The sequence below is a fragment of the Phragmites australis genome, chromosome 9 (assembly GCF_958298935.1).
Source record: "Phragmites australis chromosome 9, lpPhrAust1.1, whole genome shotgun sequence".
In the NCBI taxonomy this organism is placed as follows: domain Eukaryota; kingdom Viridiplantae; phylum Streptophyta; class Magnoliopsida; order Poales; family Poaceae; genus Phragmites; species Phragmites australis.
In genome coordinates, this window is record NC_084929.1 from 26394658 (window position 1) to 26466188 (window position 71531).

General features: G+C 48.0%; 3 protein-coding genes across 6 annotated transcripts; 2 read left to right on the forward strand and 1 right to left on the reverse strand.

The window, feature by feature from the left end:
- The first annotated feature begins 6028 nt into the window (after window positions 1–6028).
- LOC133928922 (uncharacterized) lies at window positions 6029–8523 on the forward strand. Of its 3 annotated transcripts, none has more exons than XM_062375451.1 (4): window positions 6029–6440; window positions 6528–6593; window positions 7104–7448; window positions 7540–8523. In XM_062375451.1, exons 3-4 carry the CDS (start codon window positions 7205–7207, stop codon window positions 8340–8342), a joined length of 1047 nt encoding a protein of 348 aa, XP_062231435.1. In that variant the 5' UTR covers window positions 6029–6440; window positions 6528–6593; window positions 7104–7204; the 3' UTR covers window positions 8343–8523. The 3 variants fall into 3 exon arrangements, with proteins under 3 accessions (XP_062231435.1, XP_062231436.1, XP_062231437.1); XM_062375452.1 differs by having other exon boundaries at window positions 6029–6396; XM_062375453.1 differs by having other exon boundaries at window positions 6029–6293.
- Window positions 8524–26806: 18283 nt separating this feature from the next.
- LOC133928923 (cationic peroxidase SPC4-like) lies at window positions 26807–28417 on the forward strand. Its single transcript, XM_062375454.1, has 2 exons — window positions 26807–27520; window positions 27653–28417. Exons 1-2 carry the CDS (start codon window positions 27083–27085, stop codon window positions 28280–28282), a joined length of 1068 nt encoding a protein of 355 aa, XP_062231438.1. The 5' UTR covers window positions 26807–27082; the 3' UTR covers window positions 28283–28417.
- A 23012-nt stretch (window positions 28418–51429) lies between these two features.
- LOC133928924 (spliceosome-associated protein 49-like) lies at window positions 51430–54493 on the reverse strand. Of its 2 annotated transcripts, none has more exons than XM_062375456.1 (4): window positions 54146–54493; window positions 52754–52806; window positions 52149–52341; window positions 51430–52062 (listed from the first exon to the last, which is right to left on the reverse strand). In XM_062375456.1, the coding sequence occupies exons 1-4, from the start codon at window positions 54177–54179 to the stop codon at window positions 51929–51931; spliced, it is 414 nt and encodes a 137-aa protein (XP_062231440.1). In that variant the 5' UTR covers window positions 54180–54493; the 3' UTR covers window positions 51430–51928. The 2 variants fall into 2 exon arrangements, with proteins under 2 accessions (XP_062231440.1, XP_062231439.1); XM_062375455.1 differs by having other exon boundaries at window positions 52595–52806; window positions 54146–54474.
- Window positions 54494–71531: the final 17038 nt, after the last annotated feature.

Sequence of the window (71531 nt, forward strand, 5' to 3'; positions counted from 1 at the left end):
TTTCGGATATATTCCTGTCTCTCCATTTTCTTGTCTCCTGTTGATACCTGCCCAGATTTTCGGCGGCTTGCAATCTCATTTCCTCGAGGGCATCCTTTGACGATGACTCTTCGTCTTGCTCTGGTTCGTTTTCGACCCTAAGTGATTTGTTTTTGCATTCCTCTAGGGTCATTGCCTCTTCGCTGAAGAGGAGGCAAAAGGGCGTGAAGCCGGTTGGTCTTGCAACCGTTGTTCTTAATGACCATAATACTTTAGGCAACTCTTCGACCCATTTCCCTTTTGGTAGCCCCTGCAAACGCTTCGTGACACCAGCGAAGATGATGCCGTTCGCTCTCTCGACGGCCACATTAGATTGTGGGTGGTATACAGATGCGAAAATCACTTTGGTCCACAGGCCTTTGCAAAAATACCTGAAGCCTGCACTATCAAATTGAGTTCCATTGTCTACTGTTACTTCTTTCTGGACTCCGAAGCGGCATATGATATTCTGCCACAGGAATTTCTGTATATTTCTTGATGTTATGCTTACGAGTGGCATGGCCTCCACCCACTTGGAGAAGTACTCGACCGCTACGACGGCATATCGCAAATTTCCTGGAGCGGGCGACAGTTGGCCAACAATGTCAATTCCCCACCATCTTAGCGGCCAAACCGGTGGAATTAGCTGTGTCTTTGTTGAAGGTCTGTTTGACCCTTTCGCCCAGAACTGACACTGTTGACAACTTCGGATCATGTGATCCGCATCATTTACTGCCGTCGGCCAATAGAAGCCCTGTCTATATACTTTTCCGACTAAAGCCCATGTACCCATATAGGAACCACACAGCCCACTGTGAATTTCTTTTAGTAGATTTTGTCCTTTTTTCTAGGATATGCATCGCAACAATGGTGCACAAACTCCGGCCTTGTACAAATTGTTACCCACAATTTTATAGTTTCTAGCTCTCTGGGCCATACGCTTTGCTTCGACATGATCCTCGGGCTTGTCTTGACCACGAAGATAAGCCAATATTGGAGAGCGCCAATCTTCACTTTCGATCATCGCAACGGAACGTGATGGCTTCAAAGTGTCTTCAACGGCTGGTTCACTCAGCTTTTGGTAGAAAACATCTAATGGCATAGGCAGGTTTTGTGCAACAGCTTTGGCTAGCTCATCTGCTTCGAAGTTATCATTTCTCGATATACTCTTGACTGCGAATCCCAGGAAGTATTTTTCCATTCTTCGCATTGCTTCCCTATACTTAACCAATTCTGGGTCTTTTGCCTGAAACGTCTTGTCGATTTGGCTTGCTATTACCTTTGAGTCTGTTTTAACCAGCACCCTTCAGGCGCCCAAAGCCTTCGCCTTGCGAAGTCCGAGGAGGACCACTTCGTACTCCTCTGTATTGTTTGTAGAGCGGAACTCTAATCTGGCGGCATATCTCAGCTTTGCGCCCGAAGGTGAGGATAATATTGCCGCAACGCCTGCTCCTGTAGCTCCCCAAGCCCCATCGCAATATGCGGTCCAGACCGGTTCTGACGGTTCTTCTTCTGGGTCTTCGGTTAGCAGAGTCCATTCCGCTATGAAGTCTGCTGACACTTGCGATTTCAATGATGTTCTTGCCACAAAGACAACCATGAATGGGGCGACTTATGCGGCCCACTTTGCCATTCTTCCTATTGCTTCTTTGTTCTCAAACATGTCGCGAAGGGGCAAGGAAGTTGGTATTGTAATCTTGTGAGCTGTGAAGTAATGGCGAAGCTTGCGGGATGCCATGACTAGTGCATATGCTACTTTTTCCAGTTCTGTGTACATCTTCTTCGGGCCAGCCAGAGCTTCTGATACATAATATATTGGGAACTGGCATAATTTGGTGTCTTCGTGTCTTTCCTGCACAAGTACAGCGCTAACTACTGAAGGGGATGCCACTATGTGTAATAACAAATCCGCACCTGGGTCAGGGCTAGAAAGTGCTGTGAGCTTCGTCAAGTAGCTTTTCAATTCATCGAAGGCTTATTGTTGCTCCACATCCCATCTGAATGGGTTGGAGCTTTTTAATACTTTGAAGAAAGGTAGACTTCGCTCTGCAGATTTTGTAATGAACCTGTTTAATGCCGCCAACCACCCTGCCAAGTGTTTTGCTTGCTTTCTGTTTTGTGGGGGTTTCATATCTATTATCGCCTGTATTTTTTGGGGTTCCACTTCGATGCCTCTCTTCGACACCAAGAACCCTAGTAGCCTTCCGAATTGTACTCCGAAGATGCATTTTTTTGGGTTCAATCTTAGCCCTGCCCTTCGCAAGCTTCCGAAGGTTTCCCGCAGGTCTTCGAGATGCTGGCTCCTTCTGGCGCTCTTGACCACTATATCGTCAACATAAGCTAGGACATTTCGCCCTAGTTGTGAACTTAGCACTGTTTGCACCAACCTGGTGAAGGTTGCGCCAGCATTTCAGAAGCCGAAGGGCATCATCACAAAGCAGTATATGCCGAAGGAGGTTCTGAAACTTGTCTTCTCCTCATCTTCCTTCGCCATCTAGACCTGGTGGTACCCTGAGTATGCATCTAGGAAGCTTAACATCTCGCAACCAGCCGCTGAGTCTACCAGCTGATCAATTCTAGGCAATCGGAAGTCATCCTTCGGACAAGCCCTGTTCAAGTCTGTGAAGTCGACACACATTCTCCATTTTCTGTTGCTTTTCTTGACTAACACTGGGTTAGCTAGCCACTCTGAGTGCAATACTACACGTATCACTCCGGCTTCGAGCAGCTTTTTTACTTCAGCCTACGCTACTTCTTCTCTTTCGCTTGAAGCTTTCCTAAGCTTTTGCTTCCTTGGCTTCGCCTTGGGATCCATATTTAAGCTGTGCGGAATGATTTCCCGACTTGCTCCTTGCAGATCCTTCGGGGACCAAGCGAAGACATCGTCATTACTGCGAATGAACATTATGAGTTGTTGTTGGTCCTCCGCTAGGGCCTCCGCTCCTATAGTGACTTTTTTATCTGGTTTTTCTTGATGTAACACTATTCTGGTTGCTCCTTCTGGTGCAGACTTCGCTGCTTTGTTTATCTTCGGCTGGATGTAACTTTCCTCCCAATTTGCCGAAGGTTCTATCACCATGTGGACATTTCGCCTTCCTGGAGTTATTCCCACTTCGATTCGTCTGGCCACTCGCTGGTCTCCCAATACCGTTATGACGCCTTCAGGACCAGGCATCTTCATGCACAAGTACGCATGGTGCGGTATTGCTCCAAATGTATTCAGGACTCCCCTACCAAAAATCGCATTGTATGGGTAATCAATGTCGACCACATCGAAGGTAATATCTTTCGTGCGGAAATTCGTCCCTTCGCCAAACGATACTGGGATTGTTATCTTTCCAAGAGCGTTGATTGTATTTCCGCTGAAGCCTAGCAATGGTGATCCAGCTTGATTCAAGTCGCTTCGACATAGGCCCATCTTGTCGAAAGCATCAGCGAAGATGATATCCGCTGAGCTTCCTCCATCTATTAAGATCCTGTGCACTTCGTTTCCTGAGATGTTTGCTGTGATAACAAAGGCATCTGTGTGTGGGTAGTCTAGACCCTCATGTCCTCTTGCGAGAATGTAATGGGAACGTTTGACCACCTTGAATGAATGTATGTTGGTCCCACTCCGACGTGGTTAACCCTTCGCACATATTCTTTCCGCTATCTCTTAGATTCTATCTGCTGGTTAGATCCCCCCTGAGATAGCCAACACCACATTGTATCCACGATTTGCTGCTCTCTGGTGGTGCTTCGATCGCAGGCCTTGGTGGTGGCGGAGGTAGCTCCCCCTGAAGAGTCATTTGCCTCGTTTGATCCAACTGAGCCGAGGCTGCAGGTGTATACTGCAGTGCCGGCATCGGTCGCCACTGGTTTGCAAATGCCATGTTCTGATTGTGGTTTTCCCACGCTTCGCTTCTCTCGAAACTTGATGCATGGTGTATGGTCCTTGCGTGGTCGAGAGATTGCTTCACCAAGCTCTCTTTCATAGCCACAACCTGCGGGCACTGCTTGGTCCTGTGGCCGGCTCCTTCGCCATGCAGCTCACAGTAAAACGTTGTTGGGTCCTACGGAACCCATCCTCCTCGGCCTCCACGGCCTCTTCCTCTACCGGCTCGGCCTCCTCGATTAGCCGCACTATGAGCTTCGCTTGCCGCTTAAGCGACTTCAAACGGGCTGGAGTTAATCTGATTGACTTCTTTTTGCCTTGAGTAGTCAGAAACTTCGGGTCTCCTTGGATGGTGCAATCTGTCTCTAGGATTGCTATTGCCTGCCTCTCTGGCCGATGCATGTGGTTTTACTTTGGAGGCTGCTATTTCATTTTTCCTTCGAAGATGATCGAGCTCGGATCTTGAGTATTCTTCTATCTTGTTAAGCAGCTCTTGTATGCTTCCGGGTCTTTTTCTTGTGAGCTTTCCTACTAATAGCCCTCCTCTGATGCCATGTATCGTCGTTTTATCGCTGATTGTATCTTCGCTCAGCCCCTTCGCTTGACAACGTATGTGCACGAAGCGGTGCATGTAGCTCTGCAAAGTTTCTGTTGGCTATTGCTTCAATGCGAAGAGGTCACTCGCGGTGATTTTATCTGCTCGATTTCCCTCGAAATTGTTGTACAGTGCATTACGCAATTGCTCCCATGAGTATATGGATCCCGGGGGAAACGCGGAGTACCAGGATCTTGCTATCCCTTTTATGACCAATACGAAGGCTTTCGCTAGTGTTGTACCATCCCCTCCGGCAGACTCCACAGCCGCTTTGAAGCTCATTATAAATTCCCTTGGGTCTGACTCTCCGTCAAACATTACCACTCTGGGCATCTTGAAGCCTGGTGGCCACGGCTGGTTTTGCATATCCATGGCCAATGGGGACTTCGGGTCTCCTGTGGACGACCTCCGCCGAAGATCCTACGAAGTTCGTGCCATGTCTCCCGGCGGCGTCACCTGGCGAGACATGCCTTCTGCCTGGTGTAGCATATCGATTTCCTCTTGGATTTTTTCCAATGTTTTCCTAGCTTCATCTGCCCATCTGCGATATTCTGCGGCTTTTCGACTTGCTGCCAGGCTATCTAACATGCGCTTCTTCTGCGCTATCTGCCTTTCCAACTCTTCGGCTTCTTGCCTGGCTGTTCTTTCTTCATTTGTTTCATCTTCGTTTTCATACTCTGCGAAGTCATCAAGGTCTTCCCATTCTTCGTCTCGCACCCTTTCGCCTTCTTTCGCCGGAGGCTCGAAGTGTGCGCGATCAATTGGTTCCATGACCCGCATCGGCTCCGCATTAACCCGGACTGCTTCGTTGTGGCGGCCATCACTGGCTCCTTGTGGCGCTACTTCAACTCCGCAGCATTGCTCTCGTCCACCCGAAGCTCCACCGACCGAAGCATTACTTGTTCCTGGCAGGGCCGAAGGGGGTCTTTCGGCCGAAGGCCCGGCTGCGGCTGAAGGTTCCGGCAATGCTTCTACTGTTCCGGTTGGCTTCAATTTCTTCTTGGGTGGCATGGCGTCGAAGTGTTCGATCCCCCGGACGGCGCCAATTGTTGGGACCGAGATCCCAGACAATATGGACCTTCGGTTACGGGAACGTCGAAGGGTCCTCGGGGTGACACGTGTTAGAGATGGAACAGTTTTTTCGATCCTTTTTCGGGTACAGTATGACCATATTTATAGCCCGTACTCGACCACCTCAGGCGTGGTTTACAAATCCTACCCCTTTACTTGCTACATTCTCAGAATATCCGAGGGCATTATGGTATAAATAAGCATAATTATATAATTACAACCCTTCCCTGAACGATCAAAACGGGGCCACTATCCCGCGATGATCTTCGTCTCCAAAGATCTACTGAAGTCTTCTCCACTCAATCGTCCGTCAGATAGCCTACGGCCCCCGAGCAAAAATCGGCTTCTACCTTCATCCGTCCCGATCACTCAGGACCGCAGGCATGGGCTTCGTCCTTCGGTCGACGGCTCCAATCGACGCGGGATACGTTGTCGCGGTGCCAATCCGCCAAAGAAAGTGAGCCGCGAATATTCCCAGCACCCGACCCCGCAGCCCCGGCACCGTACTATTCAGCCGGCTCGCTGGCGCGGGGGGACGCGGGTGGAGGCAAGAAGCGCAAACGCCCCACCCCGTCCCCTAGAATAGGCGAGCGGCTCCCTCGAATCCAGGAGCTCCGCTCCGTCCGTCCTAAATCCGGCCACGCCCGCCGGGAGGAGAGACGACGATAGATGATTGATCAGTCCTCTCTTCCCTCCCGAATGGAAGATTGATCAATCCCAGACGAATAAACTACTGTAGGTTTTCTCGGGGGTCGCCTTCCCGTCCTCCCCCTCGTTGTTGTTCGGCTCGATCTGATCGACAGATCAATCGGTTCCAGAGGAATGAATCTCCTCCCCGGTTGGCTTGATTAATCCTCCCTTTTGTTCGTTCTGGCGAGTCCAGTTCAGTTTCTTCTTCCTCCCGATTCGTTTGGTTCCACTCTCCGATCTGACGATGCGTTTGTTTGTCTCGGATTTTTGTTGTGGCAGTTTCGATTTGGGATTCCTGTACATCATCGTCGGCCCGGCGGTTTCTTGAGTCCCATCTTGTAACAGGTTAGGTGCCGACCTCTAATTCCTTGCTCCCAAGAAAAAAATTCTACTTTTTTGTTGAGTTATTCTCGTGCTCTCGGGAAGGATAATGGCACTAGAGATAGGATGCGAAGGCTGGCATCTCATGTCCTGTCCCGAACCAATGAGCGCGATTGATTGCTCCGCCAGCCTAGACACATCCCTGTTCAATTTGTAGGGCATTTTCTTGTCCGCACGATCGATGGTGAAGTGGTAGTTGCTTTCGGAAGCTTTTTCTTAGTCCTTGAGAAAGATTGCTTCTTTTGACCGTTCCAATCTTCATCTTGCATTGCTTGCTTAGACCATTTGTTCCCAAGATACGGTTTCATATTGCAGAATTCCTCCTACTTAAGCGCGATGAGTCAAAGTAAAAATCGGCATCTTTTTGGTGTTCTTGTGCTGTGCGCATTGGCAAGCGTGCTACTTTTAGTATTAGAATTCGTCTTGACGTCGGTTTGGGTAAAGTTGATGAATCGTGCTGCGGTTCTTGCGCAGGTCTCTGTTACTCGGCAATTCGTTGCGTGCTCTGCTTGACTGCTTCTGCTTGCCTCCGAGGGAGGATTAGCTAAACTCGGACGGCTGAGACAGAAGACGCGATGGCGGCGACGACGGCGACGACGACGGAGTCCGAGGGCGCGACGACAGATGAGGACGTGCATCTTTCGCCGACTTGCGTCTGTGGTGGTGGTGGCGGCGGAGGCGGCGGTGGAGGCGGAGGCCGAATCAAGATCCTCTGCAGCTTCGGCGGCCGCATCGTGCCCCGCCCGTCCGACGGCGTGCTCAAGTACGTCGGCGGCGAGACCCGCGTCCTCGCCGTGCCCCGCTCCATCCCCTTCCACGGTACGTGTTCTTGCCCTTCTCGACCCGTGCGCCTTGATTCTTTGATGTCGTCGGCGCTCAGATCTTTGGATTTTTTCCCCGCCGTGCGCAGAGATGAAGAAGAAGGTGGAGGAGATGTTCAAGACGGACGTGGCGGCCATCAAGTACCAGCTCATCTCCCTCACCGAGGACCTCGACGTGCTCGTCTCCGTCACCTGTGACGAGGACCTGGTCCACATGCTCGACGAGTACGACCGCCTCGAGGCGAAGCGGTCGCCGACCGCGTCGCCGCGCTTCCGCGTCTACGTCTTCGCGCTGCAGCCCGCCGCACGCCTCCCGTCGGCTGCCGCCACCGTGTCCTCCTCTTCCCGCTTGGCCGGCTACTCGCGCCATCACCCGCACCATCACCACCACAACCATTTCCAGCCGGAGTGCTACGTTGCCACCGTGCCCGTCACGCCCAACGGGAGCCCGCCGTACTCCGCCCTGAAGCACGGCGCCGTCTCGGCGGACAACTCCCCGCGCGCTAACGGGCTGGGGATGCAGCGCGTCCGGAGCACGCCGAATCTCGGCACCCTGGACGCGGCGCCGCAGCACTTGCATCCGCACGCGGCGGATATCGGGGACGGCTTAGCGGGAGGATACATGAGCAGTTCGCCCCGGCACGCCGGCGCCAGTCCGCTCTTATTGCGGAACAGCTTCCCCCACTACCAGCACCAGTACCAGCCGGCGCCCGTACCCGTGACGCACCAAACCGGGCGGTACGACGCACGCGGGTATGTCCGGGTGGGCAACTACGTTGCGCCGATGGTGCCGGCGGCGGTCCGGTCGTCGGACCGGCCGGTATCGAGGGGCGGGCCGCCGCCGCACGGCGAGATGCAGACGCAGAGGAAGGCCGCACTGGTGTGGGACTGACGGCCGTCCGTACGCCGGAGGGAGGGGCAGGTAGTCGAGTTGTGAGTTGTGACTTGTGACTTGTGAGTGATTCGAGTGGCTGAGATGTAAATAGATGGATGGCTGGATGATGCACGCGGCCTTGTTTTAGCTGCTGGAATTTGTGTCCACGCTGAGAAGTGAAATATGCCTTTTTCACGTATCACATATTCTCACATTCACAACGGTTTTACTTGTTTAGCTGCGAGTCCGGCACTCGCTGCTGGCCTTTTTCTTTTGGGAGATTTTACTTCGAGGTGCCTGAAAATAGAGCACTGTTTAATCGATGTCCCATGACCATGTAACGTGTCAAACACCTCTTGCGTTTTCTCTCACGCAGTTCGTCTAGTGACCAAGGTTATACTTACTGTTTGAGGCTTGGTTACTGAGTTCGATCCGTAACTGAAAATATTGATTATCATGATAGCTTCTCGAAATTTGACTGAAATTCGTACAAAATTTATTTGCTAAAGTTTGAAATTTGATCAAAAATTTATCAGAATCGCATCTTGGAAACCAGTTGAATCGGATCGGTTACCGAGCGATTTTCTCAAATTTTCCGTATTGTCGGTAATTGCTCGGTTTCCTCGATTTATCGAGCGGTTTTCTCCATTTTCAGTTAAGTTCAACAAAAAACCCTAAAAATTGGCTCAATCTTGTAAAATCAATAACTAATTCATCTGAGCTTCAAATCAAGTGAAACAAATTTTTTTAGTTTCCTTGTAACATTATTTACATGATAAAAATATTTATACTCATAAAAAGTTAAAAATTTTCTATGAGAAAATGTATTTGTTAAACCAAGTTAAATGCATAATTTACTCTTTGCTAATCAAAAATCATGAAACTAATTTTGTTAGTCTTCTTACATGATCCTATATCTTTAAAAATACATGAACTCATGAATTAGTTATCATAATATGCAGGATTGTGTAAATATGTTGCGACTAGATTAATTCATAACTGACCCATCACACCTCTAAAATTAGTGAAATCGTGACAGGTTCGCGATAAGAAGCTAAACATGCTAGCTCATCAGCTAGGAAGTTTTCCTTGCGAGGGACATGCTAGACCTCGAAACCAATAGAGTGTCACTCCAGCCTTCTCAATTCAGCAAGGTATGCCATCATTGTTGGATAAGAGCACTGAAACTCCTTTTACACTTGGTTTACGACTAGTAGCGAGTCCCCTATCGCTAGCAGGCGTTTTATCCCAAGTGTAGAGGCTGCTTGCAATCCGGACAAGAGGCCCTCATATTACGCAATATTATTAGTGGCTGAAAAACATAATTAAACTACGTACAAGAGGATGTCGCCAGTCGGTGAGATTAGGACCACTCCAACCCCTGCTTCGTTCTGCGTGAACAACCCACTAAAGTGCATGGTACAGTGCTCGTTCGCCTCTGGTCTTTGTTCCTGCTCGGGCTCAAAGAACGACCATTCGGTCACAAAATCGACCAGCGCCTGGGACTTGATAGCCATTCAGGGGACGAAAAGAATATTGAACTCCCTGAGTTCTACTGCCCACTTTGCTATTCTCCCTACCGCATCCCTATTAGGGAGAATTTCTCTAATCGGAAGGAAGGAGATTACCTGGATTTTGTGGACCTGAAAGTAGTGTCTGAGCTTGAAATAGGCCATCAGCAAGGCGTATAGTACCTTCTGAGCATGTGCATATTGAGCCTTTGCCTCATTTAGGACTAAACGGATGTAGTACATTGGTCATGGAAGACCTTCTCGTTCGACGATCAAGACTGCGCTTACGACCTGTGGGGTAGCTACAACATAGAGCAAAAGCTCTTCATCTGGTCATGAGCGGTCAGTACATGAGGGGAAGCGAGGTAAGTTTTGATATCCTAGAAGGTCATTTCTACTTTTGCCATCCACAAGAAGTGGTCGCTTTTCTTCAAGAGCTTGAAGAGCGGTAACCCCTTCTCTCCGAGCCTCGGGATGAACCTTCTCAAACCTGCCACACATCCTGTTAGTTTTTGGATTTTCTTTAACCTGGTTGGGGATCTCATCTGGACGATGGTTCTAATCTTGTCAGGGTTTGCCTCTATTCCTCGGTTAGACACGCGAAAGCTGAGCAACTTCCCTGATGAGACTCCGAACGTGCATTTCTCCGGGTTCAGCTTCATGCGGTATTTCCGAAGGTTGTCGAACGTTTCCTTAAGGTCTGCGACCAGGTCGTCCTTGGTCCTACTTTCCACGACCACATCATCAACATATGCCTCGACCTTTCTATCGAGCCGTGGTCATAGAACAAGCTAAATACTACACTGGTAAGTGGTACCGATGCTTTTCAAACCAAAAGGTATTTTCACATAGCAAAAGACCCTGAAGGGTGTTACAAAAGCCGTCTCTCCTCATCTTCCATATACATGCTAATCTGATGATACCCCGAACGGGAATCTAAGAAGCTTAATAGATCGTTGTCGACGGTTGAGTCAACAAGCTGGTCGAAATGGGGTATAGGGAAGAGATCTTCTGGGCATGCTTGTTAAGGCCAGTGAAGAGGACGCACATCCTCCACTTAACATTGGATTTTCGGACCATGACTGGGTTAGCTAGCCACTCTGGGTACTACACCTCTCGGATGAAGCCTGCTTCCAACAGTTTGTCAATCTCCTCACAAAGTGCTTCTTTTCAGTCAGGTGCGGACCGACGCGCCTTTTGCTTTACTGGTCACGCGTCAGGTTGCATCGACAACTTGTGCTCGATCACGTCCCTAGGGACTCTGGGTATATTAGATGGACTCCACAACAAGACATCCATGTTCACCAGAAGGAAAGTAATGAGCACGAGTTCCTATATGGAGTCTAGGCCAGCCCCTATTTGGACCATCCTGGATGGGTTGGAATCATCTAGGCAAACTGCCTTAAGCCGATCGCCTGGACTGGCAATGATGTGGACCTTAACCAGCTGACCACTGGGCCTGACATTCTCGGGCTACAACCCGGGAGTCAGTTCGTTAATATCGAGGCTCCTCTTGTCGTAGGCTAGGGCTATATTTGTGTTGCCAAAGACGGTGATGGCCCTTGTCAGACCAGGGATCTTGATTGCCTAGTATGTGTAATGGGTGACAACCATGAATTTTCCATCGCTAGTCGCCCCAAGATCGCATTATAATCGGTCCTAAAGTCTGCCACGTCAAACAAAACCCTTTCGGCCCTGAAGTTACTCGGCAAGCCAAAGGTGATGAGGAGCTCAATTTGCTCCAATGGTTTTGTTGAGGAGCTGGAGGTAATTCTGAAAAAGGGAGGAGATAGTTTCAATGCGCTCCTCAGAATCTGTAGGGTGTCCAACACATTGGCAAAGAGGAGGTTGATGGAGCTTCCTCCATCGACCAGTGCGCAACCCAGTCGGATGTTTTGCACCGTGGGTTCGACAACGATGGAGTAGCGACCAGGGCATCTAACACACATAGGGTAGTCTACCTGGCTAAAGGTGAGGGTTACTTTTGACCACTTCAGATGCGGGCTTAGGCCTGTCATGGTCACCTTTTTTCACAAACCATTGACTTGTATCCCTGTTCGAGGAATATATTGCAGCACCCTTGAAGATATGGTGGACCGTGTGATCGTCCAGCTGGAAACCCAATGCTGACTGATAGGGGTCAGCCCCATTCTCCTCATCATCGTCGTGCCTGAGTTTACGCTCCCTAAGATCCTTGTTGATGATGCCCTGCATGACCTTGCATTAAGTCAAGTTGTGAGCATATGTGCGATGGATCGGACAGAAGCTTCGGCCTTTCTTTCTGTTCTTTTTCTAGAAGCGCTGGCATGGTTGGCTGGTTTGCTCGACCACCATGACATCGGGCAGTCCTGCCTTGCATTTGCTCTTTTTCTCCTTTCGATTGACCACTTTGAAAGAGGCAGGCTGTTCGGAGGTCAGCTACGTCTTCGGGCCGCTTTGGTGCTCTCAGGCCTCTGCAGCCTGCACACACTTTTCAGCGAGCTCGAAGAGCTTAGTAGTACTCCTGACACCTTGTCCTAGTCGACTGGTACACCTTGTCCTATCTTCGCGCACCGCACGCTCACCTGTGAGACCATCCCACTTGCCTGGCCATCCTACAAGCCATGTCCCATCCACCCAATGGCGCCACACCTGTCTACAAGGCCATCCCATATCATTTAATGCTATGAAATGAGGCACTGCACCTCTACGCTAACCACGACTTTTCCCACCGAGAGGAGATTCCTGGGAAGGAAAATACTTGAGTGGATGTCATTAAATGAGATTAGACGGGTTAGGTGAGTACATGGCCTACGTCCAACAAGGGCTAGTGGCAGGGTTTCCTTCTGCAATCAGGGGACTGGTCGCGTGAATCCCACCTGGTCACACGATGGGGCCACGGTCTTGATAATATCAACTACCATCTGGCATTTGCCGGTGTGGATGCCCTGACAAGGCACCCCTTTATTCTTTACACTGACAATATGACTCCTGTAACTAGGTCTCATAAATATGAGAGAAGGACCGTCGTTGTAACTATGATGGGATAGCAATAGGTTCGTAGGGACGGCAAAAGTTTTGCTAGAACCCCAAAAGCGGCCGGTGTTGCTAGATGAAGATGAGCGCCGGTAGTCATGCTTCCAGGATGTAGGCTTCGACTGAACCTTGTTAACGAATATTATGCCTCTAGTTTCATCAGTGATCGTGTGCATGGTCTCAGTAGATCAATCTGTTGCTTCCGCTAATGGCTAATTTTGTAACAAGTGGTACCATAGCCATGACTAGATTGGATCTAGATGAAGTGGGTGGAAGATCACAGGGAGGTGTGAGATGTGAGGATTATGCATCTACAAGACGTCATGAAATGCACAAGCAGTGAGGGATGGACACTACGCAAGGTGTAGCATGACGGCGGTGGGTGCACGTGTACAAAAACTACGATTGCAGCAGGTCATTGTGTCGCTCAAGCTGTAATGATGGAGGCAACGTAGATGATGGACGTCTATGGAACCGTGTTGCAGCGTAGTGCAGACTGGTGCGAGGCGCGGATTGGCAGCCTCACCTGTGAAGACAAAGGTAGCTTTCGGGTGTAGATGCGGGCAGCCTGCTCGGCTGCAGTGCGCCGAGGTGGATTTCGTCGACTAAAACCACAGTGTTGCTTCAGAGCTGCACAATGGTGTGGCTCAGAGCGAACCAGTGTGTTGCGCGAAGATGGTGGCCCTTCAGGTGGCGAGCATGGGGTTCGCGACCATGGTCGCGCGTGGTGTCTCACGCTAGTGAGGCGAACGCTATGGGAGGTTCTAGGCTAACGATGCGGCTCTGGGCACGAAGCGAAGTCGATGGGACGCATTATACTCAGATGCGTGGATGAGAGGCGTGGTCTGTGTTGAGGAACCACTGCTACCGGTGTAGTCCAGAGATCCCACAAGAAAACAATCACAAAAGGAGACACATTGTAGGGGAAAATATTTCCCTTGTTTATTCATCTGTGTTCTATAATGAGGGGTTATGCCCCATATATGTAGTGCCAAAAAACCGTAAGAGATATAATCGAATCTTTCAAGAGATCGAGATGAGCCCACATTTGGTTGTAAAACTCCATGTTTCCTAACACTCCCCCTTAGGCACTTCTCGCGAAATGCATATGTCTCATCAAGACTCCCCAAAAACCTAGTGAGAAAAATTAGAAGAAAGAGTACATAGCTCGCGACCTGGTCACACGAATTGCCTCATCAAAAACCTTATCACGAGAAACTTCAAGATAATTCATCTAAGGGAAAAAGAGTACAATCCACCCAAAATGCTTCATATAATCTCCATGATTAACTTTGGACACTTAATCTTCTTGACTAAGAGATAATTCCATGTATTGGTATTATGTGAAAATTCGCCCCCTGAAGTATGCAACTCTCTAAACCTCAACATCCCATTGCCACGAACACATCTTTTGAAACTAGATGCAGGGAGAGACTTAGTGAATAAATCTGCAAGTTTTTCACATGATTTTGTATGCATTACCTTTATTTTATTCATTCTATGCAATTCACGGGCATAAAATAATTTGGGGTTGGTATGCTTCGTTAAGTTGCTTTTTACGTATCTCGATTGCACTTGTCACATGCTGCATTATCTTCATGGATAATAGTGGAGGTGTTAGTAGTGTTCAAACCATATGGCCGTTGGATACGATTAATCACTCTTCTAAGCCTTGCGCATTCCTGTGCAGCTATTATTTTCGAGTGGTTCATCGAAGTACATATAAGACTTTGCTTTGATGATTTCTAGGATATTGCAGCTCTGCACTGTATCATGTAAGTAGGTTTACTGTAAATGCTATGTCTGATCTAGTGCAATTAGCCAGATACATCGGCGCATCTATTGCACATAAGTATGGAAATTCCAGTCCCTATACTTCCTCCCTCTCTTCTCTAGGTCTATAGAGATCTTGATCTGCTTGCAATGACATTCCAACCATGGGGGTTTTAGAGGGAAATGATTCTTCAAAACCAAACCGCTCTAACACCATATGAGTGTAGTGTGATTGATGTAAAAAAAAAATCCATCTATCACATGCTCTAGCTATAGGCCTAAATCTTTCATTTCAAATTCAGACTTGAAGTACAAGCTTGCTTTCTCAATTTCTTCTTTTGTACCGATGATATTCAGATCACCTACATATACATATATTATGCAAAATTCATTATTGGACCTTCTTATGAATACACGAAGACAATCCGTGATATTTGTGTAGCTTTGTTTTTTGAGAAATTCACTCAAATGATTGTACCACATCCTACCTGACTGTTTCAAACTATATAGTGACTTCTTCAATTGTACGTTATAAATGTGTCTATTTCTTCTATCCTGATTCGACAATGGTATTCCTTCAGGTACCTTCATATAAATATATGAATCAAGGCTCCCATAAAGATATACGGTCACAATATCCATCCATTTTATTTTCAACTCTAGGTTGACTGCCATTGAGATCAAATATATAAAGGTAATACCACCCATCATTAGGGAATAGGTTTCTTCATAATCAACGCCTGGTCGTTGAGTGGAACCTTGTGCAACTAGTCGTGCTTTGTACCTTACAATTTTATTCATTTCATTCCTCTTATGAAAAAAAAAATCCACTTGTATCCTACTGGTTTGATGTTGGGAGGTGTGTGGCATACTAACCCAAAACCCTTTGTTTTATTCAGGGACAACAGTTCAGCTATTATTGCCTTCTGACAGTCTTCGCAATCTGACCTCATTCTACATTTAGTGAGCGATGCAGGCTCAGGATCATGATCTATAATTGTGGCAATTTTATTTGCAAAGTATATATTAACTATTGTGGTTGCTTTGTTCCAGGATTCCCCTGAATTCACATAGTTTATTGTTATTGCATCATGGGCTGCACTTTCAGGTGTTTCTACATCTTGCTCTTCATTATTTCTTTCAAGTGCACTTTCAGGTGTTTCTTCATTATTTCTTACTATGAGAGCAAGGTCCTTTAGTTTACCAGCGTCGATTTCAATGCGTGCATTTTTGTTGGTTTCTTCCTGTGTGGAAAGATTCAAATCTGGTATGCCTATTTCCTTAGGTTCCATACTATCGCCAGGTCTCAACTGGCTCCTCTTCTTCTTCCGTTAAGGTTTTTTATGATTGGCTATGGTAAGCTCTCATTTCCCACTTTCGCCAGACGTCTCCAGCTATTTGGGACTTGAGGAACCAAATTTCTTATCCTTTTATTATTTTTTGTAGCTCCTAGGACAAGAAGAGGGCTACCTTCTTTTGGTACTTCCACCCTCTCCGGTGCATTGCGTGCAAGCATATGCGACTTAGTCACGCTCTTCAAATCACAAAAAAGATCAGGCAGATCATTTGTTAATTTCTGCAAATCGATAATTTTCTGTACTTCACCATTCGCTTCACTAGTGTAAGGATCATGTGCTGCAATTCCTTCTACCTGTCAAATAATTTCCTAACATTTTTCATCCAAGGGTATGTTTCCTCCCCTTAATGATGAAAAATTATTTTCATAAAAAATGCAGTCAGCGAAGTAGGCCGTATGCAGATTTTCAGTTGTTGGTTCTAAATATAGGACTATGGATGTAGTCTCATAACCAACATATATTCCAACTTCTCGCAAAGGTCCCATAGCGGTTCACTGTGGCAGCGGTATTGGCACATAAACCATACATCCAAATTTGCGTAAATAGGAAATTTTTAGAATTACCCCTTGCACTAGTTGCATAGGTGAATAGATTCTATAGGATGATGGTCTATAATTAATGAGAGCTACTGTATGTAAGACTGCATGTCCTCAACATGTAGCATGCAAATTACAGTGCTGCAACAAAGGTCTATCAATGAATTTTATTCTTTTTTATCAGTGCTTCGGCTAGTCCATTCCGAGTGTGGATGTGCGGTACAAAGTATTCAACTTTAATTCCTATATTAGTGCAATAATCATCGAACGCTTTAGAAGTAAATTCTCCAAAAAAAATATTCTTGATTTGTATGATCTCGAGACTAACTTTGCAAAGACGTGGTTGTAGGTAGATAATAGACATACATGCGACCACTTCGAGGATGTGTCTATCAATATCATAAAGTACCAAAATGGATCAGATAGCAGCTGAATGGGACCACAAATATCCCACTAGATTCGGTCTAGGAATATAGGGATTTCATCTTGTACCTTCAAGGTAGACAGTCTTATTATTTATTTCTCGGTAGCACATGTAGGCATACAAAATCTTTATGATTCCGGAAATTTTTTACATTTATGTCATGACATTGTGAGTTAGTAATTATATTTTTCATCATTCTAACACCATGGTGACCAAATCTATCATGCCATAGGGAGAATAATTTTGCACTATAAAACACAAAATGCGAGTGTAGTATAAGTCACTATTCATGAAGGGAATTTTTCTAGTATTCTCACTTCACTACCACGCTTAGTGATGAGTAGGTGCTCCCTACCATCTTCTTCACAGGTTTCTCCATGAAAACCGTTAGCACGAATATCTTTAAAACATAAAGGATTTCTTGTAAAATCAAGGTATAACAATGCTTCTTTGATATGTAAAGTAGTTCATACAGGTAGTATGACTATGGCTCTTTCAGAACCTACTATACAATTATTACTACCAGTGACAGTTATCACATTTTCAGAGCTTCATACTCTTAAGATGGTGTTTGTGGTTCCACTATCCATAATACACACTTCCTCCATATGGGAGCCACACATATTCTATTAAATACCGAAAAATATTGGTTGCAACTAAGCTTGCTCTTCTAGAGCTTTCATTTATTCATCTAATCCTTCTAAATTCAGCAATAAAATAAATGGTTGATTTATCTAATTCTAGATAGAGTCTGCAAAATATCCGGCCACTTCTTCTTCAATGGCTTTCTTTTCCGCTTCATACTTCATGGCATCTTCTATAGCAGTGAAGAAGGGCAAAGCAGAGACCTATGCATCCTTTATTGGGAGGTCTTTTACTACCAGTGTGGGAGCATTATTAACTTCCATGTGAGATGCTACCCTTTCAATTGTGGCTACTTTGTCCACCTCCATCCCCACTGCAATGGTGAGGTGTGCTTCTGGCAGCTTCTTCTACTTCTTCTAGTATGCTTCCACAGCATGCTTTGGTGCTTTGCAGATTCTGGTTATGCTCACCATATAGCTTGACTTATTTCATTGTCTTACCATTATCCTCATCAGGCTTGACCTTGTCTGTCACCACTTTCCTTTCTCCCTTCCCCTGCTTCTTACTGCGGTTCTTGCATGTTTTGAAAGAGTTGTGATTGACTTCTACGCTACGCTCTTCCCTTGCGGCTGGGATAATAAGTTCTTGTTTATTACTTTGTCATAGACTTCATGAAGCTGCAACATGTCAATTAATTTAGAATACTTCTTGTATTTTGATTGACGGTGATTGCGTGTGGATTCTACCGCATTCGGGTGAATTCTGACGGTGAATGCATCAATCAATTCATGAAGCTGCAACACGTCAATCAATTCAGAATACTTTTCAATTTTCTCCTCTTTTGTGATCTATTTTTCACATAGACATAAGAGTGTGCAAATACGGTGCAACGTGGAGTTGTACTCTCTGACATGCTTGTAGTCATAGAAATAGAGCCGAACCCATTCTTGCTCTGTAGAAGAGTTGATGGTGTACTTAAGGCGCTCAAAACTCTCCTGCAGTGCGTCCCATAGTGCCTTAGCACTAGTCATTGCTATGTACTTATCCTTCAAAGTGGGTGAGAGATGGTAGAAGAGAAAATGAAGTGCCTGATCATTCTCATCCTCTGTGGGAACCATTGCACTACTTGTTCCAAGGCAAATAGCAGCGCGGAGCCTTTTCGCCCCAAGTACAATTCGTACTATATGCACTATGATCAACAAAGTCATTGTTCGTGATTCCAGCCATCTACATATTTCAATGACGCAAGTATTACTACTATAGTAAAGTTGCATCATGTTGCTAAATCAAATTATTGCAAAATTTTCGACATTTTCTATACTATTATTTAAATTTTACTGAATTTAAATGCATAACATGCAATTTAAACAGTAACAATAATAATCAATAGCATAGAAATAATAATAACAGAATTAAATGCTGCATAATTGCTAAAACAGATGCAAAATTCAAAGTCTGAAGGTACTTTTATGCAAAAACTAAGCATGTGGATAATTTTTAGAATAGCCAGGGGTTTTAATGCAAAAAGGACAGGGACGATGCTCAATTGAAAGAAAACCTAGGTGCTAAAAGTAAATTTTTGGATTTTTTTTTTCTTGATCCCTTCTATTTCCAAAGGTTTTCATCAATTTATTGGGCTGGCCTACTATTATATGGTTCGGCCCATCCAGCTTGCATGCCTAGTATACAAGGGACGGCTAGGGTTTCCAAACCCTAGCCGTCACGTGATCCATTCGATGGCCACCCTTTAGGCCGGTGGCTCAACTTTGCTCGTGCGAGGGCAACGCGCTACATAGCTGGCAAGGCGACGGGGGGAGGGGGCGATTAGCTTCGAGCGGCTTGCGGTGGTCGAGGTGGAGGCGAGCAGCAGCGGTGGCGACGGCGGGCCGCCAGCTTTGGGTTGGGCACTGCTCGGCAGGTTAAGCGGTGACACGCAGAGCACCAAGGCACGTCTTCAAGCGACCAGCAGAGCATAGCCATGCATGCAGTAGGGGTGTGACGATAGCCGCTTGCGGGCGGCGGCCCGGTTGGAGCGGTGGTAGCACCGATGGTCTCGAATGTAGGCGGTATGGGGCATGGCACACAGCGGATGGCGACCCGGCTGCTTGCGACTGTTGCACTGGCCATTCGGTGGCGCAACACATCGGCAGCAGGGGCTCTCGGCCCGCAGTAGGCATGGTGGTGCCTTCGGGTGCACCGGCGTGCGCACATGGCTGCGCTGAGCCGGTTTCGAGTGCCAGCGAGGGCATAATGCAGGGGGCAGCCTTCGAGCTGGCGCCATTCGAGAGCGCATGCACCCTGGTGGCATGCAGACTGCTCGGGCAATGGCGATCTGTCCGTGCGAGGCTGATCTCATGGTGGCCATATAGAGATCGTCGATGCGGACAAGTTCATCCACTGTTTCGTGCCATGTTTTTTCTTTGGTGGTGGTCTTCGTGCCACATGCTGTATGTACTATTAGATTGGAACCATCAATTCCAAATCGATCTACTACCTAATTTATTCTATCGGATCATGATCTACATGATCTGATTACTGGATAATCTACAAGAGCTAGTAGACAATCTACGGCTCCAATCTTTTAAATTTTGTACCTTTCAATTTTTGAATTCCTGAGAACATATTCATGCCGCATAGGGCATATAGACTAGGTCGAAGACCTGCTCGCTCGATGATGATATCAATGTAGTGTAGTTTAGTCGCAAGCAAATTCGTTCTACTAGCTTGGTTTCGGGCAGAGCTTCATGTTGATAACGTTTTGAGTAATCACTGCTACCGGTGTAGTTCAGATATCCCTAAAAAAATAATCACAAAAGGAGACACAATATAGGGGAAAAGCTTTATCTTTATCTATGTTCTATAATGAGAGGTGTTGCCTCGTATATATAGTGCTAAAAAACTCTAAGAGATGAAATCAAATCTTTTAAGAGATCGAGACAGACCCACAGTCGGTTGTAAAACTCTAGGTTTTCTAAAAGTCTGCAGGCGCTCGTGAGGTCGGCACGGACCCACGTGGTGGATTCGAGCCAAGCGTGGCGTCCGAGTCTCCCGATCGAGAGTCAAAACCGTGATGGTCACAGACTAGGTCTGTTTATGGACAACACGGTCCGAGGAACCTGACCCGACCTGGCTAGGAAAAGTCTGACCTGATTTAATCCGACCAGTACACGGACTTAGACTTCAAAATATAGACCCACAGTTCTAACCGCGCCAGACTCAAACTTCAAAACAAACCCGAAACTTAAAAAAAAAAAACCAAAACACCCAACCTAACCTGAAAAAATCCAAACCCGATCCAAAAAATCCAATATTAAGCCAGACTTAAGCTTAGTAACCCGAACCGACATCAGGCTCGGACCAAGCTTGGCCTACGGGTTTTCTATCAAGCTTTTCAAAGTCCAACTTGAAACCCAGCCTGGCGCGATGTTTGAACGGGCCTATCACGGCTCACGGCACCCAGGCTGACTTAGATCGGGGAAGTCACGGTGCTGTGCGTGGCAGATAGAGAAAAGCAAACAAAAAGGAAAAAAGGGCACGTGGGGGCAGGGTGCATGCAATGGTGCATTTGCTTGTGTGTTGCGTGCTCGTGCTCCATGTGTGTCCGCAGGCGTGCATTGCGGCCTGCATGTGTCAGAACGGTGTGCGGATGGCTCGGGACACGCAAGAGGTCAAGAGGACCCTGGCTGCCGTGTTCATCCCGAGCACCCCGAGATGAGACAGCGTGGCGCCAGGCGCGTGTGGTCCCGCGTGGGGCCGGCTGACGCGTGAACGTATCGCATTGCTGTACGGCTCCCGGTGAGTGTGTAGGCCCAGGCGGTATGTGCGGAGGAGCCGAGCGAGCGCGGTGCTGGGCCCTGCAGGGACGTGGGCGACGCGGAGTGCTGGGCGCGGCAGGCCGGCGGATGGCGCAGGTGGCCGAGGTGGGATCGCGGCCCAGGAGGGGCATGGTGTGGCGAGTTTTTTTATTTCTATATTTTCTAATATAAAAAATTAAATAAATATACGTCGGATGAAAAGATTTACATAAACAGCCGCCTACCGACCCCTCATAGGGTCATGTGCCGTTACCGCCCTTGATCCGGCAGTTAGGCCCTAGAGAAACAGTACTCGCAAGAAGTATTGTTCACGGCTCCAATTTTCAATCTCGTATTCTCTATTTAAAATAGTTATCTTCTATTACTCTAAAAATTCTAAATTTTTAGACTTGTTTTATAATACATGTACAACCCATTTTAATTAGATTCACTAAAAATTCTATGTAAAATTTAAACTAGAATTCTAAAAAAAAGCTATTTTTATAACTTCTAACAATTTTTAGGGCATCAAATAATTTCCAAAAATCTGAGAAAATTCACTAATATTCTTATTTTATGATTTACTAATTTTTAAAATTATTTTCAGCCCTAGATTATATTGTGAAAATGTTAACATATGAAATTTCGTAAAATTATTTCCATCCTATAAATAAAAATTATTTCCATCCTACAAATAAAAAATATTTAAAATGGCTATATTTTCAACTGCTAAATTTTTTATAAGTTTGAATTTTATTTGAATTCAAATTGAATTAAAAGAAAAATATTACATGAAATGATAAAAATGCATATAAATAGAGCATTAGAGAGAAACTCACATTTTCACCATATAATCTAGTGCTGGAAATAATTTTAGAAATTAGTACATCACATAATAATAATATTAGTGAATTTTCTCATATTTTTGGAAATTTATTTGAGGCGCTAACAATTATTATAAGTTACAAAATAGCCTCTCTTTTTTTAGAATTTTAGTTTAAATTTTACATAGGTTTTTTGGGTGAATCCAATTAAAATGGGTTGTACATGGATTATGAAACATGTACAAAATATTTTAGGGTTTTTGGAGCAACTACGGGGGCTAACCGCCAGATCAAAGGGCGGTAACGGCTAGTACTGTTGCTACGGGGGCTAACCGCCAGATCAAAGGATAGTAACTAGTACTAGGTTTTGATATAGGTTAGATGTTAGATCTAGATTTTGTTTTACATAACTGGTAGTATAGCCACTAGAAGTAGGATAAAATGCAGATCTAAGTTTAGAATTAGGGTTAGATGTAGTTCCGCAATTAGATCATGTTTATGCGTATATTTTAGCAATTAGAAATAGTATTTAGACATATTTTAGGTATTAGATGTAAGATTTAGATATAATGTAGTCATAATTGATATGATAGATGTAGGATTTAGATGTGTTTGATATAGTGAATCGGGAATATGTTGTTGTAGTATAGATTACATGTTGGGTTACGCTTGTAATAAATTTTGCATTGTAGATGTAGTTTAACATGATTCTTTCTGTTCTGTCGTAATAATGTCATAGTTTTTGTCGATGGTTGCCAGGTATGACGGATATGTGGCAGTTTAGAATTTTTTACAAGGACAGTGAAATCTTATATGGTCCGGAAGGGGTAGTATTGTCCGTACTTAAGTCAATAGACAATGGTATATCTAGAATAAGGGTAGCATTGGAATCCGAGGTTTGTTAATTTTGAATTTACGGTTCCATATAGATTTAGACATGATATTGGTCGCTAACTGTAGTATGCTTACAGGTTGCGCGCTGCTGGCCTACTTCCGCTGTATCGGCTTGTGGAGGTGGACGTGTTGGCGGGGGCCTCGAAAGTGGCGACGCGGTTCAGCTATGACAGGGCCCTCCTCGCGGCCCTTGTCGACAGGTGGCGTCCTGAGACGCACACGTTTCACCTCCCGTGCGGAGAGATGTCGCCCACGCTCGAGGACGTCTCGCTCCTTATGGGCCTGCCTTGCGCGGGTGCTGCTGTTGGAGCTAAGGATGTCGACGTGGGCTGGCGGGATAAGATGCTAGGCCACTTCTCCGTCATTCAACGGATGAACGACGTAGCCCCGTTCAGGCCTTTTCCATCTAACAAGAAGCACGACCCAACGAAGACCTTTCTCGTTCAGTTTATGGTATGTATGTCTTTTAATGATTTCTCATCTCCTTTACATTATTAACGGATGCAAATATTTGTACTTCTTCCTTGTTTGACAGGAGGACACCATCCACCCACTGGCAAGCGCTGAGGACGCCTCCTAACACCTGGAGAGGTATCTCCTATGGTTGTTCAGATGGGTCATGTTCACCAAGACCCACAACAATACGGTCTCGAGGAGCATGATCCCCTACGCCAGAGAGGTTACGGACGCTGACCCAATGGAGGTCCCGCAATACAGTTGGACGTCAGTTGTGCTGGCTGCAACGTACCGCGGCCTGTGCGATGGGTGCACGAAAATCGACGACAACGCGATCTTGACCGATTGTCCTCTGCTGCTTCAGATGAGGCTACGGCAATAAGGCGTGCGAATGTTGAACGGCTGAAGATGAGGCTACAAGAACTCAATGAAGAGTGGTGGGATAAGTACCTCACTACACGCGGCAACATAAAGGTTCCTCCGCAATGCGTGTGCGGTTTTCGGCTATGCTGGGGCCTGTGGTACATGGACTGGAACAAGGGTATGTGTGCAGTAAGCCCTATCCCCATGGATGCAACTTCCAAGAGATCCGCTGGGAATACGGGATGAGAAACCTTCATCTTTTCCACCAACCCAGTAGATACTTTCTTGCACTCGGCAATCTGTCATTTCATAAGCCATGCTTCGTTTAACGATGGAGTACTACATGCCATTGTATCTTGTCAAAGATTGTGTACGAGTCGGTGCATATTGCCTTACATACTGTAGCCACAGATAGGCAATAAATACTTACGATGACCCTTATATGTGATGTATTTTACTTTCTTCAATAGCCTTAAACCCGCCAACTAGCCGTTTTCCAACAGCTCAAAAAAGCTGTCAATACTGGATGATCCGATGAGAACAGTAGTACTAACACCATATCATCCGGTGAGTACAAACTCAGAAACTAGCTGTTGGAACTCTACTCACAGCCTCTGCGAACACCGAACACTTTGGTGTGCCTTCAAATCTATCATCGGACCTTTCGGTGAGTTATCTTGAGCCATCCGAGCCTTTGCAGCCTCTCTGTGTAAAATGCTCTGGTGCATTCATCTGGTGTTCATTCCATTCACACTGGACCATCCGATGAGTTGATCCTTCTCTCTTTTTTTCCTGCAAATGCTTTGGTGTAACTATCTCTGTGATTACCAGACTATCTGGTGAATTGATCTTTATTCTACAACACTTGTAGTTGCCTCTGCAGGAAATGCTCCGGTGCTATACTTCGATGTGCACAAACCAAGCATTGGACCTTCCGGTGGGTTGATCTTCAATCTTCTGCAATCGCATTCTTCTCTGCAAGAAATGCTCCGGTGTTACCCAGTGCATATCACTAGACTATCCGATGAGGTCATCAGCCGTTTCCTCCTTTGTCAGAAATGCTCTGATGAGTTCAACACATAGAGCACCAGACTATCTGGTGAGGCTATCAGTCTCTGTGCACAATGCTCCAATGTGTGCAAACTCTTCTGCACCGGACCTTCTGGTAAGGTCAATTCTTCTAGGACCTTTTCAATTCAATCAAACTTTGTCCCGACTGTGGTGGCTTCTTGATATATTGCATCCATAAGACCTGCTAACCTATATTCTTGACAAACATGTTAGTCACAATGACTATATTATCATTAATCAACAAAATCACAATCATAGCCTAATAAGATCATTTTCGCTATATCCCCTCCACTCCTCTCATCTCCTCTCCCTTCCTTCCTTTCTCTTCTTTTTTGGATTTTTATAACCTCCCATCTCCTCTCTCGGCCATCGTTCTCGGCCTTTTATAGGCCGTGGGGAAAAATCACCCGTTGGACAGGTGATAAGTAGATATTTTCAACATATCGTCTATCCAGTGGGTGATAGGCTCTGCTGGGCCACGACCGACTATCATCACCCGCTGGGCGGAGGTTTTTGAATGTATCTCCTATCCAGCAGGTGAAAGGTTGTTATGGGCTCCACTAGGGACATGGCCAACCCTTGTCCCGTTGGGCGGGAGATTTTGAACTTATCTCTCATCCATTGAGTGATAAGTTGTCAGCCTCGATGGTAGCTGAGCAGGTCACTGTGGCATACCATTGTGGTCTTTTCTCACCCTCTGACTGGGCGAGGAAGTAAATCACCTACTTAAAAGGTGATTTTGTACATATCACCTACTCAGGAGGCGGGATAAGTGCATAGTTTTGCAAATTTTCGAAATGAACATATATTTTTGTAATTTTTGAAATAAAAAAAATATATAAATAAAAAATCGAGCTATACATAAGTAGTCCCTTCAACTATTCCTCCTTTCTTAGTGTCAGAAATTCTTGGGATTTCCTATCAGAATAAAAAGAGAGAACAAAATGTTGGACCGACTACCAAGAGGGAGGGATAATAAGTTCTCTGAAAAATTCAGTAAAAGGAAAACAGATCCCAGTCATGTCGACGGCAGGAGAGACTGGCTCTGTTTCATATCTGTAGTGCATGAACTTGGAAGTAACAGAACAGGGACTGAAAGAGCAAGGAAACTAGTGCCCATGCATGTGCTGCTAGGTAGCTTTTGCTTGCTTTCTTCGCCACCAACCGATTTTAAATTTTCAATCAGAGGGACAGCCGCCCCATGCTCTTCGATATGTTGGAAAAGGCGAACCATTCGTGCAAAAAAAAAAAAAGTTCGGAGGAGAGAGCTGTGAGACTGGTCCAAATAGTCCGGCCAACTTGCCTGTGGTGTGAAGCCGTGTTTTCACTAGTATTCAAGGAGCTAGCTTTGGACGAAAGCAGCACCAATTTTGCACTTTGCAGGGCAAGGATCCTGCAGTTTTCCGTTTTATATATCTAAATTATTTTTCCTACTAATCATATTTGACTATATTCAAGTGTAAGTCCATTTTCCTGGACAATGAACTTGCTTGAGACGATGATGTGATTGTGATCCAAAACATGTGACCTGCGTAAACATAAGAAACCTCACAAATAGATAGGCCCTAAATGAGAATTGGCAGGATGGCCTGTGCATGCCGACATGTAAAAGCCAAAAGTTTCACCCTTTTGCAAAAGCCAAACCTCGAAAGACTTGCTCTAGTGCTCCACAATCCACATTCATAACAACATAGGGGCTAAATTTATTAGATAATTTCTCCAAAAAGATGAGCACATAATGTGGTCTGCCAATCCTTAGCCGCCTCCGTTGTTTAGAGAGAGAGAGAGAGAGAGAGAGAGAGGAAAAAGACATAGCCGCGTTGATGCCGCAACTTGTAGTGCCACTAGTCGCGGTATCATCCAAGTTCACCAACCGGACCATCGCTCGCCTCCGTCTGTAATCTGTACAACATGCTGCTAATCATTTTTCTCGGTTCAAAGCCTTGACGGGTGCGGTCGCCACTCGCGCGCCCTGGAAAATCCAGCCATGTCACACTACACATGCAGATTGCAGATGCAATGCACGAGCACGATCAGGGGCAGCCTATAAAACCATAGAAATCCATTTGATTTCCAAGTGAGGCAGCGGAGCAAGAGCCAACAGGGGAGTGAGTTAGACAAATTAACGCGCCACAAGCCCTTGTTTCGCTGCAGATGGCGTCGTCCCGCACCACCTGCTTGCTGCTCGTTGCGGCGCTCGCACTGGCGACCTCCCTTGCCGGTGACGAGGCGGCGAGGATCCCGCCCTTGGCCAATGGCCTCTCCTTCGAATTCTACAGGGCCAGCTGCCCGCAGGCGGAGTCCATCGTTTTCGGCTTCCTCCAGGACGCCGTCCGCAAGGACATCGGCCTCGCCGCCGCGCTACTCCGCCTCCACTTCCACGACTGCTTCGTACAGGGTTGCGACGCTTCCATCCTGCTGGACAAGCTGCCCAACGAGCAGAGCGAGCAGGAGGCTATCCCCAACCTGACGCTCCGCCCGGCGGCGTTCAAGGCCATCAACGACATCCGCGACCGCCTCGAGAAAGCCTGCGGCCTCGTCGTCTCCTGCGCCGACATCGTCGCCCTCGCCGCCCGTGACTCCGTCCACCTGGTACGTGGCTACGTGCATGCAAACGCATGACAGTCTAGAACGGTGCATATCATCGCTTATACATGCACAGAGTATATATGAACGCACGCTAACTGTACGTATCTGCGCCGCCATTATTAATTGTTTCTGCAGGCCGGAGGGCCGAGGTACGACGTCCCACTCGGCCGTCGTGACAGCGCGACGTTCGCGTCGCAGCAGGTCGTGCTTGACGCGCTCCCGGCGCCAAGCTCCAACGTCACAGAGCTCCTGCGAGCACTGTCCAAGATCAACCTCGACACCGACGACCTCGTGGCGCTCTCCGGCGCGCACACCCTGGGCATCGCGCACTGCGGCTCCTTCGAGGACCGCCTCTTCCCGACGCAGGACCCCACCATGAACAAGTGGTTCGCCGGCCACCTGAAGCTCACCTGCCCCGTAAAGGGCACCGACAACACCACCGTGAACGACATCCGGACGCCCAACGTGTTCGACAACAAGTACTACGTGGACCTGCTGAACCGGCAGGGGCTCTTCACCTCCGACCAGGGCCTCCACACCGACGGCAGGACCAGGCCCATCGTGACCAAGTTCGCCGTGGACCAGTCGGCCTTCTTCCAGCAGTTCATCTTCTCCGTGGTGAAGATGGGGCAGATCCAGGTGCTGACGGGGACGCAGGGGCGGATCCGCAGGAACTGCTCGGTGCGCAACGCCGACACCAGCCACGAGCTGCCGTGGTCCGTCGTGGAGACCGTCGTTGATACCGCGGAGAGCATGGTGTTGTAATATAATTGTGTTTGTGTCTCTCTCTCCAAAATGCAGGCTTGCGTGGCCTTCTTCTAGCTAGCTAGGCAACTAATGGCTTGGAAGTCAGAGTTCATGTTTGGTTTAAGCTTGAGTAATTTTCAGTTTCTCAGTGTACGTCTGATCGCATTCATGGTCATGTTTCTTCCTGGAATAATCGAATAATGAGACGAGATGGACCTTTTTTTAAAAAAAAGAACGTGCCAGGTGTTTCATTAAGAGGAAAAGAGTTCACAGATTACAACGACCACTACACGCACTCAGGCCAACTTCAGCAAGAACTTTATTTGATCGGTAAAATACTGTGCTGCTAAAAATTAGCTATCGAAAGTCAGAAGAGCCACTCCAGCAGCACCGTATCCGGTGCTATAATGATACGAGCGAGTCACTGTACCACAGGAAAACAGCAAATTTACCGATGAAAATAGAAATTCGTATTACTGTTCGGTGGATCCGGAGAGGAGAGGAGAGTAATAGAAGGTAGAAAATAAGGTAGCTATAGAAGATAAAAAAAAATAAAAGATGTTGTAATAGTATTAGAGATACTGTAATAGTATTATAGATGATAAATTTTTAAGTATCTGTTGAAGATAATCTCAAGACGAGCTTACTTTGGATGTTGCCAAACAGGTTAATCACCTCCGTTGACCTTCACGTACGTAGTCAAGAAAGGCAGAGTAGCGACCGGTCCATGGATAACATGTATCGATTCACGCAGCCCTCCAGGTGGCCTATCTTAGTATTGTATCTAGATGTGAACTGGCTGGCGCTTTGGCACACCGTAAGTTGCGCAGCTTCTTACGGTCTCGCTACTGTCACTGTTGTTCGAATTTTTTAAAAAAATATAGCAAAAATATGTGCCGTTTCAGAAAGTTGCAAAAATAGGCTCACCCGTTCAGCGAGATACTTATTCATCATACACTGGTCGATATGTTTACATATATATAATTTCTAATATTAGCATAAATATGCATATGTTTTAGGAAGTTGCAAAATATGCGCTTAGATAGTGCTTAGACACTGGGCGATATGTGTGCCTATATATATAACAGCTTGCTATATATACTGTCGGTGTAAAGAATAGTGGGATCTCTTACGGTGGACTCATGCCGATATGATATCAACAGATACCATAAGCCATGTTTTGTCTGGAACCACGGTCCTTTCGCACGACTAGTCGGCAACCGCGCGGTCAGCCAGCGACCACACAACCCGACACTTCGGCTGGACTCCGCGACCAATCCCAAGGTCACAGGAGCAAACCCCGCAACCAGTCTCCTCTAGTCACGGGGCAGGTATGTGTCCTAGCAGTCTAATCACAATAAATACTTTTTCACTTGAGTAGTTCCCTTCCTCAGGTCCCCTTTCCGGTCATCCACGACGTGGTTGGCGCAGAATGGCCGTGACCCGTCCCGTAGCATTAATCACTACGGGATGGCCTAATAGGTGTGGCAGGAGTTCTTTTGCAGGTGCGCAGGCGGCACGTGGGGACAGACAGGACAGTTCGGGTGACCGGGATGACGTAGGCGGTGGAGCGATGGGACGGGCTCTGTGGCGACGCAAAGCAAATGGGATACGTCCGCTTTTAGTAATGATAGGCCTAGGTGAGAAGCTCAGGCTAGGTCTGAGTCTGTGTCTCGGCTCATGTGTAAATACTCCCTCCCTCTGATATATAAAGGGAGGAGTACCAGGCTTGTAGGAGGAGGGTTTTTTCGGGGCCCAACTAGTAGAAGGTTGGGCAAGAAGATCATGGGTAACTGGCTTAGACCACATAAAGAAGAATACACGGGATGTAGGGCTATTATCCTAAGGGAGCGTGAACCTGGATAAACCCCAATGTTCTTGAGTCACCCACACACCCGAATCCAACATACGCTTCCCGAACAAGGATCACATACCCATCGTCCGATATACCCCGGAATCACTGGAAGGGATTTACCCTCGACTTTTAGCGCGCCAGGTAGGGGGGCACATTTCTGAGTTCAGGATTCAAGTTGCTATAAGGTGTTCTTCGTTGGGTATGACCCAGACGGAGCCAATATGTCCCAAACCCAGGACATCGGATCAGGATCCGAGGGCTCCGGGAGGCTGCTGAGGCATCCATGCTCCCGACGCCAAGGAGACCTCACGGACCGCAAGCTCTGAGGGAACGAGCTTCTTCGGTGGCAGCACCCTCCCCCCCCCCCCAGGATCACTCATCGCGCAAGGACTGCCACCCCCAGCCCCGTGACATGAACCAAAACCATCGGGTTCAACCCCAGGACGAACAGAAGGGTCTACACCTCGACTTTCGGGCATGAGTAACGACCACTCCCCATAGTAAGGGGGGATCCTTAATCTACCTTGCAGGATTTCAAAGGGTCACGGATGCGGTACTGGTCGCTAAGCGGGGCAAGCTTCCTCCCGACCAGGAAGGAGCAAGCACGGGACCATGCATCGTCAGGTACATGATTCAATTCTATTTTTTCCAGTTGTTAAATACGAAGCGGAGTATGAGGGCCTCTTAACCGGAACACGAGCATCGCCCACGTGAGGAGAAACACCTACTAGCGATGAGGGACTCGCTACTAGGTGAAACCCCGTCACCAAGGGGTCTTCAGTGCTCGGACCGAACGATGGCAACATACCTTTCCGCAGTGAGAAATCTAGAGCAACGCTCCATTGGCTGGGAAGTTACACACGTCCCTCGCAAGGATTTCTTCCCTGACCAATGGGCTGGTCCATCTAGCCTCTTCTTGTGAACTTTTCCAGGTCAGAGTCTTTGAGAAAAAGACTCACACGGCCATCCACTGCAGTCTCAGGCCAGTGTGGAAGGGATGCTCCGCTTAGAAATGAAACACCAGAGGCAACACTCTTGGAGGAAATGCCTCCCTCGGTGCCGTCGACCTCGGGTGGACACCATGTGGACACCCTGCTCAATTCGGGTACAACCTGGATGGATCAGATCTCGGACTACCTTCAGAATCAAGCAACCCCTGACGACGAAGTATCAGCAGAAAAGATCACGCAGGCTAACCGTGAGAATCCTCCCTGGTAGAGGGACACCTCTACCACCAAGGGAGCAACGACCTTTTACTGAAGTACATCACTCAGGATAGGGGAAGCACAACGCTCCCTAACACCCTCGGAGGCAGACGTGGAGGCCGGACCTCCCACCACCCTCCAGGGTGCGAGTCGCGCCAGCACCACGACCGGAATACCTACCTACTAGCCCGGGCACTGCAAACCATACCACTCTCTCGGCTTGTCGTTGTCTGGGGACTGGACGTCGTGGGACTGTTCTCTAAAGCCCCAAGCAGCCATGAATTCCTAGCCTCAGGCACGGTCGTGACCACCGCACGTGGAACTGATCGCAGGTCACTAACGACTTCCAGTTTCCCGACCTCGCGCAGTCGGGTTGACCGGGGTGGTCGACCGCCGATCATACAGCTCACGGAACGCCAGCTCTATGTATGAGGCCGCTCGGAGACAAGCCTGTTTGACTATTTTGCAGGACCTTCCGAACGAGCGTGGACATGACTTGTAAGTTTTTCTAAATTAAAGTAATCAAACCATTTATGTTGCAGGACCCCATGGACGAACACAGTTTCCCGCCACATTCCGAGATCCGAAACTAACCCACTCGTACGATGACAGGGTAACGGGGCCCGAGGGTTAACGACCACATTGTTGCAAGTCCTAAATCGGGTCGAGCGCTGGTTGCCACCGAAAGGCTCATCATGCTAAGGGTCTCCCTCAACGTCAGGAATGTTGCTCGCAAGCAGCTTAATGTGATCCTTCCCGAGCGGTGCAGGCACTCCGAAAACTATTCGTCATCCAAACACGGAGAAAAACCACATAAGGGCCAAATGCCTGTCATTACAAAGCCCAGGGGCTGGTTCCAGATAACCCTACGACATTCCTCCTAGGACCCAAAAATACCCCTGAGGGGGTTGAACCAGACGGTCCACAGACAGGAATGAACGACATACAAAAATAAATCACCCGGGCGCTGAGTTCCTCCGTGGTCATCCGAGTACTTTCAAAACTGGCACCGACTGCCGACAAGAGATCCAGGTTGGGGAAGTGGTCACTTACGCAGGCGAGGGCCAGGCAGGCGCCAGAGACTCCGACCTCGAAAAGATGGTCTCCGACAGTCTCGCGAATCCTCTGCTCAAGGCCACCTACCTCCTCGGATGCCGCCAGGAACCACTCGACATGACTGGACACGGTGTTCCCAGGGGTCAGACAGACCTGGACACCGGCGGACCGAAGCAATGAGTCAAAGGGGGTGAAGGCTCGGCTGAGTTGGTTGTAGAACGCTACTCGCTGCTCGTCGCTCTCCTTGGTTAGCTGCTCGAGTTCCTCTCGCACCGCATAAAAATCTTCCCGACAGCGGTGAAGGCGGTCGTAGAACTCCTCCCTCTGTTGGGCGCTTTCCCTGGTCGCCCGTTCCAGATCCCTCTTCGCCCTGAGCAACTCCTCCCAGCAGGCTAGTCAAAAACTAGAGCGCAAGCCACACCAGTGTTAGCCGGACGAACCCTACTGGTGTAACCTAGGACCATCACGCGGTGCGAGTGGTCAGTGCAACGCACATTGAAGGTCGCTCGAAGTACTCACCCGCTCGGCCACAGACCCCCGCACATGTCTAGCTTCCACCTCCAAGGATTGTCGGTTGGAAGGGTGGTTGACGAATATGGTCGGGGATTTGATGAGGGCTGGGGGGCCAATCGGCGTGGGCGGTGGATCGGTTCGGGTGGGAGGCTCGGACACCCCAGGAACTCTACGACCAAAATAACACAATCTTGTCAGGAAACAAAGGCGTGGGGGCTCCATTCAAAAAATGTTACATAACAAAGGTTACAATCGAGTTTTTTACTCCTCGACGGCCTCCACCTGGAAGATGCATGTCATGTGGTCCGCCGCCGCCTGGCACTCTCGCTGAAGCCTCTCCTCAGCTTCTGGACCAGCAACCGCAGCCCCTTCCCGGACTAAGTCCAGGTTGAAGTTAGGGTCATGATTGCGGTAGTACCGGAAGATGTACTCCATTGTTGCCCTCACCGCATCCGAAAGGTCCTCCGCCCCCCTCAATGCCAGGGTGGCAGGGAGCTCAGAGAAGTGCTTCGCAAGGACCCAGAGGGCGTAGGCCCAGGCTTGTGCGGTACAGCCATCCTTCGGCTCGATCACCTCCAGCCTAAGGCTATTCAGCGGATCCGCCAGTGGTCCGAAGGCTTTCCAGAGGATGGTGAGGGTAGTGCGCTCTTTATACTTGAGCTGGGAGCACTCGGCGGCCAGCACAGCCTTCTCTTGGGAGAGCTCGCCGCACCTCCTCCGCATCTCGACCAGTTGCTTCTCCAGCTCGGTTCATCTGCTGGTCATTGTCTCCTTCTCTTCGTCCAGCTTGCGGACGGTGACTAGGAAACGGCCGACCCACGAGAGCAAGTCAGGAGTCGACACAGACTCCTCGACTAAGCCTGTGGGGCCTGGAGCTGCTGTCGACACGCTGAAGGGCAAAGCCAACGCTGGCAGGGGCGTCAGGTTATCAGGTTGGGGCACCGTCGGGGGGTGGTCGCCGTGGTCACCGAAGGCCTATGACAAACCAACAAAGTTGCTGAATCAAGAAGAAAAGAGCTGATCAAAGTATCAGCAACTGCCCAGAAAGGCCTAGCTCTGCGACGGAGAACGAAGCACCAGCTTGGACCTCACAAACCCGCTAGATCCGCCGATCGAAGAGGACAACCCCGTGAGTGGGCCGCTAGTGCGTGTGGTCTCGCAGGGACGTTTCGACGCCCCCGCATCCAACAATCCTTCCGCCGTCCTCTTCCCGCACCATGCAGACACAAGGTCCCTGGCACCAGGGTTGGACCACGCTTGGCTAGGAAGGATCTGGTCGCAGGGCGCCGGGTCGGTCCCGGACTGTTCACCGGGCATTGGGTTGGCTTTGGACCGGTCGCGGGGCGCCGGGTCAGACCCGGACTGGCCGCAGGGCACCAGGTTGGTCTCGGTCGGGCCGCAGGACGTCGGGTCAGTCCTGGACCGATCGCAGAGCGCCTGGTCAGCTTCTTGCTAACCGGCACCACTTATGGCACCGCCACCCTCGACCACCACCGGCCCAGTTGGGTGCGAAGCGCAACCAGGACGAGGGACTTTCGGGGTGGGAAAAAATGCTTCCCGGTCGATCTCTAGAAGGGCCTCATCGACCTCGTCGATTATTGGCCTCAGGGCATCGACCTCAGGAAGGTGCTAAAGATAGCTCGAGAAATAACACTCTGGCCAAGGAAAAAACATGGAGTAGGGAATTCGGGGAAAATATCAAACATACCAGCCTAACCCGTGCCCTATCGCCCAAAGGGAGCTCGCATAAGGGGATGCACGAAGGACCTCCTTTCCTGGCGGCCGCCGCCATTAGCGATCTGACCCGCAGATCGATGACCTTGTCAAAAAGATCTGAAAATAATAATGGTAAAACACCGCTCGATCGGGCCTCCTGAGACAAGGAGACGATTGAGGCATTACCTATGGCACTCTCCCGGGTATCATCATTGCACCCAATGTACAGGTAGGCCGGGTGCGCCCTTCGCCGTAAGGGATAGAGCCGGCGCTTGATGATGTCGCGCACGACATCTGACCCCGATAGACCGGCTTTTACTAGCCCCCTAACCTGATCGGCGAGGGATAGTAGTTCGGCGGTCGGCGTGGGAGAGCTCGCTCAACTCTCTGGAAGACGTGCCGGTGCTTCGGGCACGCGAAGGTTGTCAAGGGAATCTTCGGTCATAAGGTAGAACCACTCCTCCCTCCAGCCCGACCACGACAATTTTAGGTTCATGTCCAAGTAGGAGCTGGCGACACCATCTTAGAGACGAAAACCGTAGCTCCCGGTGGCTGGTCCTGGCTGGAGCCAGGCCACATAGAAAAATCCAAAGAGATCGAGACATGGCTCGACCCCTATGAAGTTCTAGCACATATGAGCAAAGATGCTCAGTATGATGATGGAGTTGGGGTTTAGATGAAGATGGCCGATATCGTAGAAGGAGATGATGGTGTAGAAGAACTCGGAGAAAGAGGGGACGAGACCGGCCAAGAAGAATAAAGCAAAGATTATGATCTCCCCCTGGCGGGGAGCAGGAACATCTCCCCCAGGGCGGTACTCGGAAGACAAACGACGCGGAAGCAGAAGATTCTCGTACATTTGCTTCAGCTTCACAGCAGTACATTTGGACTTGGGGAAGTCGGCCTCATTTTCGGTGCGCAGTGCCATAAGGGTGCGGTGGTGGTTGTTTGAAAGGCTCCGGTGGGGGCTTTCCGTCCTCCCATTTATAGGATCGGTTCGGTTCCGCCGCTCTAGCTCCCAAGGATCCGTCTAGGGAACCAAAATTCCCTCGTAATCCAACGCCCATTATGGTTTCTCTTTCCCACTATCCATTTTCTAGGGACGGTTAACCTCCCCTCGGGATGCGGTTTTTTTGGGGTGACCATGAGATTGGACTGTGTCGCTGACCACCCCCCAGGTGAACTCATGTTCACCTAGGGCCCAAGTGTTGCGACCAAATCCAGCCACGGTCATCTGACAAACTGCTCAGTCTACCACATCCGCGAGGGAGCTTGGGGGCTACTGTCGGTGTAAAGAATAGTGGGATCCCTTGCGGGCAGACCCACATCGGTATGATATCAGCTGATACCATAAGCCATGTTTTGTCCAGAACCGCAGTCCTTCCGCACGACCAGCCGGTAACCGCGAGGCCAGCCAATGACCACACAACCCGACACTCCGGTCGGGTTCCGCGACCAGTCCCCAGGTCACAGGAACAAACTCCGCAACTAGTCTCCTCTAGTCACGGGGCAGGTATGTGTCCTAGCAGTCTAATCATAATAAATGCTTTTTCACTTGAGTAGTTCCCTTACCCAGGTCCTCTTTCTGGTCGTCCATGGCGTGGTCGGCGTAGAACGACCGTGACCCATTCCGTAGCATTAATCACTACGAGATGGCCTGACAGGCGTGGCAGGAGTTCAGGTGACCGGGATGACGTAGGCGATAGAGCGATGGGACGAGCTCTGTGGCGACGCAGAGCAAATGAGATATGTCCGCTTTTAGTAATGATAGACCTAGGTGAGAAGCTTGGGCTAGGCCTGAGTCTGTGTCTCGGCTCATGTGTAAGTACTCCCTTCCTCTGATATATAAAGGGAGGAGTACCAGGCTTGTAGGAGGAGGGTTTTTTCGGGGCCCAACAAGTAGAAGGCTAGTCAAGAAGATCATGGGTAACTGGCTTAGACCACAGAAAGAAGAATACATAGGATGTAGGGCTATTACCCTGAGGGGGGCATGAACCTGGATAAACTCCGGTGTTCTTGAGTCACACACACAGCCAAATCCAACATACGCTTTCCGAACAAGGATCACGCACCCATCGTCCGATACACCCCAGAATCACTATCAGGGATTTACCCTCGATATATATGTATATATATATATATATAATTGTTGTTTATAGTGGTAGCCTACCAAATTTATGGGTCGGCGGGCCTTGGCAGTGGCCTACTACCGGGAAGAAACTGATAAACTGTTTGATGTGAATGTGAAACTCTTGTCTCGACGTGTCTAATGGGTGAAACTAAAAAGCGAGCGGCTAACGCCCACACATCCCATGGATCCAACACTTTAATGGTCCGTAGTAACATCAAAGAATAATATTTGCAATATCTAAAGTTAACATTTGCAATATTAAAAAAAATATCAAAATAGCTCACTGTATGCATCCGATTCTGAGAGAAATTCCCACCGCAATATCCCGTCATATTGCTTGCAATATTTTCAAGAAAAACTACATACCATCACTTGACCTTGAGCTCGCGTAAGAGATCATAAGTGAGCTCGACTCCTTACGCAATCGCACTGAAAAATAGCATGAAAAGGGTCCCAGATATTATAAATGAAGTTTCTTACCCCCTAAATATATCAACCACCCTAAACAATTGCAACATCCAAAAATTGCTACCTCAACATCTCAAAATAAATATTACAACATTCCAAATCACCTTATACAACATCGAAAGAAGCTAATCCAATTGTAACATCCCAACACTTCATGTTCCAAAAATTATTTCCGATTGTTGCACACATTGAATCAAAATGTTGCAACGTAAATTTTATACTACAAATGTTCTAATCGGTCTTACCTGAATCATGTGAATAACATCAAAGAACAAATGAAAGTAACTCCAACATTTCAGATTTAATCTTGCAGCAAACAAAAAAGAATTCTCACAATATCGAAACTCACCTGTTGAACACATCTTGTTAAGAGGCACACACGACAAACAGAGGAAGGGATGCAACAGATCGAATGAGACCTCATCGGACATGGAGAAAATATGACACAATCAGCAAAGAGGAGAGAGAGAAAACAAAACCAATGGCCTCAATACACACTTGGAAGCAAAGTGGTCTACGTAAAGCTCCACTCATAGCCTCGCAAGGCAGGTTGGTGGCCTCCCATGCTCTAATCGTGGTCTCCTAGACTTCAATCGCAAGCTCAAACTAACCCCTCGTAGCTTCAATCATAGCCTCATAAGACAAGAGTGAGCAAGAGGGTGGGAGCTCAAGCAGCGCAAGATGCTAGCGAGCAAGAGGGTGGTCGTGCGACCAGCGCGTGCAGCATGAGGGGCTGCGGGGAACGAAGCCGAGTGAAGAAGGAGGGAGTTGCGAGAGCAGCAAGCCAAGATCGAGGTAGTTGGAGCTTGCGTGGATGAGAGCCAGCCACGTAGTATCTGAAGAGAACTCTTCGCTCGGACGTATGAATGTTAGGCTTGTTTGGCAGAGTTTTTCTTGATTTAAATTGTTTAGAGAGAGCGATTTTTTAAGAAAAGTAATTTTGTGGATAAAAATAATTTTATAGTGATTCTCTAGAGTAAACTCTATAGAAAAAGTGATTTTATGTGGGGATGTGAATTAAGAAAAATAACTTTTTTAGCTTTCAACATTTAGTTTATTTCAGAAAATCACTCTCACAATTTCACTCGAAAGTTAAAAACTAAAAACTGCTATTTAACAGAACTCCCCTAATTTCACTCGAAAAACTATTTTAAGAGCTCTGTTAAACAGATCCCTAGCATTTCCGAACTAAAAATTTGATCATCCGGATTAGACCATCTCCAATAGTACATATCAACTTTTCTTTTTTTTTTCTTTTTACCATAAGGCCTTTCATGTCAGGTTTTTTTTTTCTTAGTTGGAAGTTAAAACTTGACGGGAGGGGACCAGTATCGGATCTTATATGTAGCTATCAATATATTCATCTCCGATTCCACCTTCCTCTTTTGTTGTTTTAAAATTCCGGGTCGTGGGAATAATTGTTATTAATGGACCCTGATTATCATGGGATTCTCCTGGCCACGTACCCGCATGAGTTTTTTTTATTTTTATATTTTTTTAGTTAAAATTTAAATAAATAGATTCTTGGTGAAAAAAATTGCTAAACTAGGCGCCCGCAGCTCTCTCAGGGGGCTGCAGCTCTCTGAGATGACGGCTACGGGTCCTAACTGCTCCCTGAGAGGGCAGTAGGCCTAACCGTCCACTCGGGGGGCGGTTAGGCCCTGAGGGGGCGGTTAGCCCCTAGCCGCCCTCTCAGAGGGCGGTTAGGGGCATTTTTTCCTGTAAAATTAATTTTTTTTCATTTTATCCTCTAAAATGTATTATTTTTGTAATTAAAGAAATAAAAAAGGAAGGGGTGTAAGGAAATTAAGAAATTAAATTTGGAGTAGGTTATGTAATAACGGGAGAAAAAATCAGTAATTAGTAGTTGCAGCATTTTACGTGGGTATGGTGTGCGAACGAGAACAAACATAGTATTAAACACATGGTGAAAATATTACAATACACTGTAACTGCGATGACACGATGAGGAAACAAAGGTGGCATGTACGGTTCGCACTAAGACCTACTTATTAGTGCGCCGATCCTAATCATAACATGCCTTAGGGAGGAAAAGTATATCTGTCGGTGTATCAGGAACCGGAGGTCCCTGAGTCCCGAGGCCAGGCCAGCCGTCCGCCACGTGTCACCACCCCGCAAGGTCCCTCCTGCGAGGTGAGGAAAGTCTAAGTTCCAGGAGAAGGTGCTCGGGGCCACAGTCCCTGGTCCCCGAGCACCCCAGTTCCTCGATGACCCGCAGAGTCTAAGTACCGGGAAGAAAGTGCTCGGGGAGGTGCCCAGTCACCCCCGAGCACCCTAATCCCCCGACGATCAGAAGAGCTAAGTTCCGGAAGAGAGTGCTCGGGGACTGCGCGCAGTAGTCCCCGAGCGCACAGTCCCCCGAGGGCCAGTGTGAGAATGCTCGGGAGAGAGTCCTCGGGGAGGTAACCAGTGCCCTCGAGCACCCGGTGCCCCGAGGGCAAGGATAAGCATTCTCGGGAGAGAGTGCTCGGGGAGGTGAACAGTACCCCCCGAGCGCTCGATGCCCCGACGACCCGGAAAGGCCCCCGAGGGGCCCGCCAATGAGGCGTCAATCAGTCAGAGGCCTGAGGCCGCATTTAATGAGCGTGCGCGGCCTGACATTCCCAACTGCTCCCGCCGCAGTGTCAGTTCCTGCCACGTTTTGGCAGAGAGGCATGGGGCTATTAATTGCACGGGTCCCGTCCTGTATCATCCGGTGTGTCTCGGGATAACATCGCCAGGATCAAGGCATTCCGCCTGCCGCCTTGCCGTGGCAGAGGAACAAGACAGGGCGGGCACGCCGGGTAGTTCTGTGGCTGCCCGGTGGGCCCTCTCAACGGCGCCCGTTGCCAGAGCGTTTATGGTGACAAGTGACCGGGCGTGCGCCCGTTTCCCTCCCCCCCCCCCCGGTCACTTCGCCTAGAGGAAATGATGACGCCTTTCCCAGTCATGGCGTCTTGGAACTTGTGCCCCTCCTTCCCGTTCGGGGCATGTCGCAGCCGGCGAGTGCATAAAAGAGTCAGCACACAGAAGAGAACGGTGAATCAATGAAAGCCCAAGCAGTCAACCGTGCCGCGACCAACGAAGAAGAGACCGTAAGCATCGAGCACAGAAGCACCAAGAACAAAACCGTAGTCCCTGCCCAAGAACAAGGAGCCTCAAGCTCTTAATTAGACACAATATTCTTGTAACCAGCTACATCCTTGAGAGATCTCCCTCAGGACAGTTATTGCATCCATACAGAAGTAGGGTATTACGCCCCCGTGCGGCCTGAACCTGTCTAAACTCCGGTGCATTTACTTCCCTTTGCACTAGGTCGATCATCCCCCACCACCGGCCGTTGCATTTACTTCCACTTCCATTTATTTCTCCGACGAACTTATTCAGGATCATCCCCCCGGCCGAATCTCTAAAAAGGGGTCTCTCGGGATCCCTACGATAGGAGTTCATCCTCCGACAATGTCAGGTTACATTAGGTACTCTCTACTGCGTGCATCTAGGATACTTTCCCATTCGGAGGGCATCGGGACCTGCTACCTTAGCACGGCGGGCTCTCTCCCGCTTCCTTTCCCTCTCAGCCTCTCGAGCCTGAGCCACGGTACGGTCGTGCGCCGCCTTCCTCATACACTCTTCTTCCTCCCGCTTGAGGTGAAGTTCCTCTTGCTGTTGTTCGTACTCCCGACGTGCGTAGGCTTCTCTTCTCCACCTCATGTTCATGTCGACCCATAGCTTCTGTGAGTCATTTTGCTCATTGTCGAGCCACTGAATAAAATCACAGAGCGGTGGAGGGGACTGAACAAATGGAACAAGATGAGCGGTTAGTAAAAGAGGGTGCATAATCGGAAGAGATGAGGCGGATATCTGTTACCGTACCGGTTAGTTGTTGCATGGCGAGGCTTGTCATACTCGTAGTTGGCACACATGAAGAAGCGCAGTCCATAGGTGTATGAGATGTCCTACGACTCGCGGAGCTTACAAAGGTCACCACAGAAGCACATTGGTGGTTCGAGACCTTCAGGTATGGTAGTCCCCCAATGTTTCTTTGGTGGGCTCAATGGAGCTGAGGAAGACATTGCACTTGAGAGATATGAGAAATGAGTGATGCTTCACCGTAAGGAGGTTCGGCTATTTACAGTTGGGGGAGGTAGGAGCATTGGATTCGCTCTTGAAAAAAGGAGTGAGGGCATGGGCGTAGCTGGTGGGAGGAGCATCGGATTCCATCTTGAAGAATGGGAAAGTTTTGTCATTGCCCATGGTCAGAGATTCCACGTTTATTGGTACCCGTGTTGTCATTTACTGATTTGAAAAAGCTAGGTAGTGTTGTCACATCTTGTTTAAAGCCTGCGGCAGGAGGCATGTGTTGTCAAGTCATGGTTAAAGTTTAGTGCTGTGGTCACTTCTTCATTGAACGTGTCTGAATATGAAATGCATTTACGAAATGCTAAGTCGACCATACAAAGTGAACGTGTCTTAATACATAGGAGTACATCACGAAGCGAATATGCATATGTTAGTTACATAAAATGTAAAATTCTACTCATGCCTCCCTCGTTGCCGTCGCCCGTGCACCCCATCGTGGTCCCGATGCCGCTGGTTAACCCTCACGTGACCCCTGGAGTAGGTGAGGGGGTCGGGTGGGCCGACGTGTCTGGTAAGCCTAGTAGGGACCACCGGTGTCGAGGGCTCATCATACGTGGGCTGTGTCCGAAGCGGTGCACTGGAAACCTGGGACCGCTGAAGGACGTCATAGTCAGGTGTGCCCCCGAAGAAGTCACGGACGATGTCGTATGCGGTGTCGGGGCCAGCCTCATCCTCCTGACTAGGGTAGGAGGACTGTGAAGGCTCGGCAGGCGTCCATGTGTACTGGCTGGAGGGGCCTGTGAACAAATAATCACGTTAGATACGAACAATATGGTATTAAAAGTAGTAGTAAAAAATATATAATTGTACCTGCGTGGTACGACAGTGCAGCAGAAGAAGGCTACGCTGACGTACCGTAGTACGTTGCGGGTGGGGGGGTAGGGCGTGGGGCCGCCAAAGACGGACCGGCCTCGTCACCGAAGTAACCTGAGCACAGTGCTAACTTATTTTGCTGAAAGTATTAGAAATTAGGAAGAAGGGTTCCCGGAGTACCTGACTGTGGACGCACAGGGCTCGATCTGCGAGGCTGCGTCGAGACTTGTGCAGACGGATCTAATGAATGTTTAATAACAATAAGTAAAGGATATTGGTCAATATTATTCAAAAGTATAATTCGTACCATGTTGCTCGGACCCTCCAAGACGTGATAGAAGGGGTCGTGTGGGTGCCGACACTGAAGAACGTCGGTGCACGTCTGACGGCCAAGATGACTCGACGTGTACACCACTCGTCCTGGGAGACGGCCCTGCTACATCTGTGGTAGATCGGCAGGAGGTGAGCTTCAAGGCGCGCGTCGTCTTGTCAAAAACCCGTCTAATGAAGCTCGCAACATCCGACGCACTTAGGTGATGCCCTTGCCGGACACGGTCCATGGCAGCAGCTGCATCCCTATTTACGTCATAAATGATATCTGTCTGCGGATACGAACAAAAGTGAACAATTAAAGTATACGGTTATGTTCATTCAATATGGAGTACGGACTTCAAAAAGTTACTTACTGCTAAAGCGGCATCCTCGTCCCAATGCACCGGGTATGTCTCCGTTTTCGATGCGACGTGGGTCCGGACATCCTCAGGGGTGTAGGTGACACGGGTCCGCGTACGTGGTACACACCACCGTAGGTACTCCCTGAAGTTCCCCTCGGTGTGGGAACGCGCCTCATCAACGACGTCCTGTAGCGCTTGGGCCCATGTTGCCACGTAAGGGGCCAAGCGGTCCGCCCAGAGGTTGCCAGCTGGCTGGCCTTTCCGCGTGTACCTGCATTCAAACCACGGTAAATGTAAGTCAAACTTAAACGAAGGTTGCTCAAACTATAATTTTGCAAATGTACCTGTGGACTTGCAAGGGGACGGTACGGATGGGGACGAGCGGGAATGCCTGGTGACGGCCAAACTGCCGCATGACGCGGTGTGGTGAGTACTCTTCGACATAGATGTCGAAGACAAGGGGCGCCTTGGTGAGCCAATACTCCTCGTCGCGGGTGCACAAGGGTGACAAACCCAACCTTGCACGTGTATGCACGGACCGAATGCTGTATGGCTCCCATACCACATCGTTAGGACGTAGCCTGTCAAACTGGGTATGAAAATGCTCGTACGCGCTGCGAGGCTGGTCGTGGGCCCAGTGTGGCTGAGTGACAAACATCAATACAAATATTCAGAGACTAACATAGTATGAACGAAACTGTTAATGTAAAATACGTACCCGTTGATGACACCACAGCGAGGCCATTGTAGGCGCGTCCTCGTCCGTCTCGCCGTACCATTCCTCTGGGTACGGGGAGTGATCCACCACCGGTCTGCCTATGGCGAAATGCTCGTACGACCATAGCTGAAGAAGAAGTGGACACCCGGCAAAAGTGGCTAGTGCCTCCTTCTTCGTGCATGCGTCGCAGAGCGCCCAATACGTCGCAGCAAGAACAGCTGATGCCCAGCTGAACTGCGGTACGTCCTCCGCATCAGCGTCCGCTATCGACCGGGCGTACGGCACAAGGGTCCTCGTAACCAGGTGGCCTTGGCCACTAGTGAACATCACCCACCCAAACAACCAAAGGAGGTAGGCCTCCAAATGTCTCGAGACCGCGTATGCGTTGGCGTGTGGGTGGATGTACGTCGGCTGCACATATGACTGGTGTCAGAAAGGATCATTACGACATACTTTGTTAGTATTCGATAGGTTGCATGTTACCGTGCCTGGAACTGTAGGATCTACTTCTTCGTTGGCCCTCGTGCATCGGATAAGAACTCAGGCACGTAGGGGGGTGCATCCGCCTTTCACTCCACCGGCCCAAATCGCTGATGCATGTCATTCATCCAGTCAGCCTGCATATCGATCACCCCAACCGCAGCTCCCGCGCAAGGAAGGCCTAAGAGGTAGGAGACGTCCTGCAGGGTCGGGGTCATCTCTCCGCACGGTAGGTGGAACGTATGTGTCTCCGGCCTCCAACGGTCGATCAGTGCTGCTATCAGCGACCGATCGAAGTAGAAACGACGGGCCGCAACCTCGGGGTTCTCCGTCGATCGGGCCTCGACCAACCGGCAAAGCGGTAGGAGTCCGGCCGCTGCCAACCTATAAGTATTGCAGTACATCAATAATATGTAACAACAGCAGTGATATGACAATTTCATATCAAATTTTCTAAGTACCTGTGGCTCCATCGCTCGTCTACCGTCAGCAGCTCTCCAGGGCCTTGTGGGCGAAACACTCCTAGCTCCGTCTGGTGCTCGGCGGATAAGAAGCTGCGATGCTTCTTGTCCACGGCAGGGTCCAAAAGCTCCGGGGTCGAAGGGTGAGCCATCTCTGCATTTGAAAGATATGTACATTAATACATTGATAAATAAATACAACAACAATATACTTTGAATGCAAATTAACTATATGCGAAATTAACACATATTAAAATGGTACAAAACTAGCTGAACACACATGAAGCTCACCTAGACAACAGGTGCATCACCGCCTGCAGTTTTGGGACAATATTTGTAAGTGTGACCTACTTCATTACACTGACTGCATCGCTTAATCCTAGGGCCAGCCTCGGATTCATCCATATCGTTGCGAATCCGACGAGTTTGTCTTCGGCCCGGTGCGTTCTTCATCTTTCCCAAATCAGGCACATATATTCTTGCAGGCCCTGGGTTACTTGTAAAAGTGTCAACAATGCCGTAACCATACAGCTCCTGGTTCCAGGTGTTCAGTACTTGATCTTTCATGAATATATTGTGACACATATTGCCTTGAAAGCATATGGTGCTCCGCGCACGTAGCTATGACGTGTGTACAAGGTTTGTGGAGTAATTGTGGCTTCTGACAACTACATATGCATGTCCCACTCCTTAGCACACACTCTTGAACATGCCGCTCACGTCTAACCCCCCTCCGACCCTTATCCCGACACAGGACACTGAACCTGTGCTCTGCAGTGCCCTCTTGATTTGTGCAATGCATGTGGGCCTTCCTATTTGCCTTCTCCATGTACTCACATAGCATCCGACCGTAAAGCATATGATTGTCCTCCATTACAACCTTAGCAGCTGCATACCAATCAATGAAGTACTTGCAGGCAGGGTTCAAAAAACCGTCGGTAACCGCTCAAAAATCGCGGTTACCGACCTTCCCGGTCCGGTCCGATTTCAAAAACCGTTCGGTAACCGAAATTTGAATTCAAAAAATTCGAAAAAATAAAAAAAATTCAAAACAAATTCAAAAAAAATCTTAAAAAAAACTAGACACAATTCTAAGAACTTCTGTGAAAAAACATTTCAAAAATAATGTCGTTTGCATCATATTCTATAGGGAGAAAGTTTGAAAAAAATTGAAGCGTGCGGCTCAATTATTAACTCACGTTAAGGAAAAGTGTAACATGCAAACACATATTTTTCTTGTATAAAACGTATTTTAAGAGAACCTTTAAAATTGATTTCACTTTATTTAGAGTTTATTAAATTCTCTATGATTTTTACAAAGTTCACAAGCATAAAGTGAATATGTTAAGAAACATCACTGTAATTAATTTTTTCATGTCTACTATTATTTTTTCTACGTAAATCATAATATAAATAAGCTAATGAAAGTGGTTTCACTAATTTTTAAGGTGTGATGGGTCAGTTATGAATTAATCTAGTTGCAACACATTTACACAATCATGCATGTTACAATAACTAATTCATAAGTTCATATATTTTTAAAAGATATAGGATCATGTAAGAAGACTAACAAAATTAGTTTCATGATTTTTGGATTAGCAAAGAGTAAACTATGCATTTACCTTGGTTTAACAAATAAAATTTCTCACAGAAAATTTTGAACTTTTTTATGAGTATAAATACTTTTATCATGTAGATCATGTTACAAGGAAGCCAACAAAATTTGTTTCACTTGATTTGAAGCTCGGATGAATTAGTTATTGATTTTACAAGATTGAACCCTTTTTTAGGTTTTTTGTTGAACTGCGCTGAAATTCGATAAAACCGCTCGATAAATCGAGAAAACCGAGCGGTTACCGAGCCAAACCGCTCGGTAACCGACCGAATCAAAAATGCGAGAAAACCGCTCGGTAACCGACCCAAACCGCTCGGTTACCGAGAGGGCAAAAACATGATTTTTTCGCAAAAATTTAAAATTTGCCGAATGAATTTTCTCCGATTTTTTTTGAATTTTTGACCGGTAATCGCGGTTACCGTGGTTTTTCGGTTACCACCGGAGGTCAGTAACCAACCTCCGGTCGGTAACGTGAACCATGCTTGCAGGTCCCATGCAAAATACCTTCTACAATTCCAACTAGTGGTAGGGACCTCATTCCTCGCATGACCCAGTTATAAACCTCTGCAAGGTTTGTAGTCATTACTCCATACCTGGCACCACCACTGTCGTACAGCAGAGCCCATTTTTCATTCGGCTCATTGCGTATCCACTGTGAAAAGCTCCTAATAGATGAGCCCGATCTCCTTACAATCTACGGAGTATCGGTTGGGAGAGGACCGAGAGCTATTGGTTCCTCACCGTTAGGTGCAGCCTCCGTAGTTTGTTTAAGAGTTAGTTCATCAAGTCTTGCCCATAATACATTGAACTTACGTTGCTGGTTCTGACTGCACAACTTCTTGAAGAGCTTTATTAATTCTTTGTTTTTAAACTGTCTGTAGAAGTTCGCACCCATATGGCGCATGCATCACCTGCTTTTGATATCTGGCCACTGTACTGGCACACCCCGTCGCACGCTACCATGTTGCATATCTAGCAAAGCCTGCAATAATCCTGCATGTCTATCATGAATGAGACACACATCTGGTCAGTCAAGAACAATTGCATGCTTCACCTGCTCTAGGAACCAATACCAGCTGTCCCCGTTCTCACTCTCCACGAACGCAAACCCTAGTGGCAGGACTTGGTTATTACCGTTGACCCCTATTGCAGACAAAATCTACCCTTTGTACTTCCCAGTCAGGAATGTTCCATCTAGGCATATGATGGGTCGGTAATATCTAAATGCTTTGATAGTTGCACCGAATGCAAAGAAAGCACGTTGCAACACTCTTTTTCCGCTGTACTCCACATCAGTAGAGGGGTAATGCTTGATATCATAGTAGCTATCTGGATTTCTTGCACAAATTGTGGCTAATTGACGAGGTAGATTGTGATACGAATCTTCATATGTATTGAACCTCATCTCAATAGCCTTTTGTTTCGCCCTCTATGCCTTCGCATAGTTTATTGTGTACTAGAACCTTTGCTCAATAGCACGGATTATTGATCGTGGCTCATACCTTAGGTTGTCCACAATCTCTCCGTACATAACATTTGCAATGAAAGCAGAAGACAGGTTCCGGTGGGCGAACTCTATTTCCTCAATGTGACAATTATGTTCCTTAACTATTGAGCATTGCCAGTAGTCTGCCCATTTCCCTCTGAATGCGTGCACCCACCAAGGGCACTGAGGAACCAAGCACTTCACATCATACTCTCTTTTACTTGATTAAACAACCTTGAATTGCCTACGAAAAGACAACGACCAGAATTTTACTGCATCAATAACTGTCTCTTTTGTAGGGTACATAGCACCCTGTGACACCTCATTCTCATAGTACTGTCACGGTGTCTGGTCAGCCTCGCTAACCACCAACTTCGAAAATTCTTGATTCCGCCACCCTGCAGGAACTGGAGCATTACCCTCCTCATCAGAAGAATCCCCATCGGTAAGGCCTTCCTCCAACTCTTCATCCTCCAAATCCATATCTTCAACGATGCTAGGGATGTGCTCCCCTTCATCAGCTACACCCATCGGCTGCAGCTCTGGAACATCACTAACCTCCTCCCTGGACCCTACATTAGCCGCCTCTGACTCATCTTCCACTGCCTCACTTGGTCCTGCTACTGCTTCTGCAGAGTTCACCTCATTTTGATCTTTCATGTACGCCTCAGCTAACAAAATAAGCGGTATGCAACGTTCACAGCATATATCTATATACTGCCTCCAAGTTGATGTGGCTTCGATAGGAACAAACTCACCAAAGTATCCATGACTAGCACGGCTCAGAACAGCTTTCAACTTCATCTCATATTGCTGCGGATCGAGTTGGAAAACCCGCATGAGCCATTTGCACACACCCACAATAGTCCTCTCATTAGCCTTACTAAGCCCCTTCATGACATGACAAAATCCAGAGAGATCTACACCGTTGGGACCGTACCTAATTTCACCCTCACCATAATATATCTGAAAAAATTAATTTATCTGCCATCCCTGGAAACACCCGCAAACATAACCCATGTTAAGACAACAAACTATATTTCTGATTATCGGATAAAATAGTTTTTAAATGCTACCCTAGGTTCGTAAATTATCATCTACTGTTGCCTCATACGTCCGCATGTACAAATAATATACTATAAACTATATACTACAAATAACATACTGAAAATAATATACTAAAAATAATATACTACAGATAACAAACTGAAAATAATATACTAAAAATAATATTCTATATTGAACTGCTATCGTACCATTTTCTAACTAAATTTGACAATTTTCTAAACCCTAGGTCATAAATATCTAAAATCTATGTCATATACTACTACTGCACTAATTAACAACAATAAAAAGGATAAAAAGATTTACCCGAAATTTTTCTTCAAATCCGCGGCCCAAATGCAGCAGGGCTTCGCCGACCTCTCTTCCTCCCCTCTCCTCTCCTCTCTTCTCCTCTCTCTTCTCAACTTTTCCTTTTTTTTCCGAATTTTATGGTTTTTTGCCCATTTTTCGGGCTTTTTATAGACTACAGGGCGCGGGCGGCCGGCGCGGCGCGACGGGCGGGAGGAGCCCTTACCGCCCCCTGAGAGGGCGGTAAGGAGCTCTACCCGCCCCCTCAGGGGGCGGTAAGGCTGTGGGCCGGGCGGGAAGGCCCCACCCGCCCTCTGAGGGGGCGGTTAGGCCTACCACCCTCTCAGAGGGCGGTTAGTACCCGTAACCGCCCTCTCAGAGGGCTGCGGGCGCCTAGTTTTACAAATATTTTCGTCGGGAATCTATTTATTTAAATTTTAACTAAAAAATATAAAAATAAAAAACTCTACGCGCATTGCAATGGCTGCTAAGAGCCTTTGGGCTTTGGATCCTATTTCCACTGCAACGTGAATATTTTTATTTTATTTTGTCAAATTTAGCAATTTTAGGCTGCTCTTTAAAAAAATAGCAACTATAAACGTCTGTCGTCCTTTCTCCTGTTGAAAAGGGCAACAACTGCATGTCATCCTTCCAACGGCCGATATGTTAAAAATTAAAAATATAGCATTATATTGCACTCAAAATTCAAAACACTACGTACATAGTTATAAATTTTTTTTAAAAAAAATTAGTGTAGAGAATACTATCATTTTTCTTTTACAAAATTTTCAGCTCAAAAAGTTACTTTTACAATGAGAAATAAAAAGACAAATTTTAGGGATGTTGAAATTCGTAGTCTTTTGTTTCTTATTGTATAAGTAACTTTTTAAGTTAAACTTTTGTGAGAGATATATGGTAACATCTTCTATACCATAATTTTTTTAGAATTTTTCGTAACAATTTACCTAGTGTTTTGAATTTTAAGAATTTTTAAGAGTAAATTTTAAAAAACAATAACTATTTTAACATAGGTTACATAAAACTATAACTTCTGATGACCATTTAAAAAATCTACAACTATTTTGATATATGTTGCAAAAACTTTAACTTTTTTATTGTGAATCCACCTATTATCTATGGCATATAATAGGAGGATTAACCGTGAACACACATATTATCAAAGAATAATAGGTGAGCCTGCAATGACAAAGTTATAGTTTTTACAACATATATCAAAATAGCTGTAGGTTTTTGAAATAAACATCAGAAGTTATAATTTTTTGCAACATATATTAAAATAATTATAGATTTTTAAAATTTACTCAATTTTTAAACATATCACCCTTTCAACGAGTGGCAGACACCGAATCATACTATTTTTTCTAATGGATACCTAAAATTACTAAATTTGAAAAAAAAAATCCGGGACACGTGACGTGACGACAGCTTCACACCGCAGGTAAGTTGGGCCAGCCAAAACACTATTTAATTCTGCAGTCAAATGCTGCCGACCGATCAACCCCCCCCCCCCCCCCCGGTTTCCCTCTTCCTGCACGCGTCCTTCGCCGGCCGGTGCTGCCAATGCATGTGCCGACGCCTTCTGCTCGCCGGCGGCCCACTTGCCGCGCGCGCGGTACCGGCGAACCGTGTCGCTGCTCTCCATTCTGTAGTCTCAAAGCAAAATTGGTGGCAAGTAACAACTGTTCAGTTCCGCAGTGACGCATCCTGCGTGGGCGCAGACGCGCTGCAAGAAAGACTGCCAGCAGGTTGAGGTCACCATTAAGGCCCAAGCGAACTGGCCTTAAAGATCTGCCAGTTTCATGCTTCCTACCATTTGCTTCAGAAATATTATTTAAGAACGTATCTTATGTCAAGCATATCCTAAATGCAAGGTATTGGAGCCGAGAAGCAGAGTTTCAGAGTAGAATGGCACAACTATCATTCTTGAATCTCGAAATTATCTCATAGGCTCAGGCCTATTTTACGAATTCTTCGATCATTACAAACTTGATAACCTGCATCTGGAGCTCCGAAGGAACACATTAAATTTCGCCTTCAGAAATATCGACATGGTATCGTTGTTTTCTCCACCTACTGCAGGTACACGAGCTCATAGTCGCAGGCACATAGCTTCCGAATACAGCATGGTGATCAATGGCCAATGAGCAGTAACCGACCCATCTTGATGAATAATACGGGGTCACCATCTGATTAACGACTCAGCAGATTGCAGTACCATTGGCACAACGCAATGTTTAGATGACTCACCAGTGAAGGGAGAAATCCGGCAGCGATAACTTCCACGCTGCCGAACTTGGAAGTGACAACAGATAAAAGTGCAACTACTGGACCAAAGCAGTCAGGTAACAGAAGAGGTATAACTCGATCACTCTGACAGCCAGTTGTGGGATGATGAATGCATGTTGCTGTCACACACACACAAACACTACTCAAGCAAACAAGTCGTATATAAACCAAATATTCATATAAAAGTTCATAATAATTTGAGGCATATTTCCTGATATTCTTTTAAACAACATTTCCCCTTCTGATGGTCCAACATAATACAGATTCAACTGGGATGAAAACACAAAATCCACCAGATACTTATAGCTCAAACACAAACTGACCCTCCTATAGCACGAGAAACAGTTAACGACACTTAATGTTAAAACAGCAATTGTGAACAAATTGTCACCCATTCATGTAACTAGACTTGGTAATTCCTAGTATAGCCACATTAGTGGAGGCAAGGCCTTGTCACTAGGGCACGACATGGAACCTAACCAGCTGGGACAAGTCTCACTACAATGTAAACAACAACAGACCAACCCAAATGACACGACCACCATAACCCATATTTACAGGCATGAAATGGTGAGTACAGAGATAACCTTACAGATGGCTGAGACAACAGACAACGGCTTCACTGGTTCTATTCTGTCAGCATACCAAGTAATAGTCACCGAAGCTCAACATGCTAGTAGGATGGGTATGGAATTGGTTCCCTGGCAGCTCGACGGCTAACATCGTTCAGAACAGAACCAAATACACGTCTACTGTACTCATACGTACCATTGCTTAGTCCTCTACTCGGCAACCCACTTGATGGTGCTGGTCAAAAAGGGAATTATAAGATTTAGCATTAAATTCAACATTAAATGTCTCATCTTCCAAAAGTATCAAAGAAATTCTCTCACCTTGAGAGCGTGCATCATATGAATGATTTGGTGAGATACCAAAGCCTGCAATCCTGCCATTCACCACCGTATGTTGTGATAATGGAGTATCACTAGACCTCATAAGTTGAGGAGGCTTTGGTGGTGGTACAGGATTCAATCTAGGAGTTACAGGAATATTGCTATTTGACGAGGGTTTGTCTTGTCCAGAGATCTGTCCAATAAAAGCAATAATTTCAGGCTTTAATCTTTTGCTAGTACTTCAAAATATAGTTCGATCAAGAACCTCAACTGATAAAGTACAAGATCAGATTGAATTGAGGCCAGATTGAGTCAATCATCGCACACAATATCGTGTTTAGCGCATAACAGATGTACCATAAAGAAAACACTACGATTCAACTATTCAGCTCTACTAAAATAATTCATATAAATTGGAGGTGGGGGGAGGGCAAAAAGAAACGCACCGCAAATCTAAGTGTTTTATTATGAAGTCGAACAAGGCCAGAAAATAGCCTAACGGCATACTGGGCAATCTCCTCTGTTTCATACTCAGCAAAAGCATAACCTTTTGAGCGACTAGTTTCCTTGTCACGGGGTATGTGTAGGTCTACAACACGACCTACCTGAATAAGAATCTCATACAAAACCCTCTCAGGTACCTTTTCATCCAAGTTACCTATTTAAGAAAAATAGAGTTACATAATTAATATGATACAAGAAAGTAAGTTATTATATCCGACATACAAAAACAAGAGGCAGAGTAACAAAATAAGCAATCGCTAAACTAGTACCAGCACTGCACAACACCAGCAACAGGCAATAGCAAGATATCAGGATAAGGAAAGCATAACATAGACATGAAGCTATGCATAACATTGCAAAATAAGTTCATAAAGCAGCAAGGCTAAATTATGCAGTTAACAAGCTGAGAACACCTACTAGTCAAACAAAGAACATAACAGCTGAGCCTGATGTGCCAGGCAGTTTTTCCATATTCCTTGCTTCACAGAGATGAAAGCATCAAAATATTTCTTGTGACAGTTTAAATCTACTTACGCTCAACTCAAGCATGAAACGTAGGGACACAATTGGGTACCCAATGGGTAGCTCTGGGTTACTACTTAGTTCATTTTTTCCTTAACTTAATTAGGTGGAAGTGAATTTTGGTTTATTTTTTTGAGTTTTGGATCAACCCAATGACCTAAAAAATACAAAACTTGCATCCCTAATGAAATGCAACATGAATACATGATGGCATGATGAACATTGCTTGCAATACCTATATTATTTTTAAACCTCAGATGACAACCCTAACCATTTTAAGCAGGTATAACCTGCTACTGTTTTGGTTTTGTACAATTCGCTCTATTATTTTTCTCTCAATATTCCCATGTTACAAATGCCCAATTTCCAGTAACGCGCAACAAGAAATGTTTATAGGGCAAGTAAGGGATTGCTACTTAAGTTATTAGTCTTTCATCGGGGGGAAATTACAACGGAAACCCTAAAATAAAAGCTAAATCCACATCAACTAAATCCTAAGGAGGCAAAGCTCTTGCTTTACATCATCTTAAGCACGCAACTACCTATCTAATTAAGGATCGAGGAGGGTAGCCCGAAACCCTAAATGGAAACCACAATTTCATTGGATTCAGTACCTAATTACAAGGCAGAGGCCATGAATATTAGCCTAGCAAACAACACCAGCTCAGGCACGAGGTAAAGACCAAACGTCGCAGGCAACGGAAACTACAGTATCTAACTGAATCGAACCAACGGAAAACAACAGGAGCAAGTCCGAAATATCCCAATTCGGGGGCGGAAATAACAGCGCTACCAACCGATAAGACGGTTAAACGCATGGACAGCGACCTCGCGAAGCTTAGGGCTCTAATCACCACAAAAGCCACCTAATTCCAGCACAGACAGCTAGAAAACGCCGCCGGAATCGCCGCGCCGGGCGGCTCGGGCGGGCCTCTAGCATGAGGGGGACGCGGGGGAAGAGGAGATCTCACCTATGAAGACGGTGCAGCCCGGGTTCCTAGCCATGGGCACCGGATCTGAGAGGCGAACACGGAGGAGGAGAGAGGCTCCGGGCAGCGAAGACGCGTTGACGCCGCGGCGACTGCAGCCGGGGAAGGCGAGCGAGCGAGCGAGCAATCGAAGCGACGGCGGCTCGAGGGCACACGGCACGAGGCAGGCGAGCGCACGGGAGATTGGCAGACGGGTTCACGGCGGTTGGTGGGCGGGCTATTTGTGGAGGCGGCTCGGCTGCCGACACCGAGACGGATGAGGCCTCGTGGGGGCTGGCGGTGGGGTCGGATGGCAGGGAGAGGACAGCGTTCCCGAGCGTTCTCTGATCTTTTGAGGCGGCGTGGCGCGTGGATATTTCTGTGGGCTTTGGTGAGCTAGTGCGTTGGATAGACAGAGGGGCTGTTTGCCAGAGCCTGACTATGACAGGCTTCATAAAAATTGTGTTTGTTGCTGCTCTCATTCATTGCCTGAATCATGCGAGGGGCTCAGGCTCAGCCTTAGGCGCTCGAAAACGAACGTTTGAGAACTCGCTACTCCGTTTGATGCGTGCCTGAGTCGTCAAGCTCCGAGCTTCCTCACGCTCCCACACTGTAGTAGGTGGCGTAAGATGAGCTCGGGCACCAGCTCCGCTTCCTCCCTCCCGTCGCGCGACACCGAGAACCCGTCACCATCTCCTGCCCCCTCCACCAACATGGCTAAGGTGAGCTCACGATCCTTCTGGGCCATTCCACTCCATCGATTGGATCTTGTACTGCATGGTCCTTTCTGGAACCAACGCCTTTGTCTGGCCCACAATGGCAACCAGGTAGAGCGGCCACTACCGTCAGCAGAGGAGACTTGTAAATCCGGCAGTTCTTGTTTTTTCCTCTTTGGAAACAGTAACTGCAAATCCATGAAATTTGAGACACAAACCATGAACTGGATCAAACTGATCACACCACTATCTTACACATCACCTAACGAATCCTGGTTGCTGACACCCCTTCGGTTAAGCATTGCTGCAGGCGAGCTCCTCGATCTGGTTAGTTTGTGAGATGCTGGGAGGAAGAAAGCGCTTTTGTGTTCACGTGTGTCTCTTGAGAAAGCATATTTTCATCTGGATGTTTTCTTCCTATGCAGAGGACAGTAGCCAAACAGCTCTTTCCACACCACGCCTGAGCAGGCATCCTTTTTCCTCAAGCATGGTGTTGAGGGCAGCAACCAAACAACCCCGAGTCACGGAGACAGGCTCATGGACGGCGGAGATGTCTTCGAATCGTCGAGTACGATTCTGAGTTGTCTTTGCGCTTGGAAGTTGGTTAGGCTGCCTTGCCTCTTGACTTCATAAAGATTTGTGCTCTGAGGGCTGGCAAGTCACGGGAGGATGGAGTATATCTCACGGTACATTTAGGAAATACTTCCACGTTGTCGAGAAGGCTTTTACTTGAAAATGTTTCTCACTTGCATACCAGCGCTCCAGACTTCAGAGGAGCGATATATCTCAAGTGTTCTGATCAGGTTTCTACCGTTGATGCACTGTTAAGCCAGGGGCGAATTATGAGAGACTGACTCGATATTTGTAGGACACCGCACCACGCACGAACGCGATAGCCACCGTCGCCCCTCACCTCCCGTTGTGGCACCACTGCTCCCCACCGCCGCCCCCAATGCTCGTTGAGGCATGCTTGTGGTACATGGGGTTTACACTAGTTTTGCATTGCTCCCCACCGTCACCCCCAGTTGCTCAAAAGATTGAATGTTTTACACTGGTTTTTACATGTTGGCTTGGTTGGGCTTTGAGCTTCAACAAGAATGATAGATGGTTTTTGGGTTTAGGGTTTAAAAGAAATTACTAATAATTTGATGGCATCCAAAATGTAGGTTGTCGAATATCTAACTATAGGTATATGCGTATAAGAGTACATCATACACGGATAGGGTACATCATATACCTGATAAACAACTTTGGATATTGTGGATCTAAATATGCAGGACCTGATATACTCATAGATCACGAATATTTGTACTAGAAAGGTCTCGATTGGGTTAACCGACTCGAGCACGACTAGTATCTAAATTGGATTTGACTACCTTGCATTGACCGATAAGATCAAGGACTCCTTATTGACTACGGCTGGGACTAAGGCGACGTCAGAACCCTTTTATAAGGCTGGGACCCTGACCCCCCAAACAGACAACAGATCAACACTTATACAACTCAACACAAGCACCAAGATTCTAGCTTTGGATATACTCGGTGACTTCAACTCTAGATTAGTTTAGATCCAATATGCTCCATTGTAATAGGTTTAGCCACCTTGCTTGTACTTGAGACAATGTATATACAACATCATCCACACAGGACGTAGGGTTACTCCACTTCGGGGGCCCAAATCTGTATACATCGTGTGTCTTGTTTCCTGCTCGATCCATAATCTCAATGTTACCTAATTCAATTACGGGTTATTGTCAGGAACTAATCTTCAACAGTTGGCGTGCCAGGTAGGGGTCCTTTATCTGTTTTTCAGGATCAATCATGTCTCAAGTGTGCGTTCGTGTTGGATTCTTCAACATCGGCTTCTACAAATACTTTGAGTCGGCGGTGGTCATCTTCGCATCATCTCCTGCTAGTTCAAAGATCACTTTCGGAACAATGGCATACCATTAGGATGAACAAGGTGAACTGATTCACACTGGTATCATCGAGTCTAGCCCATTAGACACATACCATGAAGTGGGACACCGCGAGTGGGATCCCAATGAGCATAACGTTCTTCAGTTCATGGACACCAACATTGATGGCAAGAGTCAGAAAAGTGGCGGCGACAGCTCCATCGACAGCTAGAGTAGCCGAACAGATTGATTCATGTTTATGGCTGGAGCAGACGGCACACCCGTCGAGCAAAACATGGAGGATCCAGACACCATGATGAACGATGGTGAAAGAATCCTCGAGGATCCAGCAACAGAAGTTGGGGCTCTGTAGGCCCTCGATACCACCCATCATCGATGGGTGGAGGAAAATCAGGGTAACCCTGATATTCAACGTCGACTTGGCCTGGGAACACCTATTGTTCAAGTGGTGCTCCCACTCGCAATGATTCCAAGATCAAGGGACGGACTTCCTCAACATAGCGATCACGGAGCTACATCGGCTCAACCACAGCCAAGTCTATGCAGTGGTGTCTTTAGTACTCCAGAAGCTAATGTCCAAGGAGCTCATATGATTCTGAGGTCCTTCCTCAAGTTGGATCTGATGAATCCTTTAACCCCGATGGTCAATCAACTCAAGACTCTACTCGATGCAGCTCAGATCCAAGCAGCTCGAGTGAATAACCCTAATGACTCTAGGCACCCCAGCCAGCAAGGCACTGGTTCGAGGAGTCATGGAAGCAGACATCCCCGAGTCGAGGAATCCCAAATAGGAAGCTCGGGTGGTCAATCTCGAGCACAGTCCTACGGGCCAAACTGTAACTGCCCCATCCATAGGCGCAGGAACCAGGAAGACCTAAGGAACCACATCCCTCACGATAGGCACGATCTATGGAGAGTGATAGACAACCATCATGAGGAACGTCGTGATGGCGACCATCGTTATAACAATTGCAGACCTCCAGGACAAGACGATTGACGTGACTCCCCCATTCGAAAGAACAGGTGTAATAGTCCTCCTACATCTCCTCCTGAGGAATTCAATGGAGGCTGTGAAGACTTTGTACCCGAGCTCCAGTTGATACAATGGCCCAAGAAGTTCAAGGCGGGTCCAATCCAGAAGTACGATGGGAAGCTCAACCCTAATGAGTGGTTATAGATCTACACCACTGCTATTTGAACGGCTGGTGGCGACAACAGGGTAATGGCCAATTACCTACTAATCACCCTCGATAGACCTGCAAGGTCGTGGTTGTTGAACATGTCGCCCAACTCATTCTTATCGTGGGCCGAGCTGCAGGCTTAGTTCATCGCCAACTTCCAGGGAACGTTCAAGCGCCTAGGAACAAAAGACAATCTCCATCAGCTGAACCAAGGTAAGGATGAGTCTCTTCAGGATTTCATTCACAGGTTCAGTGATAGGCGCAATATGATCTCAGACATCTCCGATAGCTCGGTCATCATCGCCTTCAAGTGAGGCGTCAAGGACAAATATCTAGTCAGGATGCTTGCTACCTGGAAGATCAATACAGTGAAATAACTCTTTGAACTGACCGACAAGTGCGCAAAGTGTGTTGAAGACCAGGCACACGATAAAAATGCTCAGTCTAGCAAGGACAAGCTCAAGTCCTCAAATAATGAGGGGAAGAAGAACAAAACTGGTGATAAGCGCAAGGGTTTGTATATGACCATGGATGTAGTCGATAGGAGCAAGTCACGCAACACCAAGATAATAAGGTTCTGAGCTGTGGAGCCAAAAAGTGGTGTTCTGTGCATCGGACCAACCAACATGACTTTGACAAATGTCACGTTATCAAAAAGAAGCTCGATGACAAGCTTAAGGCTGCTATTGTTGATTATCATAGCAAATAGAATAAGCCAAACACCAAAGATGATGAGCTAATTCCGCAGGGCCGACCAGAGCTTCACGCATATCTTTGGAGGATCTATCTCATACGAGTCCAAGAGGTAGTACAAGGTAGTCGAAATGGAGGTCAACCTAGCTCTGGCTGGGCCTCCTAGATACCTTAAGTGGTCAGTAGTCTCGATCACCTTCGATCAAGTTGACCATCCAGTCGTGGTTCCACACCTAGGTCGGTATCTAGTTATGGTCCAGCCTACTATCCTCAATATCAAAGTCTATAGGACATTGGTCGATGGGGGTAGCTCGCTCAACCTCATCTTCGCCAACACATTAGACAATATGGGGATCCAAAGGTCGGAGGTCAAAACATGAGCTAAGCCTTTCCATGGTATAACTCCAAACTCATTGACCATGCCCCTTGGCCAGATCAAGATGCCGATCACATTTAGTGAGCCTGACAATGCCCGTATAGAGAAGCTAACTTTCGATGTTGTAGATTTCGAGACGATGTACAATATGATCCTAGGTCACCCAATGTTAGACAGGTTCATGGCCGTAGTACACTATGCGTACTAGGTACTCAAGATCCCAGGCCCTAATGGGGTCATAACCATCAAGGGAGATCAACGTGCCACGGTCAAATGCGACAAACAGAGAATAGATATGGTCAAACACTTTGGTTGAGCAACAACTACCTCAAGAGTCGCAGAGTCTAAGCGTCGGAAGCACCAAGCCGCCACCAAGGTCAAGGACTTCAAGCTCGTAAGCCTCACTAATGCCTCCAGATCTGACGATGCTTCCAAAGGTGAGAACAATGATAGTGCTAAAGATGGGAAGGCAGGTGGTGGCATCAAGGTAGTGCCCCTTGACCCGTCTGAACCAGCCAACACAGTCAAGATAGGGGTCAACCTTGATCCCAAATAGGAACTCGAGCTCATTGCTTTCCTTCAGGCAAACCAAGATGTGTTTGCGTGGCAACCGTCTGACATGCCCGGGGTCCCTAGAGAGGTGATCAAGCATCGACTAGCTATGGAACCCAGTGCCAAACCTGTGGTGCAGAAGCAGCAAAATTTTGTAGATGATAAAAAACAAGCCATCCAAGAGGAGGTCGGCAAACTCCTAAAGACGGGCTTCATCCGAGAGGTTCATCATCCTACACGGCTTGCTAATCTCGTCCTTATGAAGAAAACCAATGGTAAATTGAGAATGTGTGTTGATTTCACCAACCTAAATAAAGCTTGTCCCAAAGATCCTTTTCCTCTCCCTCATATCGATCAAATCATCAACTCTACTACGGGTTGTGCAGTGCTATATTTTCTAGATGCCTACTCAAGGTATCACCAAATTAGCATGGGAGTCGAGGATCATGAAAAAACCACTTTTGTTACCCCTTTGGTGTATTTTGTTATGTAAAAATACCTTTAGGTTTGAAGAATGCTGGTGCTACTTATCAACGGTGTATTAAAAATTGCCTATAGCCCCAAATCGGACGCAATGTAGAAGCTTATGTCGATGATATTGTAGTCAAGTCTAAAACCGAAGATGCATTGATTAATGATCTCAAGGAGTCATTCGACAACCTCAAGAAATATCGAATTATGCTCAATCCTGAGAAGTGCATGTTTAGCATCCCGTCCGACAAGCTTCTCGGTTTCCTGGTGTCAAGTCGAGGCATTGAGGCCAATCCACATAAAATAGAGGCCTTGACCAGATGTGGTCACCTCGAATGTTGAAGGAAGTTCAGAAATTAACAGGATGCATAGTGGCCCTTAGTAGATTCATCTCCAAGATGGACTAGCAAGGGATGTCTTTCTTCAAGTTGCTAAAGAAACACGACTTGTTCTAGTGGACAGAAGAAGAGGAGAAAGTTTTTCAAGACTTAAAAGGTATTTATTGTCTCTGTTAATTATGACCTTGCCTAACAAAAAAGAGGAGCCCTTTTTGTACATTGTAGTGACCCCACAAGTTGTGAGAAAGGTCCTGGTGGTTGAGAGGGAATGTCCCCAGAAGAAGGCCAAGATCTAGAAACTGGTTTACTATGTAAGCGAAATCCTATATTATGCTAAGCTACGATACCCGCAAGTTCAAAAGTTGATGTATGCAGTCTTGATGACTTCCTGGAAGCTACGACATTATTTCCAAGCGTAGAAGATCACCATCATAACGACGTATCTGCTAAAGGATGTTATATGTAATAGGGAGGCTACTAGACAAATCACGCAATAGATGATCGAGCTCAACAGGTTCTACGTAGATTACACACCACGCATAAGCATTAAGTGGGGAGTACTAGCAAAATTCATCGCCGAGTGGACAAATATTGAGGAAACAAGGCCAAACGTGGTCGAAGATCACTGGACGCTTTTCTTCTATGGATCACTCACGCTTCAAGGCTCGGGGGCTAGCACCATGCTCAAATCTCCAACAGTGATGAACTCAGGTACGTTGTTCAATTAGAATTTAAAGCTTCCAAAAATGTTGCAGAATATGAAGGACTGGTAAACGAGCTCTACATAGCTATATGACTTGGAATCGGGCGAATACTCGTGAAAGGGGACTCACAACTATTCATGAACTAAGTGCAAAAGGAGTACTAGTGCTTAAACGACAACTTGTCTGCTTATTTGAGCGAAGTACAAAAGCTCGAGCAAAAGTTTGAATGGTTGAAGGTCACGCACATCCAGAGAGGCGATAACTCCACTATCAATTAACTTGCCAGGCTCGCTTCATCTCGTTCGCCCACACCTATAGGAGTCTTTATCGAGAAACTCCTTAAACCATCTGTCTTGATAGCCTTGAGCGCAGATGCTGCCGATTTTGGCTTGTAGTCTGGTCAAGTCAGCAAGGTAGAATCCACAGACACAGAAGCTATACTACTCGAACGTGAACAGACTTGAATAACTCCATTCCGAGCCTATCTTAAAGTTTGAGAGATCCTTGACGATGATGCATCTGTAGAGAAAATTCTCATAAGTCTAAGCTATACGCTTTGGTAGACGGCTAGCTCTTCCGAAGGGGCAGTAACAGAATTTTGATGAAGTGCATCACTCAAGAAGAGGGCAATAAGATATTGCTCGATATCCATGGAGACGTGTGTGGTAATCATGTGTCTTATCACACCTTGGTTGGAAAGGTTTTTCGCCAAGGATTCTATTGGCCGATTGCCCTCTAGGATGCTTCCGAGCTAGTAAAAAAGTGCGAAAGCTACCAATTTTTTACAAAGCAGACCACTCGACCAGCCTAAGCTTTGCAAATAATTCATTTTTCTTGGCCTTTCTCCGTCTGGGGTTGGATATCCTGGGACCATTCTCAAGGGCCTAAGGTAGTTTCAAATTCATATTCGTGGCTATCAGCACGTTCACTAAGTGGATCGAGGCCAAACCCATGAGAAAGATAACCGCAAAAGCGGCTAGGAGTTCATGAAGAACATAATTACTCAACATAGCATTTCGTATCAGATAATTATAGATAATAGTAGCTAGTTTAGAAGCGGTACCTTTACTATGTTGTGTGAAGAATTTTGCATCAAAACTTGTTTCTCTTTAGTATCTCACCCTCAAAGTAACGGTCAGGTTGAGCGTGTTAATGGTATAGTCTTGCAGGGTATTAAAACTTGGTTTTTCGACGGGCTGAAGGCTTACTCAAAACGTTGGGTGAAGGAACTTCTCTTGGTACTATGGGTTGTTTGTACCTCAACTAACAGGGCCACCGGTGAAACTCCTTTCTTTTTAGTCTACAGAGCAGAAGCGGTGCTCCGACTGAACTGCAATTTGGATCGTCGTTAGTTGAAAGTTACTTAGAAGAGGTGCAAGAGCAGTTACAAGCGGTCAATATCAATCTACTCAAGGAGTTTCATGATCGAGCATCCATTTGAGCAGCTAAATATCAACAAGCATTGCTTAGATATCATAGTCAGAAAATTCAGCCTAGGAAACTCACTGTTGGGGACCTTGTTCTACGAAAGGTGCAAAAAACAGGCTAGGCGCCACAAATTATCACCTAAGTATGAAGGACCCTACATAGTAGTCGAAGTCACTTAACCTAGATCAATACGACTATCTACTCCAAACAGTGAAGAACTCAAAAGCTCGTGGAACATCGATCAACTCAGATAGTTTCATTCATAGACAATGTAGGTTAAACGTAAGTTGATTACATTTTAATCAGACTGACTATCTTATTACATAATTTTCTTTCTAACCTGCATAACTAGTGCAAAATTGCCAAAAAGGATCCACCTAGCTCTTGCAAATAGTGAAAATCCACCACCTCCAAAAGTTCATAAGTATGTTGACCCCTACTTGCTCTCAAATGAGTCAAACAACCTCTTTTGCTCCTTCTGAGGACAACAACTGATCGTCCTAGAAACAGGTCACTGACCAGCATAAGGGACAGGGAGAGAGGCCAAAGCGAAGACCCTGCTGGAGCCACTGACCGTCACCGGCAATGCCGAGTGACCCTCCACTGAACGTGGAGGCAATATGACAATTGTCGATGGAGAGGACGACTACACTTTCTTCACCACTGGAGGCTCGAAGGCTCCATCGCTGAAGACCTCACGATGACCTGGTCGATGATCTCATCAAGATCACCACCATCCTCATCTCCTCCTTGTGCAGCCCGCGTTGCTAACTCCTACACCATTCACTCTACGGCGTCAGCGTTAAGGAAGCACCAGAGGTGCCGAGTGAAGGGTCGCCGACCTTCAATGGACATTTTGTTCCTTCTGCTCTTATGCCTCTCACTCGATTCCTCCTCATCTGAGGAAACGATGATGACTCCTGGTAGAACCATGTTGAGGGTTCGTGGGGTGAGATATCTCACTTCTTCTATTTCTGGACATTGCTCGGGAGACGATGGTGGAGTGGAGGCCATGAGCAATGCACAAGAAAGTGCAAAAGGAGAATGGAGTGAAAATGAACAGCTTCGTGTCCTCCCTATTTTTAGTCGTGGGACCAGATCGAACAGAAAATGGTGAAGCCGTCAAGATCCGATAACGATGGTTGAATTTCCGAGGTTCCCTCAGGTGCACGGTGATTCAAGGCTGACGCGTCAGGTGGAAGCCGAGACAGCGGGCATTATGGCGCGTCCAATCTTTGTGCAGAGGGATGCCACATCATTATGACACATTAAATCAAAGGTTGTGGTGAAAACGAGCACGAATGGAAGTGGGTTTTTAATTCCCACCTACCCGACTGTTCGAATTTACTCGATGACCATAACATAACCACAACCATACACTTGTAGGTTTACGCCTTTGAGCATAATAAGTCGATGCTTACGCTCTACTCTCCACTCAATCCAATTATTGAGCAGAGAGTCGGGGCTACATCGCATAATTTCAATGCTTATGCTCCCCTCTCTGTTAGTTATCATGCTAATCAGAGAGCCAGGAGCTACATTGTTTAATGTTAGCATTGTTGCTCTACTTTTTACTCGAATTCAATTATTGAGCGAAGAGTCAAGGGCCACGTCGGGTATTTTATGATGCTATAGTGTTACTCTCTATCTTGATTATCACATCAAACAGAGAGTCAGGGGCTACATCATGTACTTTCGATGGTATAGGTATGTTCTTTCTTACTCTCCGATCGAGAAATCTTCTCCTCGACCAGAGAGTCAGGGGCTACATAGTAATACCATATTTTATAAATGCATATTATTTGTAATACACATATTTTTGCAAAAGTTTATCTTGCTTTGCATCGACTGCATTGGATAGAACCAACAGAGGCATGTGTTGGCTCGATGACGATAAATACACCTCATAAGGCATAACAGCGCAAGAGATTGTCAGACATCTCATGCTTAATGGCCAACAAGGTTATGAAGTTCTAGTCGGTCTCATGTGTGTTCCCCATTGAGTTCACGTTCACACGCTGGTCAAATACACGAGTCGGCTAAAAGTTTGCAAAAAATCATCATGTTATTTTTTTCTCTTTCTAGTTTTATACTAGTCTTTTTCTTATTCCTGAGTATACTTCGAGTGGTCACTCGAGGTCCAATGCATCTAATAATATGTATAGTTGAGTTTTCAATTATCTATGGGTATTTGATAAGTAGGTTTCGAGGATGGTTTTACCATGTACTAATCGGCTTTTGCATCAACTTATGCTTACTCTATTTCATCAATAAGGGAATAGTAGTAAGAGTACACTGGATAAGCAAAATAATAGTAATGTTTATAAACATCCCCAAACCTTGGATCAAGTTTCAAGCATTTTGAGTTAAGAACTATTGACAATCAGCCAGAAAGACTGTCCTCACTTTCTTCATCAGGCAAGCTGAGCCCTAGGGACTCAACGAAGGCAGGGATCAGAGGCTTGACGCTTTGAATGATATTTGATGCCCCCTCTGCTAAACAATCAAACTCCTCTATCACTACTAATGTGTCGAGGTTGGGGTTGTAGCTTTTGAGGAGACCAAGCATTGTCTCGGCGCTTACAGAGGTCGACTAGTTCATGCGGATGAAGGTATGATCTTTTAGGTTTTGAAGCGCGTTGACCACAGTGTCCTGCTCAGCGGCCATAGTGTCTTGAGCGGCTGCAATGGTGTCCAACTTGGCAGCCATATCATCTAGTACGGTAGCAATGGTGTCCCATTCAACAGCCATACCGTCTTGTTCAGCAGCCATGACCTTTCAGATCGCTTTTGTTGTCTTCAGGTCGCCTCTGAGCTTTTCCTAATATTTTGAATTCTTATCAATAGTTTTCATTGTGTCATCGATGATAGCTTCCTTGTTCCTTAAGAAGGACTACATAACTGTAAAAGCAAACAAAAGTCAATTATCATTAGTTGCCCAATAATTGAATCACAAGCTGGTGATCTGGGGGCAGACTAACGATCAAATCTTTCTTGGCCGGCATTCAGTTTCTTTCGGTAGTTGTTGTGGTTGATCTCCGAGTACCGAGCCTTGGCATTGGCAATCTTGACACCTGCAGCCTTGAAGACATCCTCTATCTCCATCCAAAGATCGTCAGTTGGGATCGGTGCGAGGGTCTCAGCATTGTTGGGCTGCAGGTTCGATTCAAGTGCATTCGTAGGAGTTTTTTCTACTCGAGGAAGCCGAGACGATGTGACCAGAGAGGTTGGAACCAACTGACTGGCTGAACCATTCATTGTTTGCTCCTTTATTTTTCTAGGGAGGACGGCCTGCAACTAATAGCATGAGGAAGGAAACAGAAGGCTGCAAGACAAGATAATTGTTCAAGCCAAACCTTTTGGCGATTGGTATACGCGAAACAATGTTCTACTTCTGCCCCTTGATGGTGACTTTATTCTTCATCATACTAGCAGCTAGGACTGGTTGTGTCGAAGGGATGACTTGAGAGTTTGATGCAGTTAAGGAAGCCATTGCCTACAGAAAATTAGCCCACAATGACTCATCATCATTCTAGACTTATCGAGTAAATCCTCGGAGGAATGCCATTGTAAGGAGGTCAACTTGATATGAGTTACCTCTCTTACCGAGTCATCAGTCGTGGTGGATTCTCAAGGACATGATTGTGAGGATGCACTAGTCAATCCCTATAATAAGCCCCACCATACAGACCCGGTGTCAATTGGGATATGCTCGATAATCAGGATAGCAATCAATAAATGATCATCTAAGGATCTGATTTCAATACCTGTCGGTGTATCAGGAACCGGGGGTCCCTAAGTCCCGAGGCCAGGCCAGCCATCTGGCACGTGTCGCCATCCCGCGAGGTCCCTCCTACGGGGTGAGGAAAGTTCAAGTCCCGGGAGAAGGTGCTCGGGGCCACAGTCCGTGGTTCCCAAGCACCCCAGTTCCCCGATGATCCGCGGAGTTTAAGTACCGGGAAGAAAGTGCTCGGGGAGGTGCCCGGCCACCCCCGAGCGCCCTAGTCCCCCGACGATCAGAAGAGCCAAGTTTCGGGAGAGAGTGCTCGAGACTGCGTGTGGCGGCTCCCGAGCGCCCGGTTCCCCGAGGATCCGCATAAGAGTGCTCGGGAGAGAGTGCTCGGGGCTGCACGTGGCAGCCCCCGAGCACTCTTGCCCGATCCTTCGGGGAACTGAGGGCTCGGGAGAGAGTGCTCGGGGCTGCGCGTGGCAGCCCCCGAGCACTCGGTTCCCCGAAGGTTCGTGCAAGAGTGCTCGGGAGAGAGTGCTCGGGGAGGTGAACAATACCCCCGAGCACCCGGTACCCCGAGGACAAGGATAGGCATTCTCCGGAGAGAGTGCTCGGGGAGGTGAACAGTACCCCCGAGCACTCGGTGCCCCGACGACTCAGAAAGACCCCCGAGGCACCCGCCGATGAGGTGTCAATCAGTCAGAGGCCCGAGGCCGCATTTAATGAGCGTGCGTGGCCTGACATCCCCAACTGCTCCCGCCGCAGTGTCAGTTCCTGCCATGTTTTGGCAGAGAGGCGTGGGGCTATTAATTGCACGGGTCCCGTCCCGTATCATCCGGTGTGTCTCGGGATAACATCGCCACGATCAAGGCGTTCCGTCTGCCGCCCTGCTGCGGCAGAGGAACAAGACAGGGCGGGCATGCCGGGTTGCTCTGCGGCTGCCCGGTGGGCCCTCTCTACGGCGCCCGTTGCGAGGGCATTTATGGTGACAGGTGACCGGGCGTGCGTCGTGTTTTCCACCCTCCGGTCACTTCACCCAGAAGAAATGATGACGCCTTTCCCAGTCATGGCGTCTTGAAACTTGTGCCCCCTCCTTCCCGTTCGAGTGCTTAAAAGAGCCGGCAACACAGAAGAGAAGGATGGACCCAACAAACCACCCGAGGACCCAACAAACCACCCAAGGACCCAACAAACCACCGGAAGGCCCCAACGAGCGAACAAGCAATCGAAGAGTCAAGCAAGAGACCGCAAGCATCGAACACAGAAGCACCAAGAACCGAACCATAGACCAACTCAAAGCACAGTCCCTGCCCAAGAACAAGGAGCCTCAAGCTCTTAGTTAGACAAATATTCTTGTAACCAGCAACATCCTTAAGGGACTTCCTCATGACAGTTATTACATCCCTACAGGAGTAGGGTATTACGCCCCTGTGCGGCCCGAACCTGTCTAAATTCCGGTGCATTTACTTCTCTTTGCACTAGATCATCACCCCCACCACCGGCCGTTGCATTTACTCTCATTCATTTCTCCGACGGACTTATTCAGGATCATCCCCCCAGCCGAATCTCTAAAAAGGGGTCTCTCGGGATCCCTGCGACAGGAGTTAATCCTCCGACAGCTGGCGCGCCAGGTAGGGGGAACATCCCTGAATCTATTTGTTTGTTTTCCTCCACAGGAAAAATGGCCAGTGGACACCGCCTCCAGCGTTCCGGCTCTAGTTCCAATGAGGAAATGCAGCCCCTCGCACAGGAGGTCCTAGCCGCTGCTGCGTCCCAGCAGCAGTCGCAATCTGCACGTGCGGCTTTCCCCTCCCAAGGGGACCAAGGCACTGGGCCCAGCAGGGCCGCCACCGCCGTCGCCGCCGGTGCACCTTCCGACCCCCAGCAGGTGGTCGAGACTCCGGCCGCCAGGTCCGCCTCTGGGCAGCGTCGGGTGCCTCTTCGGTGTAGGCTCGCTTTCAGCGAGGCCGGCCCCGGGAGCGCGCTGCTTGCGGCGCACGCTCTCCTTAGGCATCCGCCTGTTCAGGCGACTCCGGAAACCCCGGAAGGCCGCTGGATCCAAGAAGTCGCTGCCCTGATCGGCACTGCTCGCCGCCAGGTGCTGGTCGAGAATTCTTGCACCACCACCCAGCGTGGCGCCACCCGAACCGGCCATCAACGGGCAACGTTCGCACAGGCCGGGGGGCCTCCAGGCGGAGCGCCACCCCCTGGCCGCGTCCGAAGCCCAGGACCTTCGCTTGCCTCTCAACGAGCGGAGGGGCCACGAAGATGCGCGCGTCACTCTCGAGCGCCAGCGGGAAACCCGGCAGGAGGCCGAGGCTGAGGACCAAGCTTCCTCTTTTCCGGCCCACAACCACGAGGATTCCCCGGCTCGCCGGCGTTCTCCGCCAAGGAGCGCCACCCGCGCCACAGGGTATGGCACCGGCTGTCGTGCCTTCTCTAGCGAGCTCCGACGGGTCAAATGGCCCTCCAAGTTCCGCCCTGAGCTACCGGAGAAGTACGACGAGTCCATCGACCCCGTCGAGTTCCTCCAAATATACACTACAGCCGTCCAGGCAGCCGGAGGCAGTGAAAAGGTGATGGCAAATTATATCCATGTTGCCTTGAGGGGCTCCGCCTGTTCTTGGCTCATGAACTTACCCCCAGGATCTATTAGCTCCTGGGATGACCTCTGCCACCAGTTTGTGGCTAATTTTCAGGGCACGTTCACGCGCCCCGGCTTGGAGTGCGACCTCCATGCCGTCAAGCAGCAGGAGGGGGAGACGCTGCGGCGCTTCATTCTGCGTTTCAGCCAGGTCCGCAACACGATCCCGTGGATAGCCCCCCACGCTGTCATCGTCGCCTTCCAACAGGGCGTCCGTGACGAGCGGATGCTCGAAAAGCTAGGTACGCACGAAATCAAGACCACTGCGGAACTCTTCGCACTGGCCGACAAGTGCGCCAAGGCGGCGGAGGCCCGGGCGTGGCATGCTCCGCGCCCCGCCGCCGACCAGCCAAGTTCTTCCGCTCTGACAGGCGGGAAAAGAAAAAGAGAAGAAAGCGTGAGGCCGCTCCTATCGAACCAGCCCAGGGCCCCGCCCATAGGTCGTCCCAAGAGCCCGACCGCCGGCAAGAGCGCCCGGCGGCCGCTGACAGACGGCCCGCGCCCGCAAGAGCCCTGGCCAGGGCCCCTCCTAGGGCCCCGGCTCCCGCGAGGGCCCCGGCACCTGCAAGGGCACCGGCACCCACCCGGGCTCCTGCTCCAGCGAGGGCCCCCGCTCCCACGGGGCCCGAGCCAGGCAAATGGTGCCCCATCCATCAAACCAGATGGCACGATCTCACGGAGTGTCGTACGATCAAAGGCCTCATCAAGCAGCTCCAGTGGGAGCGCGACGAGTCCCGCGGGGGAGGCGACGCTGAGGCCGTCCCCGGCAACGCCGAGCTCGGCTTCCAGGAACCCGAGCATACCGTCGCCTTCATTGACGGAGGTGCTTACACGCCTTCCTCGCGGCGTGGCATCAAGACCATGCGGCGCGAGGTATGCTTGGCAACCCCGAGCGAAGAGGCCGCCAGGCCCTTGAGGTGGTCGGACGCTCCGATCACGTTCAGTATAGCCGACCACCCCTCCAGTACTGTAGGCGTGGGGCGACTACCTTTGGTAGTGTCCCCCACCATCTGCAATGTCAAGGTCGGCAGAGTGCTGATCGATGGGGGCGCAGGCCTCAACCTCCACTCCAAGGAGGCCTTCGAGAAACTGCAGGTGTCCTCCAGGCGCCTAAAGCCGTCGCTTCCATTCTGCGGAGTGACACCCGGGCACTCCCTACCCCTCGGGCAGGTCGAACTACCCGTAACCTTCGGGAGTCGGGACAACTTCCGCAGGGAAAACGTCCACTTCGACGTCGTGGAGCTCCCCCTCCCCTACAACATCATCCTCGGGCGTCCGGCGCTCGCCAAATTCATGATGGCTGCGCATTATGCGTATCTGACGGTTAAGATGCTGGGCCCATCAGGCCCCATCTCCGTGACTGCCGACTCCGGCGGTGCCGTTTCCTGCGCCGAGTAGTCGTACATGGCTTTGGTCTCAGCTCAGGCCGAGGTCGAAGGCTGCACAGGGGGCCCGGGACCCTCTTCATCCAAACCCCGACTCGCCGCCGACGCCTCTGTTCCTACGAAGGAGGTCGTGGAGGGCGAAGGCGCCTCCCAGGTCGTCCGCATCGGTGGCGACCTGGACGGCAAATAGGAAAGCGCGCTCGTCACCTTCCTCCGGGCTAACGCCGACGTGTTTGCCTGGCAACCGTCCAACATGCCCGGAATCCCTATGGAGGTGATTGAGCACTACTTGGGGTGCGCCCGGACGCACGCCTGGTGAAGCAAAAAGTCCGGCGGCAGGCGCCCGAGCGCCAGGAGTTCATCCGGGAGCAAGTCAACAAGCTCCTCGACGCCGGATTTATCCGAGAAGTCCTCCACCCCGAATGGCTGGCAAATCCAGTTATCGTCCCAAAGGCCAACGGCAAGCTCCGCATGTGTGTGGACTACACCGACCTAAATAAGGCTTGCCCTAAAGATCCTTTTCCTTTACCCCGCATAGATCAAATTGTAGATGCAACCGCGGGATGTGATCTTTTGTGCTTTTTAGATGCAAACTCTAGGTATCACCAGATTCGTATGGCCGTAGAGGACGAAGAAAAAACTGCTTTTACCACCCCGGTGGGGACTTATTGTTATATGTCAATGCCTTTTGGTTTGTGCAATGCTGGGTCTTCTTTCCAGCGCGCTATTCGTATCACCCTTGATTCGCAGGTTGGCCGCAACGTCGAGGCCTACATCGACGATCTCATGGTCAAGTCTCGAGACCGCGCCACCCTGCTCGACGACCTTGCTGAGACTTTCAACAGTCTCCGCACTACCTGCCTAAAGCTCAACCCCGAGAAGTGTGTCTTCGGGGTACCCGCGGGCAAGCTCCTCGGTTTCTTGGTTTCTAGCCGAGGAATCGAGGCCAATCCAGAGAAAATCCAGGCCATCGAGCAGATACGACCCCGGCTCGACTCAAGGAGGTCCAGCGTCTCGCCGGCTGCATGGCGGCCCTCGGGCGCTTCATCTCCGAACTTGGGGAGCGGGGGCTCCCCTCATCAAGCTTCTGAAGAAGACCGGTCGTTTCGACTAGACGCCGAAGGCCGAGCAGGCCTTCCGCGATCTAAAGAAGTACCTCACCTCACCGCCCGTGCTGGTGGCTCCATCCGAAGGCGAGCCACTACTACTCTACGTATCGGCCACTCCTCACGTCGTAAGCATGGTGCTGGTG

Excerpts from the sequence above, each read along its gene's own strand:
- LOC133928922 (XM_062375451.1), top strand. The coding sequence starts at position 7,205 with ATGGCGGCGACGACGGCGACGACGACGGAGTCCGAGGGCGCGACGACA. Across the intron at positions 7,449-7,539 it reads CCGCTCCATCCCCTTCCACG|AGATGAAGAAGAAGGTGGAG; the intron begins GTACGTGTTCTT and ends CGCCGTGCGCAG.
- LOC133928923 (XM_062375454.1), top strand. The coding sequence starts at position 27,083 with ATGGCGTCGTCCCGCACCACCTGCTTGCTGCTCGTTGCGGCGCTCGCA. Across the intron at positions 27,521-27,652 it reads CCCGTGACTCCGTCCACCTG|GCCGGAGGGCCGAGGTACGA; the intron begins GTACGTGGCTAC and ends TTGTTTCTGCAG.
- LOC133928924 (XM_062375455.1), bottom strand. The coding sequence starts at position 54,179 with ATGGCTAGGAACCCGGGCTGCACCGTCTTCATAG. Across the intron at positions 52,807-54,145 it reads GGGCTGCACCGTCTTCATAG|GTAACTTGGATGAAAAGGTA; the intron begins GTGAGATCTCCT and ends TTTCTTAAATAG. Across the intron at positions 52,063-52,148 it reads ATATGATGCACGCTCTCAAG|CACCATCAAGTGGGTTGCCG; the intron begins GTGAGAGAATTT and ends CTTTTTGACCAG.